We start from the raw sequence: 68540 nt of genomic DNA on the forward strand, positions 1-68540 counted from the left end.
ACCGTACTAATCATGCTTTTAATTTTTTGTGTATTATATTGCTTTAACATCTTTGGGGGCTTGCTGCCTGGAGAGACTGCCCCTCCCAGGACTAGGTGGTTGTTTTTGACCTAAATTGTTTAATAGGTAAGAATTTTACAAACATTACTTATATTAGCAGTAACAGTGGAGCTGGATAATATTGTGCCCTCTCTGTGCTGCCTGGTGAGAACCACTAATAATGTGGTGGAACTTGTGACCCTTTCCACAGTTGGAAAGGGTCTTTCCAAGGCCACAGTTCTTGGTAGCCTGCAGAAGTCAGCCTTCCCATTTCCCTGTGCTTGTGGACTGGTTTAGTGAACTAGGTGTCAGGATTTTTTCTGATAGCTTTATGGAATGGATCAATGAGGATAACCTCAAGGAAATTTGTATGTGCAATCTTCATCAACCCAATAAGAATTCAAGACTCTCAGAGCCCCAGTGGCGTCCAGCTTGTTCCTCTGCAACAGACTGAGGATGTTGGGTAAACTTTAGCTGGTTAATGCTATGATGGACAGGCTTGCCATAGGCTGCACCCTTAGGAACTGGGTATCTGCAGCCACTACACCGCACACACGAAGCCAATATATGACATAAACTTGCTTGGCCTTGTACCCCAGTCTGCATGCTTTATGGGGCTGGGTTGGGTGGAGGGCCCTGTGAAGTGCACAGAGCTGGGGGTACTGGCAGCAGCTCACCCTGGGAAGAAGGAGCATTACTACATTGGACTACTTCCTCCTCCATAGCTCCTGGGGGTACTGGTAAGTGCCCCTCTTGGCTTGCCTTTCAGGGGATGACTGCCTCCAGACAAAGGCAGGACTAGCTAACTTTTAAAGACAGTAAGTAATTTCTTTGGAAGCTTACATATGATTCATATGCAAACAAATCACTCCAGAGCCCATAGTCCAACCACCTCCTTTATCTTAACTCTCACACAATCCAGTATTTCTCCTGCCCTAAATCAACATAGGGCTAGGTAGCAGACAACTGTGATCCTGAGCCCACTGGAATTATTCAAACTACACAATATTTAGCTTTACCTTGCTCTGCCTTGCCTTTCCTGAAGAAACCCCAACACAGCTCTGACCTGTGCTTTCCTCTCATTCCTGTTTTCTGTCTCCTGACTGACCTGGTGCTTCCCTATTGATCCTGCATTACCTGGTGTGCCCCCTTCTCTTGGAACTGTTAAGTAATAAACTTCAGTGGCATTAACCTATCTGTATTATCATCTGGTTACCTTTATAATTTAGGACCCCAGCACAAATCCGTTGGCACAGGTGACTCTGTTTGGTGGGGGGGATGCCTCTGGACTGCTCTTGGCTTACTATCAATGCCAAGCAGCAAGTTCTGCCTGAGGGTACTACTGGCTACTGGTGCACTTGAACTTTAACCATTACTGCCTCGTGCGGTGTCTGCATGTTCTGTGGTCTTCCAATCTAAATTGTGGTTAGAAATTGACCCCAGATTCTTGTTGTATATAGTTACTGTGATTGGGTGTATGAGAGGTCCCCATTCAACATTTTATTAACAAAGTGTCCTACTGGATGAGAAGTCATGGAAGCATCTAGGGATAATTGGCATATACTAAAAGGGGCACGGTGAAGGCTTCCTGGAAAGTGGGAAGCGCAGAATGGTTATCCTCAAGACTACTGCGAGGGTGCTGAGACTGATACACTGGCCTGCCAACACCATTAGAGCACACCAAGGGCCACCATGGAGGGCTTAGGAGCCACACATTGAGTCCCAGGTGCTGTTCCTTCTTTGTGAGAAATCTACTTTGATGGACAAATACGTCTGGGGTGAATTGTATTCCACTGACAGGCCATTAAAAGCTGTCATTGAATGTTCCTTGGGAATTGTGACCCTTGGGAAACAGTCATCTGTTTGATTTGAAATTTGGACAGGCCCCTCATTCTTCAGTAGTTAGGTGGAGGGGGTCCATCCTCTGAATAATCCTTGCTTCCAAAACTTTAAATACTGTTTTAAAGGGAAATCCCTGTGTTGATACTTGCTTTGTTCTTTGTTCTCTGACCTAGTGGGATAAAGAAGATCCCATCCATGGAGACTAGTGGCTCAGTGTGTAACGAAAAAGAAAAGAAAGAAGGAATATTTTGTTTTTGCTTCCCTAAGACCTTTGAGGAGGTTTCTCAGCTCACAAGAGGTTGTTAGTTTCCTGGTCAGTGTATTTGGGCATTCTTGAATGCCACTGCCTAACAGCATGTTAAAAGCATCCTCCTAAAAATCAAATTATCACAAAATCAGGATTCTGCCATTATTTTACTCTTGGATTTAAACCACAGCCCCTCTAAATTTGATAGGGATATCCTAGAAAGAGAAGTGGATGCTCATAGGAGGGGCCACTTGGGACTACCAGGAGCTTATCAGGTCAGTACCTTTTTTTTTTTTTTAAGGGAAACAATCGAGGTCAGACAGGAGACTAAATCAATTAAAAAAAAAGTAAGGGCTGCAGCTTTTTTTGGGGAAGCACTCCCAGCCCCCAAGAAGAGAACTTTAAATTTTAGACACCCAGCAAATGCCAGCTATAGATACCATAGTGCTATTCTTACATTATTTACTGATTTTAAAAACAAGAAATCTGTAGATGCAGGGAGAGAAAATAAAAGACAGCTAAATAAAAAACATGTATACATAATATTTTAATATAGAATTGAAATAAATTATGTAGTTAAAGTTCTATAATTAGATCCAATTAGAATTCCAAAATTTGTATGTTAGAATTTCATATCCTAAAAACTCGGATAACTAGTTAAACATGTAATAATCATATGTACAACAACCATGTGATAACATTTATATACTAAAAAAAGTTATGGAAGAAAAAGATAAAAGGGACACTGATTGGCTTTTGTGCCTCTTCAACATAACTTCTACATTAACATTTGCTAAAATGCACTAATCGAACAAGCTTCACAGACTTCATACTGTGTCTCAAATATAGTTATACCTGGGGATCACACCATATTTAAACATGATATCCACTATAATTTTTAAAAAGTAATTAAAAATAGGGGTGCCTGGGTGGTTCAGTTGGTTTGAGCGTATGATACTTGATCTCAGGGTTGTGAGTTCAAGCCCTGCATTGGGGGCCCAGCATGGAGCCTCCTTTGGAAAAAAAAAGTAATTAAGGGTGCTTGGGTGGCTCGGTTGGTTGGGCGACTGCCTTTGGCTCAGGTCATGATCCTGGATTTCCGGAATTGAGTTCTGCATCAGGCTCCCTGCTCTGACCCTCCCCCTTCTCGTGCTCTCTCACTCTCATTATTCTCACAAATAAATAAATAAAATCTTTTAAAAAAAGTAATTTAATTAAATATAAAATAAAAAAAATAATTAACAATAAAATAGAGGATATATATGTATGCCTTACTTTAACTGTAGGCTTTCCTTAATTTCCCATAGTCCTGGGATGCCTGGGTAGCTCAGTCACTTAAGCATCTGCCTTTGGCTCAGGTGATGATCCCAGGGTCCTGGGTTTGAGTCCCACATTGGGTTCCCTGCTCAGTAGGGAGCCTGCTTCTCCCCCTCCCTCTGCTGCTTTCCCTGCTTGTGTTCTCTTGCTCTCTCTATCAAATAAATACAATCTTTTAAAAATAATGAATTCCCATAGTCCTTGTATACCTATGGCCCTAAGATATACCATCTTGAGTATATCTATGACAACAATAATAAATTTAAGTGAAGGCAAGTTGTTGGCACAATTTTTCTTGATAAAATAGGCCTCTACGAATCCCTTGTTAAAATAATTAATATGGCCCAATGTAAGTTAAAACGGTCACGAAGGATTAAAACTTATTATATAGGGACGCCTGGGTGGCTCAGTTGGTTGAGCGGTTGCCTTCCGCTCAGGTCATGATCCCAGCGTCCTGGGATCGAGTCCCGCATCGGGCTCCTTGCTCAGCAGGGAGCCTGCTTCTCCCTCTGCCTCCGTCTGCCAGTGCTCGCTCTCGCTCGTGCTCTCTCTCTCTCTGACAAATAAATAAATAAAATCTTTAAAAAAAAAACTTATTATATAAACCCCATTAGTAAAGCGATGATCATCTCCATCGGCTCAAAGTTAAATAACACAGTTTTGACTTTTTTTTTTCTTTTTTGAAAGAGTCTGATTGTGCTCCTGAGTCAGGAGGGGCAGTGGGAGAGGGAGAATCTTAAGCAGGCTCTATGCCCAGCAGGAGCAGATGTGGAGTTCAATCTCGTGACCCCAAGATCATGACCTGAGCCAAAATCAAGAGTTAGATGCTTAACCAACTGAGCCACCCACGGTGTCCCCAATTTGGCCTTTTCTTAAGGCTTAAAATAAGTACATAATAGGTAAATAAATCCAACCATCCATCCATCTATCCCTTGGCTACTTGGGAAACCCTCTGGGATTAACTGAGTAAACAGCAATGGATGTTCAAGGACTAAATGAATTGCACTGCTAACCATCCTATGTGATGGAGCACAGTGGAATGTTGCTAATAAAAATAGGACCCCAGGAAACATCACACTTGGCCAAATTTCAGGCATTCAGTCATTTTGGCTCTGGCTGCCCTGGCCAATGAATGCCCCCATCTTCATGGTAATTATGAACTGCTGGGCCATCCCCTAAAAATTATCCCTTTCAGTGTCAGCAACTCTGGCAATCTCTTGCCTCACAGATACCCAAATTACATATTTCTGATATATATACTGAGGCCACAATACATGGTGTTGTCAGGACACTCCTTATTCCCTTTGAAGTTATTGACATTACTGTTAGGGCCAATTTAATGTTAAAACCTATTTAACTATTGGGGCCTGCTTAGCCAGAGCAACTCCATATTGCCGAGGTAGCCATATTGTTGTTTACATCCATGGACTTCATTCCGGGAATAAACGCCCCAGTAGTTCCTGGTATGGTTCCGGGTATTGATTCCAGGAGTAAACGCCTTAACAATAGAAGCCACGTACCTTGGGTCTGCGGTTATGCCCTATAAAACCAGCCTGTGAGATCAGGAGGGGGTCGCTCTCTTCGGAGGTGGCCCCGGCCCGTCAGTCTGACTTCTAATGCTTGGCATAGAATAAGGCTTTGCATAACTTTCACTTTGTCTCAGTCTCATTCCTTTGATAACGGACCCCAACAATTACTAATAGTAACCAAGGCACGCATTTCATTTCTCAAAATACATAATTTTGTGCTTTTGGAGAAGGCATTCACTAAAACTTTTATGTACCTGATGGATCCCAGATGGCCGGCTTAATTGGGAGATGCAAAGATCTGGTCCTTGCATTGTGCCTTTCCTATTTTTCTTTTTATACTCAGTAGGTTGTGGAAGATCCATTTATATTTTTGTATCATGATTTTTATTTTTATTTTTGGTTCTCCAAAAATACTTGGTCTACTTTTGATTAGACATTTGCTGAATCTAAATCATTTTTAGAACTGTGGTATTTTTTTATTGGACTTTCTAATCCAAGACCAAGATGATTCTCCCTGTTTATTTAAGTCTTCTTCAAAGAGGTTCAATATTTTACAATTTTCTCCCCACAAAAGCTCTGCAAGATACTAGATTTATTCTTGAGCACTTAAAATTTTCTTATCATAATTTTATTACACATATATCTCATATATTTTAATTTAAATTTCCTGATTGTCAGTATACAAAGTGCAGGTGGTTTTCATATCTTGAAATTTATCCAGCAGCCTTGCTAAATTTTATCTAAAATTCTTATATTTATGGACTCTTTTGGGGTTCTCACATAGGAAATCCTATCATTTAAAATAATGACAGTTTTACTTTTCTGTTTCAATCTTTAGGACATTTGTATCTTTTTCTTGCTTTCCTGAATAAGTAAAATCTCTAGTAAAATAATGACTAGCAGTTGTAAAATAAGCATACCTTTTGTTAATATCAATGGGCTACACATTTGCTTTATTGGTGTTGTAAATTTGATAAGGTTAAAGTTTCTTCCTACCTTTCATAGTTTAGGGAGGCTTTCTCATGAGTGAACACTGAGTTTATTATGTGCTTTTCTCTGCTCTGAAATGGTGAATTTCTTCCATGATCTAATTCAAGTCCTTAGAACTGAATATTTGAATGACTAAGTGAATAAAAGGACTCTTTTTAAAAAATGTGAATTCATTGAATTTCCAATGTTATAGCAACCTTGTTATTCTAGGAAAACAAAACTTGGACATAAAGAATTGTCTTTTTAATTTTCTGAATGTATTCTATATACTGATATCTTAAAGATTTTATTTATTTATTTGACAGAGAGAGACAGAGAGGGAACACAACCAGGGGGAGGGGCAGAGGGAGAGGGAAATGTAGGCTTCCTGCTGAGTGGGGAGCCTGATGTGTGGCTCAATCCCAGGGTCCTGGGAACATGACCTGAGTGGAAGGCAAACTCTTAACTGAATGAGCCAACCAGGTGCTCTATATACTGGTATTTTATTTATTTTTTGTTTTTATTTATTTATTTAGTTATTTGTTAAAGATTTTATTTATTTACTTGACATACAGAGATCACAAGTAGTCAGAGAGGCAGGCAGAGACAGACAGAGGGCGAAGCAGGCTCCCCGCTGAGCAGAGAGCCTGACATGGGTCCTGGGATCATGACCTGAGCTGAAGGCAGAGGCTTAACCCACTGAGCCACCCAGGTGCCCCTTTATATTTATTTTTAAAAAAGATTTTATTTATCTATTTGACAGAGAAACAGTGAGAGAGGGAATGCAAGCAGGGGGAGTGGGAGAGGGAGAAGCAGGCTCCCTTCAGAGCAGGAAGCCCCATGGGATGCTGGGCTCCATCCCAGGACCCTGGGATCATGCCTGAGCCGAAGGCAAATGCTTAATGACTGAGCCACCCAGGCGCCCCTATACTGGTATTTTAGATATTTAATAAATAGGTTTGATTAACATTAGCCTGTAATATTCCTTTCTTACTGTATTTTCCCCGTGTGAAGATAGGAGTATTTCCTCTCCTTTTAAAAAATTTTTATTTAAATAATCTCTGCACCCCACATGGGGTTCAAACTCACTACCTCGAGATCAAGAGTTGCATGATCTTCCAACTGAGCCAGCCAGCCCCCCCCTTTTAAAACAATTAATTTAATTTTTTCAGTGTTCCAAGATTCATGGTTTATGCACCATACCCAGTGCTCCATGCAATATGTGGTCTCCTTAATACCCACCACCAGGCTCACCCAACCCCCCACCCTCCTCCCCTCCAAAACCCTCAGTTTGTTTCTCAGAGTCCACAGTCTCTCATGGTTGTCTCCCCCTCTGGTTTCCCCCAACTCACTTTTCCTTTCCTTCTCCTAATGTCCTCCATGTTATTCCTTATGCTGCACAAGTAAGTGAAATCATACAATAATTGACTTTCTCTGCTTGACTTATTTCACTCAGCATAATCTCTTTCAGACCTGTCCATGTTGATTCAAAAGTTGCCCCCCTCCTTTTGATAAACTTTAAAAGTATTTCCTATGATAAGAATGGTTTCTTTTATATAAGGAAAAATTCACTCTTCACATTATTTGCATCTGGATTAGTTGTCACTAGTTATTGCATTTTGTTTTCCTTTTTTGGAATGATTTTAAAGCAAGCATCAAAGAGTTTTATGTTTTTTAGGACTGCTGAGGTTTCCAATTTCATTTTAAGTCAGTTTAGGCAAGTTGTGTTTTTCCAGGCATTTTTCTATTTCAAATTTAGCATCAAAATTCATAATATTTTCTTATAATTTATTATTTGCGGATTTTGTAAATACTGCCACCCGTTTCTACATTCTCTCTAGTCTATCCATTAGAGTCCATAGCATTTTAGTCATGATTGATTTATATTTGATCATTCCAACATTCCTGCCATCTCTGAGTCTAGTTTTGATGTTTGTACAATCTCTTCCGAATTATTTTTCTCTTCTACCGTGTTTTATATAATTATATTATAATTAACTAGGTAAATAAAACTGCTGTAAATAAGACTTGAGCTCTGTGATGATGGTAAGGTTTGGTGGAAAGGGAAGCATTGTACAGACCTATGAGCAGATCTCATTCTTTTAGTGACCCTTTACCTCTGAATTGTGAATTTCACACGTGCTCCTGTTTTTCTTTCTTTGGTGGGATAGGATTGCTAGAGTGGCTGGAGGCGTTTTTTCCTTCTACTCGCATGTGGAGCCTGTCTGGGGTGGAGTTGTGTATATCCCTTCCTGCAGGTGAGTTAGGTTCCCATAAATCCCCAGCAGGTCAGGCTCTGGTTAAATAGTTTGTCCTGAGGGCAGACCTTGTTAAGAAGGTTAGAATGGGGGTGCCTGGGTGGCTCAGCGGGTTAAAGCCTCTGCCTTCGGCTCAGGTCATGATCCCAGGGTCTTGGGATTGAGCCCCACGTCGGGCTCTCTGCTGAGCAGGGAACCTGCTTCCTCCTCTCTCTCTCTGCCTGCTTCTCTGCCTACTTGTGATTTCTGACTGTCAAATAAATAAATAAAATCTTACAAAAAAAAAAAGGTTAGAATGCTCTGGCATTTTCCAACATGGTTCCTTTTACCTTCACCTTTCCAGAAGTCTGAGGAGATTTTTCTCCAGTTTTCATGGTGGAACCTGTTTGAGCTCCTACAGGTAAAACCTGCAAATGTGTGGGGCCTCTCAGTTACTGGGTCCCCCTGGAATTTTTATGTCAGACGTGCCCATGCCAGCCTCCATCAATTTGTCAATTGCAGTTCATCAATCTCTCTCTTGATACTTGTTGCCACAGAGGTTTGTGGGCACTGGTTTCTATCTAGAGTGTTGTGATTCTCTCTAATTGCTTGTCATTCTCTCCAATTTTGGAGGTGCTATTTGCCCTGAAATGTCTGTTTCTCTGCTGGGTTAAGAAGAATTGTTGATTTTTCAGGTTGCTCAGCTTTTCATTCCTTATTGGGACAGAGTGACCACTCCCAGGTTCTTACAGAACATCCTGGGAATTGGCATTCTCTCACTTACTTTTTAAAATGCAAAATGAGAGTTAAGTTTTTTTTTTTAAAGATTTATTTATTTGTCAGAGAGCGCACAAGCAGGGGGAATAGCAGGCAGAGGGAGAAGCGGGCCCCCGCCATGAGCAAGGAGCCTGATATGGGACCCGATCCCAGCCTCTGGGATCATGACCCAAGCCAAAGGCAGACGCTCAATTGACTGAGCCACCCAGGCGTCCCTAAAATGAGAAATGAGTGCTAAGTTTTATCAGGTAATTTTTTTCACCTTCCCTTGCAGTAATTCAGTTTTCTTTCTACTCTATTAATTGTGTTGAGACAATTTCTGAATATAAATCACTCTTGCAATCCTGGAATGAACGTGGTTATAGAGCATTATTCTTTTGTGTCCTAGATAGATTAGTTTTGCTTATATCTTATTTAGAATGTTTGCATACAAATATGTGTTCTCTTAAAATGCCATTGAGTATGGCTTATTTAATCTTACTAAGTGCCACTCAGTATTCTAGAGTTCTTGAGAGAGTGCATTGTTTTGTGTCAGTCTCAGCCTATTGATAATGATGCTCTCAGATAGAAATGCCTAGGGGCACTTACCTGGGCCTGTACCACTTGTTGGGAGCCCTGCATCATTCCCCCAGCTGAATTCAATGTTGTAGTTGGACCCGCCCTCGTGGTTCTTACTATGATTGCAAGGTGTACTTCGGCAACAACCATCAGGGAACTTTCAAAAAAGAAGAAAAACAAAACAAAACAAAACAAAACAAAAACAAGGTCCTAGATGCCTACAGGCATGCCCAGGGCTACATACCAAGGTGGGGGCAAGGGGAGAGGGAGACTGAGAGGATAAGCATGTGTGCATACCCCCGGGACTCTATCATTATTGGTGTCAAGTGTGGGGTGTCTAGGTCATGGATTGACTACCCCCGCCATCCGCATAGATTCACTCTTTATCGGTGAATTTAAAACATAACAAGAGAGTCACTCAAGTGGTCAGTTATTTTGATCACCCAGGGCTTTCTAAAAGGGGAACTTCAAAGGTGAGACAGCTTGGCTCTTTAGTTGTGCAGTTGGCAATATGTTTATTCGAGATGGATTTTTTTTTTTTTTGAGAGAGAGAAAGTGAGAGAGAGAGAGAAAGTGAGAGAGCATGGAGGTGGAGGGAGGGACAGAGGGAGAGGGAGAGAGAGAGAATCTTAAGCTGGCTCTACGCCCAATGCAGAGCCTCGGTTTCACAACCCTGAGGATCATGACCTGAGCCAAAATCAAGAGTCAGATGCCTAACCAACTGAGCCACCCAGGTGCCCCAGGATGGATGTCTTTGAATTAGATTCCTCAGCAATCAAAACATCAATGTTGTTAACTTTAAAAATAGGCACTGCCTATTATTTTACCATCCAAAGATGAGTTTATTTTGGAATAAAAGAGAACTGCCATCCAGGACAAACAATCTTCAGCAAAACTGATGGCAAGTCTGGGGAATAAAGGAGAGGCACTTTTTTAAAGGAGAAAATAGTGAAGTTTGTAAAGTTATTATGATCCCCAAATCCCTGTAGTAAACTGGGAATTTGAAGTGTGGTGGCTTTTCATTAGGGAAGCTGTTTTTTGGGGGGATGAGGAAAGCGTTTCTTCTGCTGGATAGGATCCATGTGCAATAATATCCTGTTGGGTCTGCAACTGACCATGAGTGGTATTGTTACTGGACTCAGGTCCTTGGACTCAGCAATGGTAGAAACAAGGCAGGAGCCAAAGTGTACAAACAGGCATGGCTTTATTGGGGCAATGGCTGGAGCTCAAGGGATACTGAGTCATGGCTAGAGTGTCCAACTGGCTCTCTGAACAATGGCCCGATAAAGTTTTAAAGAGGCTGAGGTGGGAGAGGAGGGATGTCTAAGCATGTAGGGGTGGGGAAATACTGGGAATTGGATGCACAGGCACAATTGACAGAAAATGCTTCTTCACACATGGCATGTTTCTTTTACATATTAAGTCTCCATCTCCAGGTGTGATTTTTAGCATTATAATGAGGGAAGAAGTCTGTGAGAGGTCAAATTTGGTGTCTGTCTTGTACTAGTCTGAATCAGTCTGGGCTTGCTTCTTGGTCTCTGCTTTGCTCTGCAAGAAAAGGGATAACAGCCAGCAGGAAGTGCCCGGGGTATGTAGGGGCTTGTTCTCAAGTTCTCTGTCTCAGTAGGTGTGAGAACTCTCCCTGCTGAAGCCTCCTGACTCCTTTTTAGTGACCTTTCCCGTTACTAATTTTCACAATCTCAAGCACTTACAATTTAAAAAATACTGTCATGGGAGCACCTGGGTGGCTCCATCGGTTAAGAATCCGATTCTTGGTTTAGGTTCAGGTCATGATCTCAGGGTGGTGAGATTGAGCCCCACTTTGGGGAGTGGAGTCTGCTTGGGATTCTCTCTCCCTCTTCCCCCTTCTTCCCCTGCTCACTCTCTCTCTCTCTCTCTCTCTCAAATAATAAATAAATCTTTAAAACAAAAACAAAACCTTACTGTCACGTATTTATACAAGTATTGTCACACAGCCCCTGAAGCCATGTTTCTCATGTAATGTCTAGTTTGGGATTATATTTTGGACATTTTAAATATTATGTTATGACACTCTGGGTCTTAAAATCCTATAGAGGGGGTGCCTGGGTGGCTCAGTGGGTTAAAGCCTCTGCCTTCAGCTCAGGTCATAGTCTCAGAGTCCTGGGATTGAGCCCCACATCGGGCTCTCTGCTCTGCAGGGAGCCTGCTTCCCCTTCACTCTCTGCCTGCCTCTCTGCCTACTTGTGTCTCTCTCTGTCAAAATAAATAAATAAAATTTTAAAAAAATCCTATAGAGAATGCAGGTATTTTTCTTTTGCCAGGTAACTGACCAACTTGGGCTCAGCTCACCAGTTTCACTGAGCATTCTGTGGGTTGTGGTTTCAATGTGAATTTTCACAACGTGTTCAGTTTTATTTGTGTCTCTACCTAGAAATCAGTCTACTTAGAGGGTCATCTATTTTATATTCCAGTTCTTGAGGTCAATGATGTATCTCACTGCTACCACAAGATCTCTTAAAGGTTGGAGATAAATATATGTGGAAAACAAAAAACTGGTATATATCTCTCTCACTGAGCACTGAGAGACTGCCTACCTACTGCTTGTGCCAAGACCAAAGGGCATCTTCTGGAATAATCTCTGTTGTTGCTGGTACCTACTTTGGATTTTCAACTGCATTGAGTCTGGACTAGTTTATCCCAAAGGGTCCAGATTTATCCCTCTGGGATAAACTGGTAAATTTGCTGCCTGTTCACCTGGTGGCTCATTCTGTTAACTGTCTGCCTTGGGCTCAGGTCATGATCCTTGGTCCTAGGATCAAGCCCTGCATTGGGCTCCCTGCTCATGAAGGAGCCTGCTTCTCTCTTTTCCGTCTGTTCATGCTCTCTCTCAAATAAATCTTTTTTTCAAAGGTTTTATTTATTTATCTGACAGACAGATCTCAAGTAGGCAGAGAGGCAGGCAGAGAGATTGGGGTAAGCAGGCTCCCGCCTGAGCAGAGAACCCGACGTGGGGCTTGATCCCAGGAACCTGGCATCACCCACTGAGCCACCCAGGTGCCCCTCTCAAATAAATATTAACAAAATAAGTTTGCTCAAGCAGAGAAAGACAATTATCATATGGTTCACACATATGTGGAACATAAGGAATAGCACAGAGGACCATAGGGGGAGGGAGGGAAAACTGAATGGGAAGAAATCCGAGAGGGAGACAAACCATGAGAGACTCTGGACTCCAAGAAAAAAACAGGGTTATAGAAGTGGGGAGCGGGTGTGAGGGGATAGGGTAGGTGGGTGATGGGCATTAAAGAGGGCACGTGTTGTGATGAGCACTGGGTGTTATATGCAACTAATGAATTGTCGAACACTATATCAAAAAACTAATGATGTACTATATGTTGGTTAACTGAACATGATAAAAAAAATTTGCTGCCTATTTAGTGATGCACTGAAATCTGGTCTTTTTCATCAGTCTACCTGCAAATATTTATTTTTTTGATTCCTCAAATAGCTGCTCCAGGCATTGTGTCCAAGCTTTATACCTTCATTCAGGGGGGCAGTGTAGATAAATTGTGCTTATTTCATGTTTTCTAAAACCAGTACTAATTTTGCCTGGTTTGATATTTTTCCTACACATGAACCAATATAGCATGCGTTCTTTTATGTCTGGTTTCTTTTACAACAATGTGTTTGTGAAATTCATCCATGTCATTGTATGTACTTGTGTAGTAGGCAGAATTTTGAGATGGTCCTTATGACACCTACCCTCTTGTATGCCTTTGTTTAATCTCCTTCAATTGTGTGTGGGTGGGATATACAACTTTCTTCTAATCAAGAGAATGGCAGAAGTGAGGAGCTAGCACTCTTGTATTAGTAGACAAAATATATAAAGACGTTTGCACACATGAAGTCCATAATCAGTTGCATGTAAGCTAATCAAAAGGGAGTTTATCTTGGAGATAGCCTGACCTAATCAAGTGGGATCCTTCAAAAAGGAACTAGAGATCAGCGATTCAAATCCTCTCTCTAACTCTCCCTCCTCTCTCTGTAGCTGGCTTTGATTTAAAAAGCCATCAAGAATTCTACAGCCACAATAAATTAATTCTGCCAACAACTGGAGGGAAGCTGGAAGCACATCCTTTACCATTTGAGCCTCCACCTTTACCACTTGAGCCTCCAGATAAGAATGTAGCTTGGCCCGTACCCTAGTGTCTGCCTTGTGAAACCCTGAACAGAGACCAGCCTAAGCCACGCCAACACTTCTGCCCTACAGATACTGTGAAGTAATAAAGAAGTATTGTTTTAAGCCAGTAAATTTGTGGCAAGAATAGAAAACTAATACACACATATAAAACATTGCTTTTCTTTGTAGTGGTGTGTTCCATGAAATAAATGTACCAAATTTATTCTTCCTTTTTTCTGTTGATGCAAGTTTGGATTTTTTTGCACTTAAATGTGTATGTTTTATTTTTTCAAATTTTATTGAGATATAATTGACATATAGCACTGTATAAGTTTAAGCTATACCGCAGTATGATTTGACTTACATATATGGTGAAACTAATTCCACAATAAGTTTAGTTAACATCCATCATCTCCTATAGATATGAAAGATTTTAAAGATCCGCGGGGATTTTTTAAAAAAAGATTTTATTTATTTATTTGACAGACAGAGTTCACAAGTGGGCAGAGAAGCAGGCAGAGAGAGGAGGAAGCAGGCTCCCTGCTGAGCAGACAGCCCGATGTGGGGCTTGATCCCCAGACCCTGGGATCATGACCTGAGCCGAAGGCAGAGGCTTTAACCCACTGAGCCACCCAGGCGCCCCAGATATGAAAGATTTTAAAAAAGAAAATCTTTTCCCTTGGGATGAGAACTTAGGATTTCCTCTTAACAAATTTCAAATATACCAGACAGTGTTAAATACACTCCCACTTTATTTTTGCTTTTATTGCCTTTGCTTTTGGAGTCCATGTCCAAAAAATTATTGCTAAGAATGATGTCAAGGAACTTAACAGCAATGTTTTCTTCTCAAAAACAATAAATAAAATAAATAAAGAAAGAAAATGGGGTATTTTTAAAAAACGTTAATAAAAACAAACATCTGGTGATAATGAACAGGAAAGAAAAGATATAAACAACCCTAGAGATTAAAAAAAAAGAGAGAGAGAACGTGGCAACATGTGGAAAAGAGTTTTTAAATGTTTGAAAATACTATTATAAATAGCTCTGGCAAATAAACGTGAAACATTAAGGAAATGAACAATTTTCTAGCTAAATATAAATGGCCAGTTTGGTTCAACAAACAGAAAATCTGTTAGGCATGTAACCACTAAAGAAATTAAATTGAGGGGCGCCTGGGTGGCTCAGTGGGTTGAGCCTCTGCCTTTGGCTCAGGTCATGGTCTCGGGGTCCTGGGATAGAGCCCCGCATCTGGCTCTCTGATCAGCGGGTAGCCTGCTTCCCCCTCTCCCTCTGCCTGCCTCTCTGCCTACTTATGATCTCTCTCTCTCTCTGTCAAATAAATAAATACAACCTTCAAAAAAATAATAAGTAAAAGTGTGTAAACCTGGTGATTCACAGACCTGTACCCTTGGGGATAAAAATACATTATATGTTTATATGAAAATGAAAAAGAGTAAAAAAAAGTATAAAAAATAATAAATAAGCTCAAGTCTTTAATCCATTTTGAGTTAATTTGTGTGTATGGTATTAGAAAGTGGTCCAGTTTTCCCAACATCATTTATTAAAGAGACTGTCCTTTCCCATTGTATGTTATTAAGTCTATTGTCATAAATTAATTTACAAAAAATTTGTGAGTTTATTTCTAGACTCTCTATTAGGTTCCACTGATATGTGTGTTTTTATGCCTTTACTTTTTTTATTTTTGTAACTTTGTGTAAATTTTATATAATTTTGGTAACACTTTGCAACCAGGAAATGTGATACTTCCAGCTTCCAGCTTTGTTCTTCTGCCTCAGGACTGCTTTGGCTATTCAGGGTCTGTTGTGGTTCCATTCAAATTTTAGGAATGTTTATTTTATTTCTGTGAGAAGTACCACTGGAATTTTGATAGGGATTACATTGAATCTCTAGATTGCTTTGGGATGTATGCACATTTTACCAATATTAATTTTTCCTGTCCATGAGCATGGGATATCTTTCCATTTATTTATGTCTTCTTCAATGTCTTTCATCAATGTCTTATAGTTTTCATCATACAGGTCTTTCACTTCCTTTGGTTAAATTTATTCTTAGGTGTTTTATTCTTTTTGATGCAATTGTACATGGGATTGTTTTCTTAATTTTTCTCTCTCTCTTTAAAGTAGGCTCCATTCCCTCTGTGAAGCCCAATATAGGGCCCAAGCTCAGGACCCTGGGATCAAGACCTGAGTTGAGATCAAGAGTTGGACCCTTAACAAACTGAGTCGCCCAGGTGCCCCTTAATTTCTGTAACAATTCACTATTAGTGTATTGAAACACAATAGATTTTTGTATATTGATTTATACCCTGTAACTTAACTGAATTCAAACATCAAATCTAATAGGGTTTTTTTTTTTTTTGGTGGTCTTGAGGGTTTTCTATATATCATACATGTCATCTGCAAATAGTGACAATTTTACTTCTTCAGTTCCAATTTTGTTTTTTTTTAAGTTTTTTATTTATTGGGGGCACTTGGGTGGCTCAGTGGGTTAAGCCTCTGCCTTCGGCTCAGGTCATGATCTCAGGGTCCTGGGATTGAGCCCCGAATCCAGCTCTCTGCTCAGCGGGGAGCCCGCTTTCTCCTCTCTACCTGCCTCTCTGCCTACTTGTGATCTCTCTGTCAAAAAAAAAAAGTTATTTATTTGAGAGAGAGCGAGACAGTGAGAGAAAGAGAGCGCACACACAAACAGGGAGAGCACACACACAATGCATGCAGAGGGAGAGGGAGAATCAGGCTCCCTGCTGAGCAAGGAGCCTGATGCAGGGCTCCATCCAGGACCCTGGGATCATGGCCTGAGCTGAAGGCAGATGTTTTCTGACTGAGTCACCCAGGTGCCACCCCCCCAGTCCCAATTTTGATACTTTATTTCTTCTTGCTCTGGCCAAGACTTCCAACACTATGTTGAATAAAAGTGAGAGTGGGCATTGCTGCTTTGTTCCTGGTCTTACAGGAGAAGCTTTCAGAGTTTCCCTAGACTGATGTTACCAATGGGCTTGTCATAAATGACCTTTTTTATGTTGAGGAAATTCCCTCTATATCCACTTTGTTGACAGTTATTATAATGAATCACTGTTGGATTTTGTTAAATGCTTTTTTTGCATCTACTGAAATGATCATATGGAGTTTTTTTGGTGATTTTTTAAAAACATTTATTTCCAGCTAGTTAACATGCAGCATTATATTAGTTTCAGGTGTAAAATATAGTGATTCATATGGTTTTTAGGCTTCATTTTGTTAATGTGGTGTATGACATTGATTTTGTGTCCTTGCATCCCTAGAATAAATTCCATTTCATTGTGGTATATAATCCTTTTAATGTATTATTTTAATGTACTGTCAGTTTGCTAATATTTTATTGGATGTTTTACATGTATATTCATCAGGGATATAGACTTGTAATTTTTTAAAGTTTATTTATTTATCTTTTAGTAATCTCTACATTCAACATGGGGCCTGAATTCCTGAGCCAGAGATCAAGAGTTTCATGCTATTCCAACTGAGCCAGTCAGGTGCCCCTGGAATTTTCCTGTGGTGCCCTTGTTTGGTTTTGGTACCAAAATAATGTTGGTCTTATGAAATAAGATTAGAAGTGTTCCCTCTTCTATTTTTTGTAGCTTAAGAATTGGCATTCAGGGGTGCCTGGGTGGCTCAGTCAGTTAAACATCTGCCTTTGGCTCAGGTCATGATCCCACGCTCCTGGGATAGTGCCCTGCATTGGGCTCTCTGTTCAGCAGGAAGTCTGCTTCTCCCTCTCCCCCTGCTCATGTTCTGTTTCTCTCTCTCTCTCTAATAAAATCTTAAAAAAAAAAAAGAATTGGAATTCATTCTCCTATAAATGTTTGTTAGCATTTGCTGGTGAAGTCAGTTGATCCTATATTCTTTTTTTTTTTTTTTCAGCATAACAGTATTCATTGTTTTTTCACCACACCCAGTGCTCCATGCAATCCGTGCCCTCCCTAATACCCACCACCTGGTTCCCCCAACCTCCCACCCCCCCCCCCGCCCCTTCAAAACCCTCAGGTTGTTTTTCAGAGTCTGTAGTCTCTCATGGTTCACCTCCCCTTCCAATTTCCCTCAACTCCCTTCTCCTCTCCATCTCCCCTTGTCCTCTATATTATTTGTTATGCTCCACAAATAAGTGAAACCATATGATACTTGACTCTCTCTGCTTGACTTATTTCACTCAGCATAATCTCTTCCAGTCCTGTCCATGTTGCTACAAAAGTTGGGTATTCGTCCTTTCTGATGGAGGCATAATACTCCACAGTATATTCTTTTTTTGTTGGAGTATTTTGATTCCTGATTCAGTCTCCTTACTCATATTGATCTGTTAGATTTTTAAATTCTTTATGACCCAGTTTTGATAGTTTCTAGGAATCCAACCATTTTTTCTAGGTTGTCTAATTTGTTAGCATGTAATTGTTTATAGTAATCTCTTAAGATCCTATATGGATCCTTTCTGTTTCTGTGGCATGTATTGTTTTGTTTCCTTTTCATTTCTGATTTGAGTCTTCTTTGTTTCTTGATGAGTCTAGCTGGAGGTTTGCCAATTTTATCTTTACAAAGAAACAGCTCTTGGTTTCATTGATCATTTCTACTGTCTTTTTACTAACTATTTCATTTATTTCTGCTCTAATCTTTGTTATTTTCTTCTACCACTTGGGCTTCATTTTTTTCTTTTTTTTCCTTTTTATTGAGTATAATTAATATACAGCATTATATTAGTTTCAGGTGTACAACATATTGACTTGCCAATTCTATACATTACTTAATGCGCATAATGGGTGTAGCCATCCTGTGTCACAAGACAGTATTATTACAACATTGACTCTATTCCTCATGCTCTACTTCTTATCTCTGTGACTTATTTATTTTATAACTGGAAGTTTGTATTTCCTAATGTCTTTTATTTGTTTCACCCCCCTTCTCCCCCCACTTCTACCTCCTGTCGGGCAACCACCTGTTCTCTGTATTGAAGTTTTTTTTAAAAAAAGATTTTATTTATTTGTCAGAGAGAGAAAGAGGGAGAACAAGCAAGGGGAGTGGCAGGCAGAGGGAGAAGCAGGCTTCCTGCTGGGCAGGGAGCTCAATGTGTGAGATGATCCCAGGATGCAGGGATCATGACCTGAGCCAAAGGCAGATGCTTAACTGAATGGGCCACCCAGGCATCCCTGTATTTAAGATTTGTTTTGCTCTTATATTCCACATATAAGTAAAATCATATGATATTTTTCTTTCCTTGACTGACTGACTTCAATCAAGATGATGCCCTCTAGATGCATCCACATTGTCACAAATGGCAAGGTTTCTCTCTCTCTCTCTCTCTCTTACTAATATTACATTGTGTGTGTGTGTGTGTGTGTGAGTGTGTGTGTGTGTAGAGTTCTCTATATTTAAAATTCTGATTCTGCTTTTTGTTCATATTTTAATGGGTGACTCAGTCAGTTGAGCGTCTGCCTTTGGCTCAGGTCATGATCTCGGCGTGCTGGGATCAAGTCACATGTCGGGCTTGGTGGGCAAGGCCAGCCATCAGACTAGATATTTGCAATTAGCCTTTCTGCCACTGTTGCAGGTTCGCCAATGTTGAAGTCTTGTTCTCTGCACAGACAGCTAAGAGGCTAGGCTGCTGGAATGTGGGTGTGCTGGTATCTGAGGTTATCTCCCCTCTTCCCAGGACAGGAGTCACTATAGAGTGGCACTAGTCTCTGCTAGGGCTCCCTGTATAGAGTAGCAGGGAAGGAGTTATTTTGGGGGGATACCTGCCAGGGTGGGTGAGTTGGATGGGGTGGTGAGCAAGGGATTGTGGGGGCAGGGCATACACTGCTAGCAAGGTAGATTGAGAATATTGGTGCTGGCTCCCACAAGTATCTGGCTACCTAGGTTGAAGGAGGGGGCATCAACCAGGACTTTTATTCCTGGATAAATCTGAAGATCCCTGCCTTCTAGCACATGCTCTAAGATTAGTCAATACGTCATCTCCTTCACTTATATCCCAGGCACTTTTCAAACTGCTGCTTCTGAGCTGTTTCTCAGGCAGAATTAATATGCTGGCTCTTTAAGGGCAGGGACCCAGTTTCTATCACCCTCTGGCTCTCTCAGCTTTAAGTCTGCTGATTTCTGAGATATGGATTTTTAAAAAAGATTTTATTTTTTAAATAATCTCTACACCTGGCACCTGAGTGGCTCAGCTGGTTAAGCAACTGCTTTCGGGTCAGGTCATGATCCTGGAGTCCCATGGGATCAAGTCCCACATCGGGCTCCCTGCTCAGAGGGGAGTCTGCTTCTCCCTCTGCCCCTCCCCCACATCTCTTGTTTTCTCTAATGCTCTCTCTCTCTCTCTCATCCTCTCCCTTTCAAATAAATAAATAAATAAAATCTTTAAATAATTTTTATACTTAATGTGGGGCTTGAACTGACAACCCCAAGATCAAGAGTTGCATACTCTAATCAGCCAGACTTCCCTAAGACTGCTGATTTTAAAGCTCCTGAAGTTAAGTACTGCTAGTTTCCAAAGCCAGATGTTATGGGAACCTGTATATCCAGTGCAGGTTCCCAGTGCTGGCAGTGCCTCATGTGCGGTCTGGTCTCTTTTCTGTGTTTGTGATGTCCCTCCCATGTGTGGTCAGTTCTACCAGGGGTTTACTTCTCAATTGTGTCTCTGCCCCTCTTACCATTTTCATGTAGCCTCCTCTCTATAATTAACTGTGGAAAGTCAGTTGTTCATAGTTTTGGGCTCATTTTCAGTTGGTTGTATATATGTAGCTGTTATCTTGGTGTGTCCATGGGATGAGGTAAGCTCTTTTACTCCTCCATTTTCCACGAGTCTCCTTCATTTATTTTTCTAATTCCTTTAGGAGTAAACTCAGGTCACTTATTCGAAACTTTTCTTATTTTTTGATGCAGCATTTGTTGCTGTGAACGTCTCTCAGAACTGCTTTTGCTGTATACCGTAAGTTTTGGTATATTTCCATATTCATTTGTCAAGGTATTTTTTATTTTTTTAATATCTAGTTTAACCCCTTTGTTGCTCAGTAGATATTTTTAAAAAATATTTTATTTATTTATTTGACAGAGAGAGACCATGAGTAGGTAGAGAGGCAGGCAAGAGAGAGTTGGGGAAGCAGTCTCCCTGTGAGCAGAGAGCCCGACGCAGGGCTCAATTCCAGGACCCTGAGATCATGACCTGAGCTGACGGCAGAGGCTCAACCCACTGAGCCACCCAGGCACCCCTCAGGAGATATTATTTAATCCCTACGAATTTGTGAGTTTCCCAGTTTTCTTCCTGTAAATGACTTCTAGTTTAATTGTGACTGGAAAAGATACTTGGTAGGATTTCAACCTACTTAAATTTATTGACTTGTTTTGGGACTTACCATGTGATTTATTCTGGAGAATGTTTCATGTGCAGTTGAGAAGAATATGTATTCTGTTGTTTTCAGATGAAATGTCTGTATATATCTGTTAAATCTATTTGGTCTAACATGTTGGTTAAGGTCAGTATGTCCTTACTGATATTTGTGTATAGATGATCCATTGATGAAAGTGGAGATATTAAAGTACCATTCTATATTGTGTTACTGTCTATTTCTCTTTAGGGCTGTTAATATTTGCTTTATATATTTAGGTTCTCCTATGTGGTGTCTAAATACTTACAAATGTTATATCTACTTGTTTGACCATTTTATCATTAGTGCTGTTCTTTGTCTCTTCTCACAGTCTATTTTAAAGTCCATTTTGTCTGATATAAGTCCATTTGCATGGAGTATCTTTTGCCATCCTTTCACTTTCAGTCTGTGTGTGTCCTTATATTTGAAGTTAGTCCACCCATCCATATGCTGACTAAAAGATGTGTCTTTTTTCATGCCAATACCATACTGTTTGTATTACTCTAGCTTTGTAGCACATAATTTGAAATCAGAAAGTATAATTGCCTCCAGCTTTGTTTTTTTCTCAAGATTGCATTAGCTCTTTTGGGTCTTTTGTGATTACATACAAACTTTAGGATTGTTTTATCTACTTCTGTGAAGAATACTATTGGTATTTTGATGAGGATTACATTAAATCTATAGTTGGCTTTGGCTAGTATGGATCACCATAACAATATTATTCCTTCCAATCCATGAACATGGTATGTCTTTCCATTTGTTTTTGTCTTCTTTGATTTCTTTGGTTTTCATCATACAGATATTTCACTTCTTTGGTTAAATTTATTCCTAGGTATTTTTTGTTTTTGATGTTATTGTGAATGGAATTATTTTTCTTTTTTCAGTATAAAAATGTAACTGAGTTCTGGATATTGCTTTTGTAGCTGAAACTTTATTAAAATCATAAGTTCCAACAGTTTTTGGTTGAGTCTGGGATTTCTTACATAAATGCATATGGGGGTGCCTGGGTGGCTCAGCTGGTTAAGCAGTTAAGCCTCTGCCTTTGGTTCAGTTCATGATTCCAGGGTCCTGGGATCAGTCCCTGCTTCATGCTTCCTGAATGCCAGGGAGCCTGCTTCTCCTTCTCCCTCTCCTACTGCTTGTGCTTTCTCTCTCTCTGTCAAATAAGTAAAATCTTAAATTAAAAATTCATATGATTTGCAGATAGCAACAGTTTTTCTTCTTTTCAAATTTAGATGACTTTCTTCGCCTTGCCTAGATGCTCTAGCTAGGACTTCCATGACTGTATTGAATAGGAGTGGTGAGAGTGGGTACACTTGTTCAGGATCTTAGAGGAAGCCTTATTCTCTGTTGAGTCTAATGTTAGCTGTGGGTTTGTCATGTATGGCCTTTATGATGACTATGTATGTTCCTTTCACACCCAATCTTTCAAGGTTTTTTATTTTTATTTTTTTTAAGATTTTTATTTATTTATTTGACAGAAATCACAAGTAGGCAGAGAGGCAGGAAGAGAGAGAGAGGCAGAAGCAGGCTCCCTGCTGAGCAGAGAGCCTGATGTGGGGCTCGATCCCAGAACTCTGGGATCATGACCGGAGCCAAAGGCAGAGGCTTAACCCACTGAGCCACCCAGGTGCCCCAAGAGTTGCATGCTTTGCTGACTGAACCAGCCTGGCACCTTTGTTTGACAAAGAAACAGAAACCATGAAAAACAACCAAACTTCTCATTTTCTCCATGCATTGTTTTTACTAATTTTGTTTAGCTATACATCAGTGTGTTCTTGTAATTCACTAAACTTCTTTAAGAGGAATATTTTGTTTGACATTTTGTAGATTTCCATTTCTTTAGGGTCCGTTATCAGAGCTTTATTAGTTTCCTTTGGTAGTGTTGTGCTTACCTGATTTTTCATGATCCTTCATTACCTACATGGGTAGCTGCACATTTTGAGTAAGTGGGCTTCTCTTTCAGGATTTATAGATTCACTTTGGCAGAAACAGTTCTTTACTAGTCAGGTCAGTTTAGTTTTCTGGACTGTTTGCTGGTAGTGTCATTGGGCAGATGGGACTGCTAACAATGTCTATTTTTGGTCAAGGCCAACTGCCTGAGCTCTGAAGTTCAGGGAGCTGTGAACAGTGGTATAGGAATGCTAGCTTGGTTCCCTGCCCAAGCAAGGCTGTAGGATGGGCTCTGGAGTTGCCTGGGATCTCTAGTCAGGCTTACTAGCTGGTAAGGACTGGGTACTATACTCAGAGGTAGGCAGGGTTATGAATTATCTTCTCTGTGTTGGTTGGGCAGCAGGACAGACACTTCAGTGCTTACATTGTTTGGGGACCCATATTAGGCAAGACTAGGCACTGAATTCTCTGGCCACTTAAAGGTACTCAAATCAAGTTCCTGTGAGTAACCTTTCACATTTATGTTGATGGTCACATTTTGTTGGATAGGGTATATCTATATTACAATTCAGTAGAAAATGCCAAATCGATTTTCCAAATATATTGCTCAAGAAAACACACATGGTAAGCCAAGGAACAAAGGGGGAGGATACAGAAATATCACCTCAATGTAAAGAGTACAAATAATTTGGAGCCAATCTTCTTATGTCACAGTATGTTTCTGGGTTTCAATGTCCACAGTATGTTTCTGGGTTTCAATGTCTGTTATGTTTGCCTATTTATCAGATGTTTCCTAGTAGCTGTGTTCACAGGTTTGAGGTTAGTACAATGTTTTATCTTGTGTGATTCTGTACTTGTCTGTAAGTCCTTTATCTAGTGCATAGTTCAGAAGGTAGTTGATTATAAGGACTGTATTTAAAATTCTTTGTACACTTTATAGGGAAGGAAAGATACTGATTAAGTAATCTCTACAACCAACACGGGGTTTGAACTCACTATCCCAAGATCAAGAGTCACATGCTCTACTGATTAGTCCAGCCACGTGCCCCTAATTAAGACCTTAAATTACAAAGCTTTCAGTGTAATGAACTGCATAAATTTTAGACATCAGGAGGAAAAATAAATGAGGAAAAAATGGAATTCAAAGAAAAAAATACGACAAATGAAAAGCATAAAATTAGATACCTGAATTAAATCCAAATATTAGTAATTATATTACAAATAAGTAGACTAAATGCGTCCATTAAATAAGGACTGTTATTGCGGATTTAAAAATTATCAATATTAGTGCAATGTGTGATTCTGAATCCCCCCTTGCCCCAAAACAGGCCAAATAAAACAAAGTTTGAATAAAGTTTGTAGATTAGTTGATAGTATTTTATCAATGCTAATTTCCTAATTTCAGTAAATGGTTATCTAAGCTGTCAACCTTAAGGAGAGGTGGGTGAAAAATATATAGGGACATAGGTCTTATTTTTACCTCTTTGAATTCCTGAATTTATCTCAAAATGGGAACTTTATTTAGAATCCAGAGTTTTTAAATGACAGCTATGTTTTTTATTTTTTTTTATTTTTTTTTAAGATTTTGTTTATTTATTTGACAGGCAGAGATCACAAGTAGGTAGAGAGGCAGGCAGAGAGAGAGGAAGGGAAACAGGCTCCCCGCGGAGCAGAGAGCCCGACGCGGGGCTCGATCCCAGGACCCTGGGATCATGACCCGAGCTGAAGGCAGAGGCTTTAACCCACTGAGCCACCCAGGTGCCCCAATGACAGCTATGTTTTTAAAAAGTCATCTAAAAAGCTTAAGAAATCAGGTTGAGGGATACAGGAGAAATGATATAAAGATACATAAAAATCTGACAAGAGATTTTAATGAAATGGGCATTTATAGAGATAAAGGATTACTTACAATATTTAAATTAATTTACCAAAAAGCAACAGTATTTCCAAAATGATATGCAGCTAATATAACATAGCTTTCAAAAAACAGAAAACCAAAATGGACAATATAAAAAGAGAATTATAAAAGCTACCATCAGAGTAGAACATTTCTGATACACCTCTCTCTGAAACAGAATAGAGGAACATTCAATAACCACAAAGGCTTGAGCAAAACAATTAATGAGCTGGACCCAAAGACACAGGGCACTGCTGGCCGCAAACATTCTTTTCAAGCTTGTATGAAACACTTCTGAAAACTGACCACATACAGGGCCAGAAAGCATATCTCAAACATGTCAAAAGATTAATATAATTCTGTAAAGACAATGAAGCTTGGTTACAATCAATAACAAAAACATTAAAAATACAACATATGGTGGAAATATACAAGCATATTTTGAAATAATGTCAAACTGCAAACTAGCCAAAGCTTCAAATGCTTACATAATAGAATATAGTCTGAAAAATGGTCTATGCATTTGAGTTGAGGTAGGAAAGGAATAATAAACACAGGGGCACTTGGGTGGCTCAGCTGGTTAAGCATCTGATGCTCGATCTCAGGTCAGGTCTTCATCTCAGGGTCAGGAATTCAAGCCTCGCACTGGGTTCCATGCTGGGTGTGGAGCCTATTTAAAAATAAATACATACATATAAAGAAAGTAGGATGGTCTGACTACAATGCTGCTTGTTGACAGGCCAAGATTGGCAATAAAACAGATGGAAAAAATATTCCATGCAAAAAGAAACCGAAAGAAAGCTGGGATAGCATAATCAGACAAAAAAGACTTTAATACAAAGACTGTAACAAGAAACAAAGGTCACTACAAAATGATAAAAGGTTCAATCATTAAGAGGATAGGAAAGATTTAAATATGCATTCACCCAACATAAAAGCACCTAAATATATACAGCAAACATTAACACATCTAAATAGAAAAAGAGATAGCAATATGATAATAATAGAGGACTTCGGTATCCTACTTTCATCAAAGGATAGATCATCTAGACACAAAACCACTAAGGACATACTGACCTTAATCGACATGTTAGACCAAACAGACTTAACAGATATATATATATTCTATCCCAAAGCAACAAAATAGGGATGGCTGGGTGGCTTAGTTGATAAAGTGTCTGCTTTTGGCTCAGATCATGATCCTAGGGTGTTGGGATAGAGGCCCGCGTCCAGCTCCTTGCTTAGCAGGGAGCCTGCTTCTTCCTCTGCCTGCCAATCCCCCTGTTTATGCATGTTCTCTGACAAATAAAATCTTTAAAAACAAAAAATGAAAGCAACAACAACAACAAAAAGAAAGCAACAAAACACTTTTTTCAACACACATGGAACATTCTCCATGATAGGTACGTCAGCTACAAAACAAGTCTTAATGAATTTAAGTAGATTAAAATCATTATCAGACATCTTTTTCAACCACAATGCTATGAAACTAGAAATCAATTTTAACAAAACTGGGGGGCGGGAAGAAGTGGAGATTAAACAATATGCTTTTACTAAAACAATGTGTCAAAGAAGAAATCTAGAGGAAAAAAAAATACCTTGAGACGAATGAAAATGGAAATATAACATACCAAAACATATGGGATACAGAAAAGGCAGTTCTAGGAGGGAAGCTGACAGCAGTAAATGTCACATCATGAAAGAAAATCTCAAATCTCCTCAAGAACCTACAGAAAGAGTAAGTTAGTTAGGTGCCAGTGAACTGGAAAACCTAGAAGAAATGGAGAAATTCCTGGGGACATACGACCTACCATGATGGAATCAGAAAATCTCAAAAGATAAACTACTAGACTAGTGAGGAGAATCAGGAATCAAAAACATCTCTACAAACAAAAGTCCAGGACCAGATGGCTTCACTTTGAATTCTACCAAACATTCAAAGAATAGAACATGAATCCTTCTCAAACTATCCCCCAAAATGAAAAAGAGGGAACACTTGCAAATTTGTTAGAAGGCCAGTATTATCCAGTACCAAAACCAGGTAAGGATGCCACAAGAAAGGAAAACTACAGAACAATATCCCTAGTGAACAGATGTTCAAAAATCCTCAACAAAATATTAGCAGATTCAACAATACTTTGAAAGGATCATACATTGGGGTGCTTGGGTGGCACAGTCAGTTAAACACCTGACTCTTGGTTTTGGCTCACGTCGTGACCTCAGGCTTGTGAGATCGAGCCCCTCATTAGGCTCCACCTTTAGTGTAGAATCTGATTAACACACTCTCTCTCCCTTTGTCCCTTTGTCCCTCCTTCTACCCATTCTCTCTCTCAAATAAATCTTAAAAAAAATCATACATCATCAAGTGAGATTTAACTCCAGGGAGGCATGATTTAACACACAGAAATCAGTTAAGTGTGATATACTACATTAACAAAATGAAGGAAAAAAATTTGATAAAATTCAACATTGATTTATAATGAAAACTCTCAACAAAATATATAGATGAAACATTCCTCAACATAATAAATGCCACATATGACAAAGTCCACAACTAACATCATACTTTTCCTCCAAGATTGGGAGAAAAACATGGATGTCCGCTCTTGCCACTTTTACTCAACATGGTATTAGAAGTTCTAGCCAGAGAGATTAGACAGGAAATAGAAAAGGCATGCAAACTGAAAAGAAGACTGTTGCTCTTTGCAGATGCCATGATATTACATATGAGTATGTCATTTTGTACAAAGATATACTTTTTTTCTTAGTCAAGAACAATGTCTCAGCCAATTAGCCACAATCCTTTCTGCTTTCCTTTTCTTCAGGAAGGCAGAAAGGGACCTTAACAAGAAGACAAAGAAGAAAACAACGATAGCATGTATACCCAGAGAGGACCATGATTCCCATATTCACCTGCAGAGAAGTCACTGTATTCCCAAATATCCCTGCACAGTCAAGAAATCTCACACAAATACAGCTTACTTCCACAGGCTACCAGAGTGGTCCTGCCTTACCCAGAGCCTGAAAAGAGGACAGTGAGTCACGCTGCCCTTGAGGAAAATAGTAAGTCTCGTTTGACAGGGAAGGGAACTTAAGCCCTGAGAAATGTGACTCAGTTTTTGCTCAAAGCAATATAATAAAAGTTTTGTAGTACCTCTTCCCAATGTATACATATCAGTAAGGTAACTTAGAGAATGGCAGTCAGTGGTTCACTTTGGGTCCTCCTAACTGAGCCAGCAGCAAAATTGCTCAGGCCCAGACCACTAATTTCAACTGTGCAACAGGGACATAAGCAGAGTCTGTTAAAAACAAAGGGTATCAACAACGACTTACCAGAGGACGAATCAATGGCTGCCTTCCTGTAAGGGTGACAGTATAATTTACCCGACCTTCCTTTCTTTGACACCAAGACCATTTCAGGGTATCTTATGAATGTAAAAATATATGGCCATCTCCATCCCTTTAGGAACAGGGTTATCTACAGTTGTACTATGTAATAACCAATAAATATTATCAGCATCAAATATCATATGTTAGCTCTGTGTGGATAATATAGGAGAAACCCACTAAAAATGGTGGGCCCTACCACTCTGGAAAACAGGATAGAGGTTCCTCAAAAAGTTGAAAATAGAACTATCCCATAACCCAGCAATTGCAATACTAGAGATTTACCCCAAAGATACAAAAGTAGTGATCTGAAGGGGCACTTGCACCCCAATGTTTATAGCAGCAATGTCCACAATGCCAAATTATGGATGTCCATCGACAAACCCAGATGTCCACTGACAGATGAATTAAAGATGTGAAGATGTATATATGAATACAACAGACTATTACCCCGCCATCAAAAAGAATGAAATCTCGCCATTTGCAACAACATGGATGGAGCTAGAGTATATTATGCTAAGCAAAATGAATCAGTCAGAAAAAGACAAATGCCATATGATTTCACTCACATATGGAATTTAAGAAAACAGATGAACCTATGAGAGGGGTAAAAAGAGAGAGAGGGAAACAAACCAGAGACTCTGAAAGAACAAATTGGGTTGATGGAGGGAGGTGGGTGGGGAGATGGGCTAAATGGGTGATGGATATCAAGGAGGGGACTTGATATGATGAGCATTGGATGTCATCTGTAAAGTGATGAATCACTGAATTCTACTCCTGAAACTAATATTGCATTACATGTTAACAAAACAGAATTTACATAAAAATTAGGGAAAAAAGAATTCAAAATAACAGTCATAAAAATATTCAAGAAACTGAGAAGAATGGATGAACATACTAAACATTTCAACAGAAACAGAAAACATCAAGTAACAAACAGGGCTGCCTGGATGACCTCTTTGGAAGAGCATGACTTCTCAGGAAACTGCTTTCCCTGAAGAGGAGGAGGAAAAAATGTCTCTTTCATTTCTAAAGCTGATGTCGCCGGAATGAGTGAAATTTAGAGATGTGGCCGTGATCTTTTCTCCAGAGCAGGGGGCTCATTTAAGCCCTGAAGAGAGAAAACTGTATAAGGATGTAATGCTGTGATTACCTTGTATTTTGGGGACACTATGTTTTGGTGCACTTATAAGGTAGATGTGATATCCTCTTTGAGGCAAGGAAAGGAGCCCTGGGTGCTGGAGAAAGATGGTAACAAGTGCTCCATGCCCAGTGTGTCAGCAATCTCTCACTATGCTGAAGATAGAAAACTTTGTACTTTTGTCCAATTTATGAACATAATGAGTGCAGCATGACTTTCAACCATGTCTCCCAACTTACTGAACATCAGTGAAGTCACAAGGTAGAGAAAGCCCACAAATATGGTCAAAACAAAGGCCTTTAGGCACTGCTCCATCATTTAGAATGCTCTAAATATTTAAATTCTACATAAATAGTTAGGAAGTAACCAGTGTTGCAAAACCTTTAACCTAGCTTCAAAATTTATTTCACACCAGAGCATACACATAAACTAAAGCCACACAGATGTGATGCATATCAGAGCCTATAGGTTTCTCCCATCCTTTAACACACACCAGAGTTTTCATGTTGGCAAGACCAAACCTGACTCACCACCAAAAAATTCATACTCAAAAGAAACTCTTTGCCTCCATACCAAATAATTCATATTAGAAGAAAATATTAAACATGTAATTATTTTTAAAAGGACTTCAGTCCATACGATTTATCCTACATCAAAAAGTTCATACTAAAGAGAGACCCTACAAATGTATTGTGAAAAAACCCTTTAAAACCGGCTCAAATCATGGGGTGCCTAGGTGGTTCAGTTGGTTAAGCACATGACTCTTGGTTTTGGCTCAGGTAATGAGCTCAGGGTCCTGAGATCAAGCGCCGTATCAGGTTCCCCACTCAGAGGGAGTCTGCTTGGGATTCTCTCCCTCTCCCTCCCATTCCTACTTGTCCCTCTCCTTGCTCATGCTCATTTGTTCTCTCTCTCTCCCTCTCTCAAATAAATAAAATCTTTAAAAAATAAAAATAAAGGGGAGGAGCAAGAGGGTGAGTAGTAGGAGACCTAAATTTCCTCTGGACCCAGGAATTCAGCTAGACTGATATCAAACCATTCTGAACACCTACAAACTCAACAGGAGATCGAAGAAAATAGCAGGAATTCTAGGAACAGAAAAGCGACCACTTTCTGGAAGGTAGGACATGTGGAGAAGTGAATCCCAGGCAATAAATGAGGAGATAGGCTGCGGGGGGGAGGGGCCAGCTCCCGGCAAGCAATAGAGTAGTGGAGCAAAAAACTGGAACTTTTAGACGTCTGCTCCACAGAGGGACGTCACTCCAGAGGCTAAGCAGGGGGTGGAGCCCTCACTGGAACAGTGTGGTCTCGGACCTGTGGTGTCACAGAAAGACTTGGAGTGCCTAAATGTGGCAGAGCTCCCAGGTATTAGAGCAGGGAAGCCGGCTGCAGAGATGGAGCCAAGGAGAGGGGCTCTCAGCTTGGGGTTACCTTAAACTGTGACCCAAGGCACAGTTGGGCCACTACTCTTCAAGCAGGGACCCCACAAGTGGCAGATCCGGGGAGAACCCTTGTTTCTCCACCAAAAGGAGCAGTGCAGGAGCATGCTATAGCAATCTGTTGGGTTTGGAGACTCCAGATAGGGGTGTGCGCCAGAGACAGAGGTGCTTGGTCACAGGCTGGGTGAGCACAGAGTGTGGCCAGAGACCAGGAAGACAAGAGTGACTGTTTTTCTCTGAGGGCTCACTGAAGGGGGGGTGCCAAGAGCTTGGCTCCTCTGGGGCTAGAGATTGGGAGGCCACAATCTTCATTCTCATCCTCCAAAGCTGTACAGAAAGTGTTAGGGAACAAAAGGTACCGCGAGCAAACCTGAGCAGATTACTAAGCCTGGCCCCTGGCAAGAGTGGTGCAATTCCACCCCGGGCAAAGACATTTGAGAATCACGGCAAGAGGCCCCTCCCCAAGAAGATCAGCAAGAAAATCCAGCCAAGACCAAGTTTACTGATCAATGAGAACTTCAAAGCATCAGTGCTAGAAGAATATAGCACACAGAATTCATGTTTTTTTTTTAAAATTTCTTTTCAGCATAACAGAATTCACTGTTTATGCACCACACCCAGTGCCCCATGCAATACGTGCCCTCCCTAATACCCACCACCTGGTTCCCCCAACCACCCCCCCCCCACCCCTTCAAAACCCTCAGGTTGTTTTCCAGAGTCCATAGTCTCTCATGGTTCATCTCCCCATCCAATTTCCCTCAACTCCCTTCTCCTCTCCACGTCCCCATGTCCTCCATGTTATTTGTTATGCTCCACCAATAAGTGAAACCATATGATACTTGACTCTCTCTGCTTGACTTATTTCACTCAGCATAATCTCTTCCAGTCCCGTCCATGTTGCTACAAAAGTTGGGTATTCATCCTTTCTGATGGAGGCATAATACTCCATAGTGTATATGGACCACATCTTCCTTATCCATTCGTCCTTTGAAGGGCATCTTGGTTCTTTCCACAGTTTGGCGACCGTGGCCATTGCTGCTATGAACAGTGGGGTACAGATGGCCCTTCTTTTCACTACATCTGTATCTTTGGGGTAAATACCCAGTAGTGCAATTGCAGGGTCATAGGGAAGCTCTATTTTTAATTTCTTAAGGAATCTCCACACTGTTCTCCGAAGTGGCTGCACCAATTTGCATTCCCACCAACAGTGTAAGAGGGTTCCCCTTTCTCCACATCCTCTCCAACACACGTTGTTTCCTGTCTTGCTAATTTTGGCCATTCTATCTAGTGTAAGGTGGTATCTCAATGTGGTTTTAATTTGAATCTCCCTGATAACACCCCAACATTTAATAGTAAAACTTACAAGTCTCAATGACAAAGGGAAAATCCTGAAAGCAGCTCGGGACAAGAGGTCTATCAAGGGTAGAAACATTAGATTGGCAGAAAACCTATCCACAGAGACCTGGCTGGCCAGAAAGGACAGGCATGATATATTCAGGTACAAAAGAGGAAAAATATGCAGCCAAGAATGTAGGAGTGATAAAAAGCTTCTAGGATAAACAGAAACCAGAAGAATTTGTGATCACCAAACCAGCTTACATGAAATACTGAAAGGGGTCCTCTAACAAAGACCAGATAGGAAGAGAGACGATAAACAGTATCAGTCACCTGACAGTAGGCAAGACAATGGCAATAAATTCCTATCTTTCAACAGTTACCCTGGATGTAAATGGGCTAAAGGCCCCAATCAAAAGACACAAAATGTCAGACTGGATAAAAAAGCAAGACCCATTGATATGCTGTCTGCAAGAGACTCATTTTAGACCCAAAGAGTCTAAATGCCCCCATATTTAAAGTGAGGGGGCAGAAAACCATTTATCATGCTAATGGACATCAAAAGAAAGCTGGGGTGGCAATACTTATATCAGACAAGTCAGATATTAAGCTTAAGACTATAAGAAGAGATGAGGAAGGACACTATATCATACTTTAAAGGTCTGTCCAACAAGAGGATCTAACAATTTTAAGTATCAATGTCCCTAACATGGGAGCAGCCAACTACATAAAGCAACTAATAACAAAATCAAAGAAAAACATCGACAAGAATACAACAATAGTAGGGGACTTTAACACCCCCCTCACCGAAATGGACAGATCATCTAAACAAAAGATCAAGAAGGAAATAAAGGCTAAAATGACACACTGGACCAAATGGACATCACAGATATATTCAGAACATACCTTCCCAAAGCAACAGAATTCACATTCTTCTCTAGTGCACATGGAACATTCTCCAGAATAGATCACATCCTGGGTCACAAATCAGCTCCTAGCCTGTACCAAAAGACTGGGATCATTCCCTGCATATTTTCAGACCACGGTGCTTTGAAACTCAAACTCAATCACAAGAGGAAAGCTGGAAAAAACTTAAACACGGGGCACCTGGGTGGTTCAGTGGGTTAAAGCCTCTGCCTTTGGCTCGGGTCATGATCCCAGGGTCCTGGGATTGAGCCCCCATCAGGCTCTCTGCTCAAAAGGGAGCCTACTTCCCTTCCTCTCTCTCTGCCTGCCTCTCTGCCTACTTGTGATCTCTGTCAAATAAATAAAATCTTAAAAAAAAACAACTTAAATACATGGAAGCTAAAGAACATCCTACTAAAGAGGGGCACCTGGGTGGCTCAGTGGGTTAAAGCCTCTGCCTTTGGCTCGGGTCATGATCCCTAGGGCCCTGGGATTGAGCCCCAAATCCGGCTCTCTGCTCAGCGGGGAGCCTGCTTCCTCCTCTCTCTCTCTGCCTGCCTCTCTGCCTACTTGTGATCGCTGTCAAATAAAAAAAAAATCCTTGAGGAGAACACAGGCAGCAACTCTTCAACCTCAGCCACAGCAACTTCTTCCTAGACACATCATCAAAGGCAAGAGGAGCAAGGGCAAAAATGAACTATTGGGACTTCATCTACTATTGTTAACATTCAAAACGCAAGATAAAATGCTTTTGCACAGCAAGGGAAACAGTCAACAAAACCAAAAAACAACTAACAGAATGGGACAGAATATTTGCAAATGACATATCAGATAAAGGGCTGGTATCCAAAAATCTACCAAATGCAACTTATCAAACTCAATACCCAAAGAACAAATAATCCAATTAAGAAATGGGCAGAAGACATAAACAGACATTTCTGCAAAGAAGACATCCAAATGGCCAACAGACACATGAAAACATGCTCAATATCACTCAGAATCAGAGAAATACAAATAAAAACCGCAATGAGATACCACCTCACACTAGTCAAAATGGCTAAAATTAACAAGCCAGGAAACAAAGACGCTAGTAAGGATAGGGAGAAAGGGAAACCCTCCTACATTGTTGGTGGGAATGCAAGCTGGTGCAGCCACTCTGGAAAACAGTATGGAGGCACCTCAAAAAGTTGAAAATAGAGTTACCCTATGACCCAGCAATTGCACTACTGGGTATTTACCCCAAACATAAAAATGGACTGATCTGAAGGGGCACCTGCATCCCAATGTTTATAGCAGCAATGTCCACAACAGCCAAACTATGGAAAGAGCCCAGGTGTCCATCAACAGATGGATGAAGAAGATGTATATATATACAGCAGAATATTATGCAGCCTTTAAGAAAAACAAAATCTTGGGGCGGCTGGGTAGCTTAGTGGGTTAAAGCCTCTGCCTTTGGCTCAGGTCATGATCCCAGGGTCCTGGGATCGAGCCCCGCATCGGGCTCTCTGCTTGGCAGGGAGCCTGCCTCCCCCTCTCTCTCTGCCTGCCTCTCTGCCTATTTGTGAACTCTGTCTGTGAAATAAATAAAATCTTAAAAAAAAAATATTTGGGCACCTGGGTGGCTCAGTGGGTTAAGCCTCTGCCTTCAGCTCAGGTTACGATCTCAGGGTCCTGGGATCAAGTCCCGAATCGGGCTCTCTGCTCAGCGGGGAGCCCGCTTCCCCTCTCTCTGTCTGCCTCTCTGCCTACTTGCGATCTCTGTCAAATAAATATTTAAAACAAAAACAAAACAAAACCAAAAACCCCCCAAATCTTGCCATTTGCAATGACATGGATGGAACCAGAGGGCATTATGCTGAGGGAAATAAGTCAATCAGAGAAAGACAATTATCATATGATCTCCTTGATATGTGGAATTTGAGAAATAAGGCAGAGGATCATAGAGGAAGAGAGCAAAAAATGAAATAAGAAGGGAGACAAACCATAAAAGACTCTTAATCTCAGGAAACAAACTGAGGGTTGCTGGAGTGAAGGGGGATGGGAGGGATGGGGTGGCTGGGTGAGGGACACTGGGGAGGGTATGTGTTGTGGTGAGCACTTGTACTGTGTTAAGACTGATGAATCATATCTTAAAAAGGCGGGGGGGCTGGGTGGCTCAGTTGGTTAAGCCACTGCTTTCGGCTCAGGTCATGATCCCAGAGTCCCAGGATCGAGTCCCACACAGGGTTCCCAGCTCTGTGGGGAGTCTGCTTCTCCCTCTGACCTTCTCTCCTCTCATGTTCTCTCACTCTCTCTCAAATAAATAAAATCTTAAAAAAAAAAAAGACTGATGAATCACATACCTGTACCCCTGAAACAAATAATACATTATATGTTAATAATAAAAAATAAAATAAAGATCAAGTTTAATGCATGTATTTTATTTTCAACTTATGCTCGGAGTTCACCATAAAATGGATTCAGTTATTCACACAGAGAGAGCATGCATGCAAAATGCTAAAAATGGGTGAAACTACTATAATGAACATTCACTGTACTGGATGTTCAAATTTTGTTCAAAGTTTCAGATTTTACAGAAGAAAAATTGAGGGGATAAACCACACTTAGTCCAAACATCCCGTTAAGGGTAAAGTCAGTTATTCTGGAACTAGTGCCACAAGGATCCCACCTTTTTCTCCTGGAGGCCCTTCTTGTGATGGTTTGAGAGGGATGCACCGGCCCAGGACGTTCAGAGCAAGAGACAGCGGAGTATTCCTGCTTTCATTTAGAAGAATGACTTGTGGCCCATACATGTCTGTTCTTATATACAGAAATATACACACCCTTGAACCTAAGTCTCTTTTCTTTCTACCTATAGGTAACGTTCAAAAAGAAAAACAGGGGCGCCTGGGTGGCTCAGTCCTTAAACGTCTGCTTTCTGCTCAGGTCATGATCCCAGAGTCTTGGGATCAAGTCTGGCGTAGGGCTCCCCGCTCAGCGGGGCGCATGCTTCTCCCTCTGCCTGCTGCTCCCCCTGCTTGTGTTCTCTTTCTGGCTGTCTCTCTCTGTCAAACAAATACATAAAATCTTAAAAAAAAAAAAAAAGAAGAAGAAGAAAAGAAAAAGAAAAACAGGCAATGCCAAGGTCCAATGCTAGCAAGAAACTTTCTCTTGCCTATGAGTAGAGGAAAGGCCCGTTGAACCAAGGCTCCCCCGGTGCTCACAAGGGCCAGGAGTGCCAGCGTCATGAGAACCGCAGGGCACCCGGTCGGGACAACCTACCTGGCTCGTTGGAAATTCACTTCCTCCTGGAAAGGAGTCGCCACCATTACTTGAGGCGTCTGAACCGGGAGGCACCGTGGCCGAAAACACTCCGCAGGCGCCCCCTTACCGCACCTCCCGGCCCGGCCCAAGGCGGGCACTAGCGACCACGAAGGGTACGAGCTCAAGGACCCGGCCCCTCTCAAGAGGCCGCTTGGAGACTGGGTCTCACCTGTGTTTTAACGCCCTCCTCGCATTCGGGCCTCCTTTTCTTGCGGCCTCGCCGAACACAGGTTCAACCCCACGACAACTAACCTGAGTCACCCAGGGAGACGCTGAACAACGCGGAAAAGACCGCCGCGCGCCGGTGACGCCACTTCCGCTTCCTGCCTCTCGCCGTAAGGGGCGGGGCTCCAACTAGGACCGCCCCACTCGTTGGACAGCTTCTTGCTGGGAACCCGTAGTTTCCTCTCGTTGGGTGCTGAGGGTCCTGGAGTTGGGCCAGCGTGGGGACAGAGGGCAGGGACAGACCCGAGAGACTAGGTGGGGCTCGAGCCAGGCCTGTGCTGTGTTTGGAAGTCAGGAGGGCAAGGCTGGGCATGGGGCGGGGTCTACCTTCAGAGGATGCTTTCTTAACAAGTAATTTTGAGGGTTCCCGCCTTACCCTAAAAATTCTCTTCAAACTCTAGATTCCAACAGATTTCCTAATTTTCTTCTAAATGCATTGTTTTTAGTGACATTTTAAGAAATTAGTTTCATGGGATAGTGGTGTGGGATAGTAGATCCATTTTTCCTTTCCTTTTTTTGTTTTTTAGGATTTTATTTATTTGACAGAGAGAGAGAGAGAGAGAGATCACAAGTAGACAGAGAGGCAGGCAGAGAGAGAGGGAGGAGCATGCTCCCTGCCCAGCAGACAACCCGATGTGGGGCTCGATCCCAGAACCCTGAGGTTATGACCTGAAGGCAGAGGATTGACCCACTGAGCCACCCAGGCACCCTCATTTTCCCTTTTTCTTCACAAATAAACCATACTGTAGCAGTACCTATTGATAAACTACCCGTGACATACTGATTTGAAATTCCACTTTTGTTATGTAGTAAATTCTTCTATATACACTTGCATTGGCTTCAATTTTTTTATTTTTCAAAAATTTCCATACAGTCCAGGGCTCCCCATTCTAAGTTGTGGAACAGCACCTATAACAGGCATTTTTAGTTACTCAGCAATGGTTCTAGAGTTCCTACCACTGTCAGGGGTGATGTGGATTTCAGTGGATGGTCATGGTGGAGTTCATAAAGGTCCTTGTAGATCCTGGTTTATTAGCACATTACCGAGAATGGTTTATGTGTGTTATCAAATGTGTCTTACTCATCCCTTGAATTCATAACTTTTTGCTATGTTCATGTTTCATCTGTTTCTGTATAAAATATTTCATTTTCATGTAGCCAAAGGAATCTTTTGAAAAAAGTCTGTTTTTTGCCTTGCCTTGAAAAATTCTCTTCAAACTCTAGATTACATAAATGTTTCCTATTTTCTTTCTTAATGTATGTCTTTTTAAAAACAGATTTTATTTATTTATTTGACAGACAGAGATCACAAGTAGGCAGAGAGGCAGGCAGAGGGCGGGGGGAGAAGCAGGCTCCCCGAAGAGCAGAGAGCCCGATGCGGGACTCAGTCCCAGGACCCTGGGATCATGACCTAAGCCAAAGGCAGCAGCTTAACCCACTGAGCCACCCAGGCACTCTTAATGTATGTTTTAATGACATTATAATGTTTGTCCTCCAAGAATGCAATTTATCATGTGATGTGGGAGAGTGGATCCATTTTTGCTTTTTCTCCAGAAACATAGTCTTCTGTAGAATGATCTATTTTTTTTAATTTTTTATTTACTTGATACACACACACACACACACACAGAGATCACAAGTAGGCAGAGAGGCAGGCAGAGAGAGAGGGGGAAGCAGGCTCCCCATCACGCAGAGAGCCCAATGTGGGGCTCAATCCCAGGACCCTGAGATCATGATCTGGGCCAAAGGCAGAGGCTTAACCCACTGAGCCACCCAGGCGCCCCTAGAATGATCTATTGATAAGCTATCCTTGACAAACTGATTTGAAATTCCACTTTCATTAAACAGTGAATTGCTCTATATGCACCTGTATCAGTTTCCAGACTTAGGGTCATATCATACTCTCTTTTTACAGTAATTTTATACTATGTTTTAGCATTGAGTGGTTAAAATATTATGGCAGCTAGTGGTTATTACATCTTTCTGCTCAAGGTTCTTCAAAGACAAAATTATTTATGAGTGTACTTATGTAGCTATTATAATTATTTATAATGTAGCTATTATAATTGATTTTCCCTTTTGTATGTGTTTTGCAACAGCTATTACTGAGATATAATTCACATACCATATGATTTACTCTTTTAAAACTATACTGATCCATGTTTTTTATTATATCACAGAGTGGTGCAAGCATTACATTTTAGAACCTTTGCATCACTCTGCAAGCACCCGTGGCTGTCCAACCCTTATTTTCTTCCTCCCTCAACATCTAAGCACCCACAAATCTATTTTCTTTCTCTGTCAGTTTGTATTGTATAGTCATTTCATGGAAATGAAATCATACAACTTTTCTCAATGATTTTTTTTCACTTAGTATGCTTTTCAAGGTTCAGACGCTTTGTAGTATACATCATTTATAAAAAGATTTTATTTGTGAGAGAGTGAGAGGGAGAGCACACTTGAGTGGGGGAGTGGCAGAGGGCAAGGGGGAGAGAGAATCTCAGGCAGACTCCCTGAGCACAGAGCCTGGCTCAGAGCTCGATCCCAGGACCCTGAGATCATGACCTGAGCCAAAATCAGGAGTTAGCAGCTTAACCAACTGAGCCATCCATGCACCCTCATCATGTTTTTTCTTGGTGAATAATATTCCATTGTATGAGTATATTACATTTTATTTATCAGTTGATGAATACTTAGGATGTTTCCACTTTGTGGGTACCAGGAGTGTAGTTGTTGCTGTTTTTTTTTTAAGATTTTATTTATTTGACAGAGAGGCAGGCAGAGAAAGGAGGAAGCAGGCTCCCCGCTGAGCAGAGAGCCCGATGCGGGGCTTGATCCCAGGACCCTAAGATCATGACCTGAGCTGAAAAGCAGAGGCTTTAACCCACTTTAACCCACTGAGCCACCCAGGCGCACTGCATTTTTTTTTAAATGTATGCTCTATGCCCAAGGTGGAGCTTGAACTCATGAGCCTGAGATTCATGTTTGTTTGTTTTTTTAAAAAAATATTTTTATTCATCAGAGCACAACCACGGGCAGCAGCAGGCAGAGTGAGAAGCAGGCTCCCCACTAAGCAGGGACCTGATGTATTACTTGATCCCAGTACCTGAGGATCATAACCTGAGCCAAAGACAGATGCTTAACTAACTGAGCCACCCAGGTGCCCGACTCGATACAATTTACACAGGGATTTTACTCAGGGCATCTTACAGATGCGGGCATCAGCTGGATGACAACCCAGGTGCTACACAGCTATTCTTTGCAAAGTCCAGAACTTACTCCACAAATTTTATAGATCGAGAGGATGCCCCCCCTTTTTTTCCAGGGGGAACTGTAGGGAAATCAAAGGTTTCACATGCACACAATTGGCAGCTAACATTTAATTGGATTTTGTGGTGCACTCTGAGTGTCACAAGGGGGAGAAACTATGTTATCTTGAGCAAATTTATAGAGGACCAAAGCAAGCCTACCTCTATCCTGGCCTTGGCTATATTAGTCTACAAGGGGCCCAAAACAGGTAGTCCCAAGAGAGGTCATCATTGGAACATGAGCAAAGAGGAGGCTTAAAGCTGCAGTCAATATTGTCAGTGATCCTACAGCCCTTAGGCTCTCTCACTGTGGCTCCCACTTCCTAAGGACAGTCCTTTCCAACTACCAACTCTTCTACATCACAAATAAACTTTTATGGACACTGTACATTGTTACAGGTCATGAACCAAATGCTAATGGATTGGACTGTAGTAATCCCTGTGTTGGGTCACCCATTTCTCCCTTCAAAATTAAGGGCTTAATTCTCCAGGTTCAGGGAGAAGAGCCATCTGACAGCCCTCAGGCTTTAAACCTCTTGGAGAATTGCCCGCAGCTAAAGGAAGCTGACTCACTTCCCCACTCAGATCTCCTGCTGCAGGAGCATAACTGCCTGACAGCCATCTGTATCCACCACTGTCTTTGGTCTGAGAATCCTGCTGGGCTGCTCCCAGCCACTGACTGGTCACAGGTGGATACCAGAGCATGTCCACTGCCATGCTCACACAATGACATTCATGGCGACGGTCAATTAACCCTGCCAAAATGGTGTCTCCTCCTTCTGGCTTTATGGACCTCAAATTCCAGGCAGCTAGAAAACTTCAATAGGACCTTGGCCATGTTTCTGGAAGTGCTAACCTTGTAGGTGTCAAGAGCTCTAAAGCTGCTGAGGCCAGAGCTGAAAAGCAAATACTGCTCAATCGGCTCACTGGGCATGACATCAGACAGGGCTGCTTCTAACAAGCCTTGATTTCTGGACCCACATATCCCATATATTTGAGTTAGGGAACATTATGATTGTCACTGACGTAGAGTGTATATGCATCCTGAGACTTGTGTAGCCAGAATATCTACTGTATGCAAATGTCCATTCTAAATGTGATCATACTCTTTGAAATTTAGCCTGTCGCATATTTCCCATTCAACAATTTTTTAAAAAACTAACCATACTCCTCATTTTTCAACTGCATCGTTTTACCTCTATCCTCGCGTTCCCTGGCAAACTTTAGAGGTGGTTTATATTGGCACCTCCGTTTCCTCAATACTCACTCATCAACCCACTCTACCTGGATTGTTTATGCCCCTATCCCTCACATTAGAGGTAAAAAAAATTGGAGCCCTCCCTAAGATCAACAAAGGCCTTCATGTCACCAGCAAAAGTCAAGGGATATTTTCAGTCCTCATTTCGTTAGTCCTTTCAACAGAACCAAAACTATTAACCACTCTGCTTTTCTTCAGAAAGGACCTCTTTGCCGCCATGACACTGTGAACTAAGTGATCTTTGAAATCTCCAAAGATTCTTCAAGGAATGGGAATTCCACAAAGTTGATTCCTGGTTTTGGTTCTTGTAGAAATTAAATGTTTCTTAGGGGATATTTTCTCATTTTAAGTCAAACCAAAGAAAAAAGAAAATTTTTTTGAGAATGTACCTTCATCTTTGCCCACTGTTGCCTACCCAGACATGACTGAAAATTTGCCATTCTTTCATCTTTGTATCCCAGGGGACCTGAATTGTTTGCAGTGAGGAAAGTCAGAAGAACAATTTATTCAATGAGGACCTTTGAGAATCCAGGCACTATGATAATAACATGTCCTGCTCCCCCTTTACTGTAATTCTCTGAGGGCAGCTTAGGGGAAAACCCAAATGGGTTCTCCTGGGACAGACTGCTGAGAAGAGAAAGCTTCAGTGATAATCATCAGAGAGGGTAGGATCACTGCTTCCCAGTCAGGGCTGGAGGGGTAGGGGGGAAAGAGGTGAGAAAGTGGGCACTGGGTTTATCTCTAGAGTAATGAGTTAGGCACAGTCCCATATTTAGTCAGTCTACAAAGCTGAAGTCCCTGTAGTTTGAAGGTGCTTTGCTTGCTACTTAAACCAGTCTTCCCAAGCCCTTGTTCTGTTTCCTTCTCTTTCAGAATCTAGAGACACTCTTCAGTAAGTTATTTTCCAGTGAGTCTCATCTTTATTATTTCCCATGAATTCTAGTTCCTGTTCCATTTCCTGTCCCATCACTTATTATTAACTACTCACTCGATGTGTGTTATGCATGACATATTGTCCTCTTTATTCCTCAAGTGACTAGATTTTTAAAAATTATATTCCCTGTTTCTGCTGGCAGATTTGTCTTAAGTGTCTGATCACACTTAATAGTTCTGTATTGTCGTTGTTTTCCTTTAGTGTCCACAATATATCTACAAATAATGCAATCATTTCTGACATTTGGTATTCAGGCTAATATCCATTTCCTATTTTACTAATCTCTGTAAATATTCACGAGAATATGGAGTGATTGAATTGGAGCAGATTGTCTTGACCTGCTCACAAATTAAAGAGAAATAATTTAGTGTATTAATGTAGAATACCCTGTTGGCTGCAGTTTTTTTTTTTTTTAAGTGATTGCTGTGCTGAGCATGGGGCTCAAACTCACAACCCAGAGAACCAGAGTTGCATGCTCTACTGACTGAGCCAGCCAGGTGCCCTTTGGTTGCAGTTTTAAACAACTATCTTTATTGTGTTAAGAAACTGACCAAAGTTCCTTCATGTAGTAAGACTCTTTCCAGGCAACTAACCACAGTAATGACTATTACATTTCCTCAAATATTTTTTTCCATTGTGATTATGGTTATGATTCCTCTTCATTTCTCTTATCTTTGTGATGCAGAATTTTAGCAAACATCCTAGCATTAATGAACTTCCCATTCCTAAAATACTTGTTTTACTTGTTTAGGATATACTACTCTTCTTAAATAGGTATGACTGCATTGTATTTAACTTTACTATTCCAAGTTGTTGTTGTTGTTGTCTACATTTAGTCATATGATGAGCTTGAAGATTCCTTTCTTGTGTTATAGTGGAAGCTTTTGGTCTCAATCTTTATTATACAGCTAACATGTCATGTGTGGAACACCTAGTATGTGCAGGCATCATGTAAATCTTTAGAAAGACAACGGAGAGCAAAAACAGTCACAACCTCTGGCCCACAAATAAACATAAAATCACCAATGTGAGAGGTACATTAAGGAATAGTACAGGAAGCTCCCTATGTGCTCCTCACATACTCTGTCCCTACTGAACGTCACTGTCTGCTCTCCATCTCACTGGCCTCTCAAATCCCTTCCATTACTGAGTTCACCCAACCACGAAGAAAGTGCAAATTCTGTTCTCAGGACCTGAGGTACGTGCTCTTTCCTTATTTCCCTTGATTAACCATTACCCATCCTTTCTCTTGCAGCTCAAGTGTACCTATTTCAGAAAAGACTTTTCTATGTACCTCCTCAGACTAAATTGGTTCTCAGTAATTTTTCCCTCTTTAATTAATTGCAATCTCTAGGCATTAGGAATAACAAGGACCTCCTTTTTGTCATGAATAAACATTTATTTTCATGTTAAATTTGCCTTTTAGTTTCTTTTGCCTTTTAATTTTTTAAGGATGATTTCCTTTATAGAAGCTTTTGAATATTTTTTTATTTTTATTTTTTAAAAGATTTTATTTATTTATTTGACAGATGGAGATCACAGAGAGGCAGGCAGAGAGAGCAGAGGAAGCAGGCTCCCTGCTGAGCAGAGAGCCCAATGCGGTGCTCGATCCCAGGACTCTGGGATCATGACCTGAGCCGAAGGCAGAGGCTTTAACCCACTGAGCCACCCAGGCGCCCTCGAATATTTTAAATCAGATCTACCAGACATGTTTTTGCAATGGAAGTGCTGATTTTTAATACAACAGACACCTGCTCCAGAGTGGACACACAGGAGCATACACTCCCAAACTTTGTATTTTACTTTAATGGTTGTGTGCGTCTGTTTCACCCTATTATCTATGTAGCCCACCTGCTCTTCTCTGTTCTTAGAGAAATCCACCTGGCAAGTGGTATCTGAAAGAGGGAGGTAGGTATAGGGTATTCATGAATGAGAAGTGCTTGAAGGTGGTCAAAATAGTTACCAGACCCATTGTGTTTATAATGACCAGAATTCCATCTTTGATGGATGTCTCAGTTTAATATTGATAAGTGATAGCTATACAAGACAGATTTATTGTGATGGTAAGGGCAGAAGCTCACCCTTTGCAAGGGTCCACAGAATGTCACAAGAACTACAGTAGAAACATAACATGCATCATCTCATTTAATTCACTAACCAGGCTTACAGTGTAGGGAATACTTACCACTCCCATTGTAGAGGTACACTATCTGCAGCTACAAGAGAGTAACTTTCTCTAGGTCACACAGAGACAGTATGTTGGTAGACCAAATTTCTGTTCTAGAAAGACTGACCCAAGATCCCATATTTGAAATCACAGCTCTATACTGAATTTGGGGATATTTGTCTACCAAAGGGATTGACAAAAATAGCCATCATCTATTGTCATCCTACTGTTTACAAGAGCATTCTGAATCCTCACAAAGAAGTTAATAGCAGTAACTGCATATTTAGAATGAAAAATAATAAGACATATAACAATAACAGATAGTTAACTGTCACATTGATAGGCAGCATCACCTCATCAAAGTAAGGCTATTTGAGTTGAGAATCCACATTGTATAACTAGTATAGAGATATTTGAATAATGGAGATTATCAAAGAAAGACACTTGATGTCTTCACTTATTTTGAATGATCATATCATAGAAGAAATTGGCTTATGTCCATGGCCTCAAATAGAATTAGACCCATGAATAGGAAATTTTAAAAAAATTTAAAAATTTAAATATGTTTAAATTAAAAAAAATAGAGATGTCTAAATGTTTGAAAGGATACCCAAGTACATTTAGATTGAAAATGAGCTACCATTTGGGTGAGTGAATGAATCATTGCCTTTGGAAGGACTAACGGAGGGTGAAGGATGTCCACCTAATGGTGGTATTAGAAATATGATGACCGGCTGCTGTGCTAGTTGGCTATTCACTGAATATTGCTTTCAACCCCTGCTCTAGCAGGCACATTGGCTACATGGAAGCAGGAAACCATACCAGAGTATCAGAATTCTTCCTCCAGGGCCTCTCAGATGACCCAGAACTGCAGCCCCTCCTCTTTGGCTTGTTTCTGTCCATGTACCTGGTCACCGTGCTGGGAAACCTGCTCATCATTCTGGCTATCCTCTCTGACTCCCATCTCCACACCCCCATGTACTTCTTCCTCTCCAACCTGTCCTCTGTTGACATCTGTTTCATCTCCACCACTGTCCCAAAGATGCTGGTAAACATCCAGGCACAAAGCAAAGACATCTCCTACACTGGATGCCTCATTCAGGTGTATTTTTTTATGATTTTTGCTGGAATGGATGGTTTCCTCCTGACTGTGATGGCCTACGACCGGTTTGTGGCTATCTGCCACCCCCTGCACTACACAGTCATCATGAATCCACGACTCTGCGGCCTGCTGGTTCTGGTGTGTTGGGTCATCATTTTCTGGGTTTCCCTGATTCATGTCCTACTGATGAAGCGGCTGACCTTCTGCCCAGGCACGGAAATTCCACACTTCTTCTGTGAAGTGGTTCAGATTCTCAAGGTGGCTTGCTCTGACACTCTCATCAATAATATCTTTTTATATGTGTCCACTGCCATACTGGGTATGTTTCCTCTTATTGGGATCCTCTTTTCATACTCTCTGATTGTCTCCTCTTTAATGAGAGTATCTTCTGCAGCAGGAAAATATAAAGCATTTTCAACCTGTGGGTCTCACCTCTCTGTGGTCTCCTTGTACTATGGGACAAGCCTGGGGCTCTATTTCAGTTCCTCTGCGACTCATTCTTCACAGAGCTCAGTTGGCTCAGTGATGTACACTGTGGTCACTCCCATGCTGAATCCCTTCATCTACAGCCTGAGGAATAAGGATGTGAAGGGGGCCCTAGGAAGACTCCACAATCGAGGAACCCTTTGTCCGTGATGAACCACTGGCCTAAGAACCAAGGGGACATTGTGGGCTCCCAAGGCAAATATTGTGCATGTAAATCTTCTGGGTTTCTTTCCTCTCCTAAAAGACAGGCCTCACTTCTTCTATTCCTAAAGTACTCAAAAGTTTGCTTTTGTTAGGTTTTGTTTTTGTGTGAGTTTCTCCTTAACAACCTCCTCAATAATTTTTTCTCCTTTTTCTTCCCTATTTGGAGTCTATAATATTCTTTGGTCAGCTTTTCTACAGCCATTCCTGAGATTTTCAAAATTACATGTGAAGTACTTATATCGAGTGCTAGCATGGTTTCCTCCCCAAATTGTCCTCTGGAGTGCTGATATCCTTCATCTTAATTTGGTTGTATGTTTGTTTTAACCTGGAAGAAATGGAATGGAAATCATACAGTAGTCATAACCGAAGTGCTTGCCATATCGAGACTGTACTTATTGCTCTACATCTGTAAATTATGTATCTTGGCATTTCCTTAAGATATTTTCTCTCTTTTTAAAAAAGATTGGGATTGGGATGTGGAAACCTGACTCTGAGCTCACACTCCTAAGTTTGCTACCATAGTGTTCCTTAAAACACTGGTCTTATTTTCAACTTCAACAGTGGGAATGTTGATTTGAAACCTCGTTTGTTCAGTTTTTTTTTTTTTTTTTAAGATTTTACTCATTTGGATAGAGAGTGCGAGAGCACACAAGCAGGGGAGCGGCAGGCAGAGGGAGAGGGAGAGGGAGAAGCAAGCTCTCCACTGAGCAAGGAGCCCAATGCGGGACTCAGTTCTTGGACCCTGGGATCATGACCTGAGACAACAGCAGACACTTAACTAAGACAACCAGGTGTCCCTCATTTGTTCAGGTTTGTAGGTAATATAGTGCATTGCATATCACTGAGATATTGCCTCCTGTTTATCTTCTTCCTCTTCCTTCTTTTCCTCTACATATTCTTTGTTCTATTGGACCTTTATTTCTCATGTCAGGCTCTCTGCTCAGTGGGGAGCCTGCTTCTCCCTCTCCCTCTGCCTGCTGCTCCCCCCTGCTTGGGCACTCTCTCTGTCAAATAAAAAAAAAAGTCTTTAAAAAATAGTAAAAAAAGAAAAAAGAATTTTGATAGAAATAAGTCTGCAGGGAGGAGTGTATTTGTCAGCATTTCTCCTCCATTTGCAGGGATCCTTTCACTTTCTCCATTGCATACCAACCTGCCAATCAATGTTTAGCAACAGGTGCACAGGGTAAGAAGTAACAGGGCAAGAAGTAACAGGGAATTATGCCCCACCAAGGATAGCGCGCGCGCTCTCTCTTTTTTAAGATTTTATTTATTTATTTGACAGAGAGAGAGGTGGGGAGCACAAGTGGCAGGCAGAGGGAGAGGGAGAAGCAGGCTCTCTGTCGAGCAGGGAGCTTGATTCGGGGCTTGATCTCAGGACCTGAGGTCATGACCCAAGCTGAAGGCAGCTGCTTAACCGACTGAGCTCTTGGAACCCAAGGACAGCTCTTGATGGAGAGGTGTGAAGTATACCATCTTCATCATCAATTAGCTGGGATAATTCTCATATTTCCGTTTTGCACCACTTTCCAATATTTCCCCACAGGATAAAAACTGTTCAGTTGCTGTGGGAGCTGACTTAGGGCACATTTTATTGGATGTACTTTTTTCCCTGTTTCACTTCCCCTCTCCCTAACCCATGTCCTTCTTCCTTGCTTCTTCCAGTAATGTGCGTGCCAATGAATCACTGGCTCCGTGTATTCTTCTGAGGAACCCAAATGAAGTGATATAGTAAAGATTGTGATGGGTATTAAAACAATTATCAGGGATGGAATGAATAACTTTTGGGACAAAACCAACTTGAACAAAAAACAAGTATTCCATATATAATTAGATTTTCAAATTACTGAAAAAAAGACACAATATTTCAGCAAAATGGGGTGGCTTAAATTCATTTTCAGTCCATTAAGTTTCAAGCAATGTTTAATTATTGCCTATGTGTACAAATTGAAGAGGATACCAAAGAGGTAAATCTGATTGCAATACAGAATTGTGAGCATAATAATGTTGGTGTGTAATAGAACCTGTCGAAAAGAAAGGTAAAAGTTTTCGACTCAAGTAATTCCAGAGAAAACATTTATTTAATGAAATTATTGAGATATAATTTGTATACCATAAAATCCATTCAAAATGTAAATTCAGTAATTTTAGTAAACTTATAGAATTATGTGCCCATTACCACAAGGCAATTTTAGAACATTTCTATCACTCCAAAAGTTCCCTTGTCTCCAGTCTCACCTCAGTCTTAGGTAACACCTTATCTGTTTCCTGTCTTTATAAATTGGCTTTCTCTAGATATTTTATGTAAATGTAATCATACAATATATGGCCCTTTGATTCTGGCTTGTTTCACTTAGTGTAATTATTTTTGAGGGTTATCTATGTGGAAAACTTATATCGGTATTTTGTTTTTTATAATTGCAGAATAATACTCAAACGTATAAATATACTTCTATTTGTTTATTCATTTATCAGCTGGTAGACACTTGGCTATTCCAGCTTGGGGTTATTGTGAATAATTCTGTTATGAATATTTGCATGTGTGTCTCTGTGTTGACATGTGTTTTCATTTCTTTGGGGTAGATAACTCATGGTGTAATTACTGAGTCACATGGTAAATTGATGTTCCATTTTTAAAAACCTGCTAAACTTGTTTTTTCAAAGTGGCTCCACTATTTTACATTTTTACATACATTCCCTCGAGCAATGAATGATGGTTCCACAGTTTCCACATCACCAACACTTGGGATTCATCAAAAACCTTTTCTTCAAGATTTTATTTATTTGAGAGAGAGAGAGAGAGAGAGAGATCACTAGTAGGTAGGGAGGCAGGCAGAGAGAGAGGGGGAAACAGGCTCCCTGCTGAGCAGAGAGTGGGGCTTGATCCCAGGACCCTAAGATCATGACCTGAGCCGAAGGCAGAGGCTTAACCCACTGAGCCACTCAGGCGCCCCAAAAACTTTTTTAAAAGATTTTTATTTATTCATTTAGTTGACGGGGAGAGACAGACAGCGAGAGAGGGAACACAAGCAACGAGAGTGGGAGAGGGAGAAGCAGGCTTTGCACTGAGCAGGGAGCCCGATGCGGGGCTTGATCCCAGGACCCTGGGATCATGACCCGAGCCGAAGGCAGACGCCTAATGACTGAGCCATCCAGGTGCCGTTCATCAAAAACTTCTAATGGGACAATACACTTGAGCATTGAGTAACAAAGAATCAGTAGAAATTTAACTGAAGAATGGTTTGGGTAGGAGAAGAGTTGGAACTAGAGGAGAAAGGAACCATGTACACATAGACATGGAAAATTCAAGACTAAGGCATTTCAGGAGGATATAGGAACTGATGACTCAGTTATTAGAAATAAACCTAGATATGTAGATGGAGGACAGACTATTAAGAATCCAATTTGAAGGATGCCTGCGTGGTTCAGTTGGTTAGGGATCTGACTCTTAATTTCGGCTCAGGTCATGATCTCAGGGTTGTGAGATCAAGCCCTGAACTGGAATGGAGCCTGCTTGAGAGTCTCTCCCTCTGCCTTCCCCTCTCCTCCCCGCCTCTGCTCTAAAAGGAGGGAAACTCTAATTTGACGTATTAAGGATTTTGAAAGCAATGAACACTAGGGCCATGCTGTAATCACAGCTGTATTACGAAGACTTTAGGATTGCTCTGAGTGGGAGAAACTGGAGGCAGAGGGAATATTTAGGAGACTGTTGCAGTAGTTGAGGGGAAAAGGTGATGGGGACCTGACCTAACCAGTGGCAGTAAGATGGGAAGATTTTGGAAGAGAGATATATTAATTTCCTATTGAAGCTATAACACACTGCCATAAGTCTAGTGGCTTAAAATGACACAAATTTATTATTTTACGTTTGTAGAAGTCAGAAGTCTAAAATGCATCAGCAGGGCTACTTTCTTTCTGGAGGTGCTTGAGGAAATCTGTTTACTTGCCCTTTCCAAATTCTAGAGACCTCCACCATTAGTGGGAGTTTTGGTATTCAGGTATAAGACTACAAAGTCCCGGGGCGCCTGAGTGGCTCAGTGGGTTAGGCCTCTGCCTTCGGCTCAGGTCATGATCCCAGGGTCCTGGGATCGAGCCCCACATTGGGCTCTCTGCTCGGCAGGGAGCCTGCTTCCCCCTCTCTCTCTGCCTGCTTCTCTGCCTACTCTGTCAAATAAATAAAATCTTAAAAAAAAAAAAAAAGACTACAAAGTCCCAGCAGAGCTCAAGAACAAGGAGGGACATTTTGAGAGGGCAGACCTATGCCCAGGTGGTCGGCTAAACATAGTCCCAGCCACATACCTGGAAACAGTCATATCCTCATGTGGACTTGGCTATGGCCCATTTGGCCTTGGCACCATCCCTCAGCCCCCAGAAGGAGACACAACCACCCATACCTTTCAGGTTAACAGGCTGCTGACCTCACTCTGAGATGCAGACTATGAGCAGCCAGCCTGTGATCCAACTCCAGTCTCTCCTGATCTGGGGTCTTCTGCACATAAGAATCCAGAAGGACATGTGTCCATCTGTGACTCTGGAGGCAAACCTGCTGACCTGGTCTGACTGCAGATCTTGAAGCAGCCCACAACCCAGCTCCAAACACTCTGAGTCACAATGTAGGAAGAATCATGCCCACCCAGAGACCCAAGTGGAGACTCATCCATCAGTGCCCATTGAGGCAGGCCTACGGAACTCAGTCATGGAAGTGGACCCTAATGCAGTTCTATGACATGGCTCCAGCCCCTCTCAGCTGTGTTATGGGGCCACTCATGCACGTCTAGTGAGAGAGCCATACTTTCCCACACAACTAGGAAAACAGCTCTGCCACCTGTGGATCCTGACGAGAACCCTTGTCCTAGGGCCAGCCCTACTGACCAAGGTCCTGGAGGCGGTCCTGTCTACCCAGGGACCAGACAAGGGTTACTGCCCTACTAACAGGATTTTCACACAGACTGTTACAGTTCCAGGAGCAGCTGTATTACATGGCTCCAACCCAACTCAACTATGATCCTAGAAGCAAACCACCAGGCCTGAAACTCAGCAGGAGAAGGTCTTTATCGAGTGAAAGCAGCTTCTGAAGACTGAAAGAAGTGTTTGCTCCTTCAAATGCACAGACCCTAATACCAATACCACTTGTCTGCATACTCTACTAGCTGACCTGTGAAGGATGTCAAGCTGAATACCTACTGCAGTTATATGCAACGAATATTACCTCCCACTATATATTTACCATGAAATATTAAGCCATATAAGCGTACCACAATCAAGAGTGAGATGTTTATATATAAATACATTACTAGTACACAAGAGTTCTAGAAACTGATACAGGTATTTATAAGAGTTGTTTTTTAAATAAGGGTGCAATTCCAATTCAGTGTGCCAGTTAATTTATCAGTAAGTGGTACTAAAACAATTAGCCATGTTTTCTGGAGGAAAAAATGTAACTGGATCCACTATCACACACTACAGGTCAAAATACATTCCATGCAAATTAGAGATTTAAGGGGCGCCTGGGTGGCTCAGTGGGTTAAGGCCTCTGCCTTCGGCTCAGGTCATGATCCCAGGGTCCTGGGATTGGGCCTCCGCATCGGGCTCTCTGCTCAGCAGGGAGCCTGCTTCCTCCTCTCTCTCTGCCTGCCTCTCTGCCTATTTGTGATCTCTGTCTGTCAAATAAATAAATAAAATCTTAAAAAAAATTAGAGATTTAAGTGTCTTTAAATATATTTAAGAAGAAAATGATAAAATCTGAATATAATCTGTAGTTGAAGAGACTTATAAAATTAAAGCAGGAAATGCAGATAGTCTTTTTGGGGGTGCTTGGGTGTCTCAGTCAGTTAAGGGTCCAACTCCTGGTTTTGGCTCAGGTGGTGATCTCAGGGTTGTGGAATCATGCCCAATGTTGGGCTCCTTGCTGGGCAGGAAGTCTGCTTGAAATTCTCTCCCTCCGTTCCCCATGCTCTCTCATAAATAAAATCTTAAAAAAAAAACCACCCCTAGACTTCTTCACCTACATAACACTTAAACCTTTGTACGGATGGCCTGAAGGGCAGGGCGTGAGGCATGCAGGAGGGAAAGGGCCAAGGCTTGGGGAGTGCTCAGGAGCATGATGGTCACAGTACTGCAACCCTGGGGTCCTGGCATTTTTTAGTATCTGTGAAAGCTTCCTTGTAATTCATTTCCTCTCACTACAGTATTAAGAATTATACCAAATTGAGGGACACCTAGGTGGCTTAGTCATTAAACATCTGCCTTCGGCTCAGGTCATGATTGCAGGGTCCTGGGATCGAGCCCCACATCAGGTTCCCTGCTCGGTGGGAAGCCTGCTTCTTCCTCTCCTCCTGCTTGAGTTCCCTCTCTCGCTGTCTCTCTCTGTCAATAAATAAATAAAATCTTAAAAAAAGAATTATACGGAATTGAAAAGTTACGAATGAATATCCTAAAACAAGAGAAAGTACTCAGATTCCTCTGGAATAAGCAGAATTAGATGGATTCAATGGAATATTTTCTGTTCAGTGATAGTATTTGTTCTATGAGAAAACCAGACTAAAATATTTTGACAACAGAAAGGATGACTCTGATACAGAGACATCAAATGATTTGCCAAAATTTACAGATGGAATCAAGACCAGAAATAGAAATCATAACTACCTTGTTCCCAGTACTGTACTGAGAATTCTAGACCAAACTGCCTCTTGTGGGAAAAAAAAAAAAAAGAATCTGCTGATACTGAAATTTATGATGAAGAGTGTGACTCATCTGAAATGGCCAACCAACAAACTCAAGAGGAGAGTCCTATAGAGTTTCACACAGCTGAAGATGTTCCAACGGTTGCAGAAGTGCATGCAATTTCTGGAGATTACGATTTGGAGACAGAAAACAATTCCTCTGAGAGTCTCCAAGACCAAACTGATGAGGAGCCACCAGTTAAAGTTTGCAAAATTTGTGACAGGAGCCAAGCTTTGAATGGGCCAGCCCAGCAGAACTGGCCTTTTCTGAGAGCTAATAGCAGTGACTTCTATAAATGTGAACTTTGTGAGTTCAACAGCAAATATTTTTCTGCTATAAAGCAGCATATGATGCTGAAGCACAAAGGTAATAATTCAGATGCGTCGAATATGCAAGGAAAGTTTCTCTACCAACATGCTTCTGATTGAACACATCAAACTTGCATTGCAGACACCCATTTTAGTGACTTTTATTGCTGTGAGCAGTGCAATGTACAGTTATCTTCAAGCAGTGAACTTTACCTACATTTCCAGGAGCACAGCTGTGATGAATAGTACTAGTGTCAGTTTCGGACACATGAAACCAATGATCCAGAAGACTTGCAAAGCCATGTGGTAAATAAACATGCATATAAATTAACTAAGTGCTAAGTATAACAATGGAAAACATGGACAGTACAGCCTCTTTAGCAAAATAATCTTTTCTTAAAACATTTATTTATTTATTTATTTTGAGAAGGCATTTTGGGGAGAGGGGCAGAGAGAGAAGGAGGGAGAGACTCTCAAGGAGACTCCCCACCAAATGCAGAGCCAGACTCAGGCTCGATCTCATGACCCTGAGGTCATGACCTGAGCCCAAATCAAGAGTTCGATGTTTGACTGAGCTATCCAGGCGCCTACAAAATTCCCTTTAACAAGTATAAAAACTTCTTTGTATGTCAAGTATGCGGTTTTCAGAGTAGACTTAATATAAATGCTAACAGGCATGTTGTATTGAACATACTGAAATTCTTCCTCATGCTTGTGATAACTGTGCAAACAGCTTTTCAAGTATGCTAGAATATTGCAAACATATAAATTCACATTTATCTGAAGGGATTTATTTATGTCAATACTGTTCACATTCAACAGGACAAATTGAAGATCTTAAAGTTCATGAGATTTCAAGCAGTCAGCTGACTCACTTTTAACCCTAGTGACTGCTAGATGGAGCTTGGAAACGAATGAATTAATAAGTCACCTTCCCGTCCATGAGACAAATTAATTATTTTCTTTAACTTCCATAACGTTGATGTAAACTAATAAATTTGGCAATTCTGGTGATGTTAAAGAACAATTAAATATTTGTACAATGAAAGATGAAACATTAACAGAGCAACAGAGGTTATCAATTCAGTCGATGCATAAAACACATTTGATGATGTGCAAGAACAAGACGTTTCTCTTTTTATTGATGAACAACTGACAAACAATGATTAGTTTCAGGAGTACACAGTGATTTGACACATATACACGTCATGAAATGGTCACCACAGTGTCTAGTTAATAGCTGTCATCATACAAAGAACGGTGAAATGCTACATTGACTATATTCCATATGCGGGTCCATGGCATCTCCTGTCTTACTTATTTTACAACCGGAAGACTGTATTTCTTAATCTCCTTCACATACTTCGTCCATCACGCCCCCACTTCCCTCCCCTAAGTCTTGAATAGATGGGATACCCAATCGTGTTTACAAAGATCTCTATTTACTGCAAAAACGCCACCCGACAACACCCAAAATGATGGACCGCTGGATTCTCAGGCTTATCCGTAAGGAACGACGACCTTACGTAAAGGTTCTAGGAACTGCGGGGAGGGAGGCACGAAACCATTCACTGAGCAGGCCGTTGGGTTTGCAGGGGCGTCCTCCCACCGCGCAAACTGCAGCTGGGCCTCGCCCCACGCCATCCCGGCCCACCCCGCGCACGGGTCCCGCCGTCAGCCCGTAGCCGCGCCCACGTACCTGGTTCCAGCCCCCGCCGTGTCCTCCCGGCCGCATCCCGGCCTCAAACCTACCCGCACCCCAGCGCGCCATCTAGCCCGCGCAGGAGGAAGCCACAGCTCCGCGGTCTGAAAGTGGAAGCCCCGCCCCCTCGAACCCACGGCAGGAAGCGGAAGTGGCGTCACACGCCCGCCGGGGTCTCTTCCGGCTGCCTCCTCCGGACCGCGTTCAGCACTTGGGGATGGTAGTGGTCACCTGTGGGCTGGCCGTGGTAAGGGTGGCGTGAAGGAGGGGGAAGGAGGAGGGAATCCAGGGACGGGTTTAGTCAGGATGGCGGATGGGCCTGCTGAAGGGCCGGGCCGCGCCGTGCGCATTCGCCTAGAGCGGCCGAGAGGCCGTTGAGGCCGGCGGTTCCCACCCGGAGCCGCAGTGGACCTGCTGTGAGGCCGCTTCCGTGGGGTCTTTTGTATCCACTGCGCAGGCAAGCTTTGTGACTTTTCTCAAGGAGGTAAAGAATTTCAGCTGTTGGGAGTGACCCAGACTCCGCCTCCTCGGGGACCGGCTGGTGAGCTTTGGGAAAGTTGGTTCACAAGGGCTTGCGTTTCCTTTTCGTGCGGAAGAGAATGTGGCTTTGTCACGCTCGTCCTTTATTTTGGACACACCGTGTCTTAGTCGGAAGGTAACATGCTTTCCCGGATGTCAGTAGAGGGCATATTTCAGAAGCTAGTGATACACGCGTGCCCACATCTCTACTACAGAGAAACCGTTTTCATCTACCTTAACATCCTTCCCTCCTGAACCCGTCCATCCCCCCCCAGGTTTCAAACTAGGGGACCCCTGGAGAAAAGAACGGAGGCTTTATTACCCCACTTTTAAATAACTGAATTTCACAATTACAGGACGTGTATTTTCCCGACATTTTTGTTTCCAAAGATCTTAACCTAAAGGAAACGTAAATACTACTGCTATGAATGTAATCGAAGTAGGTTCACCCATTTTCGCATTTTGCATGGTTGCGCCCTCTGGATAAAGACATGTATTGAGAGTAAAAAGGAAATAAATTGCAGGCGTGATACTTGACCTTGAAATACTCGGTAATGTTGGCGACTGGGTGGCTCAGTTGGTTAAGCGTCTGCCTTCCGTTCAGTCATGATCCCGGGGTCCTGCGATCGATCCCCACAGAGCAGGGAGTCTCCTTCTCCCTCTGCCTCTGCCTGCTACTTCCCCTGCTTGTGCTCTCTCTCTGTGTCAAATAAATAAATAAAACCTTTAAAAAAAAGTTACTGACAATGTATCTCCCAAGGATAAGGACATTTTGCTACTAAAACTATAATACATTGATTTCACCCAAGAAAATTAAAAATGTTAACTGATATCTGCTCTGTGAAAACTAAAATCCTATACATTGTCTCAAAATATGTTTTTGAGTATTTTTGGATCTAGGACTCAGTCAAGGTTTATATGTGACAATATATATGTTTATGTCTCTTAGTCTCTTTTAAGCTAAAGCAGAGCTATTGTTTCTTCGTAATACCGATTTGGAAGAGTCACATGTTTTTTGAGAAACTCATACTTTTGATATTTGCGATTTTATTTCCATGATGTGTTTAAATGTTTTGTTCATCTTGTAATTTCGTAATATGGTAATTGGGTCCGGTATAGACGTTGGTAGACTTTGTGTCAGAAAAGGCCAAGGTAGTAATGTAACGAGGGGCTCAGGGGTGCAAGAGCACCTGTCTCTGGGGTTTTAAAACAGACCAGGTTCGGCCACTGGTCGCTGACGAAATCAAAGACAGAGAGGGGCGACTGGGTGGCTCAGTGGGTTAAAGCTTCTGCCGTTGGCTCAGGTCATGATCCCAGGGTCTTGGGATAGAGCCCCGTATTGGGCTCTCTGCTCAGCAGGGAGCCTGCTTCCCCCCCGCCCCTCTCTGCCTGCTTGTGATCTCTGTCTGTCAAGTAAATAAATAAAATCTTAAAAAAAAAAAAAGAGAGAAATGAGTGGTGGTGAAACAAGGCAGAAATATATGTCAGTGAGGCCAATACCAGGAAGAGAGGGAACTAGTGTCTCAAAGATGGTCGTCAAAATTCTGAAAATATGTGGGACATACGGGACAGAGGTCAGCGCGTACCTGCAGGTGAGCAAAGATCAGGTCCGTCATTGCCTTGGAGTCAGTCACGTGGGGTCTTGCTAGCTCAGGGGAGTCCTTAAAGCTTGGCCAGGAAGTTTCAGTTTCCATCAGAGATGCTTTGCCCGTTTGGACTTTTGCCTGAGTTAAGAGACGAGCTGGAAAGAAGACCTTAATCAGTTAGAAAGTTGGGGGCCAAAATGGAGGTAGTTGCAGTCTTCTTTGAGTGACTACATTGTAATTTGTTGGCCATAAGGCCTGGAATTTCTCAGCTCTGCCTTTGTAGTGCACAAGCAACCATAAACCCTAGTAAATGGATATGGCTTTCTTCCAATAAAACTTGATTTCCAGAAACAGCCCTGTGACTTATAGTTTGCCAGCTATTCAGGTCCAGAAGCTTCAAAAGATCTTTCACAGACTATCTTGTGGGTGATATGTACTTCATATTATGTTGCATAAAGGAGTTACAACGTGGGGCGCCTGGGTGGCTCAGTGAGTTAAGCCTCTGCTTTTGGCTCAGGTCATGATCTCAGGGTCCTGGGATTGAGCCCTGCATTGTGCTCTGTGCTCAGCAGGGAGCCTGCTTCCCCCACTCTCTCTGCCTGCCTCTCTGCCTACTTGTGATCTCTCTCTCTGTGCCAAATAAATAAATAAATAAAGTCTTAAAAAAAAAGGAGTTATAATGTACATCAAGTATTTTATCTCCCTCATGGTCCATAGTAATTACTGCTCAAATTTAGTTACAATCTCACGAAAATCAGTTACCTAAAGACGAAATTGTAAAGTTATCCTGTAATAAGTTGTGTATTAATGAAAACAGGAAGGATATAGATGCAACTAATCTTTTGAAGCATTAATCTTTGTATCTCCTCCTGCGATGTTGGTATCGTTTCTGGATTATATTGTCCAGTGGTGGGGAATTTCAGGATACTCCTTTCAGTTTTTCCTACCATAATGGTCCTTACCCTATGGGTCAGAGATAAGGAAATTCTGCTAGTTGCCAAAAATTCCAATTATATATTTAGGTTTTGGGGAAAGAAAGAAACACAGGGTGGGTGCTTGCTGCAGCTGGGTCCAGTCTGAGTTCACTGAAGTTAAGATTTTTTTTTTTTTTTTAAATCACCTACCATAAGTCTCTGCTTTGGTGGTGTGCCAGAATGATATTTTGGATCCTCAGGAATTATTGTCCTCTTAGAGACTGTCTGAATATTTCCTTTTCCCCCTTGCATAGTTACTTGTAAATGACTGTACATCCTTTTATGAAGAGTCTGTAGGAAGGTTTATAGTATGAATAGTGGTGATGATGCAAGATCCTTCCTTTGCTGAAGGAGTCCCAAGTTCGTGATATAGCCTATGTCTTGAAGTTGGGTAGGCGGCTGTGATTTTCCACTGTGGTCAGTTAAATCTGAGTTTAGGTTACTGTACTTGAGGTTTCTAGTTACAGACATCAAATAAAATTCTAGTACATAAGTTGGAAACTGGACCCTGGGCCAAATCTGGCCTCCACCTGTTTCTGTAAATACAGCTTTAGACAAACTTAACCATATTCATTGGTTTACATTTTTTAAAAAATATTTTACTCATTGACAGAGAGAGAGCACAAGCAGAGGGAGAAGCAGGCAGAGGGAAAGGGGAAGCAGGCTCCCCGCCGAGCAAGGGAGCCTGATGCAGGGCTCAGTCCCAGAACCCTGGGACCATGACCTGAGCCAAAGGCAGATGCTTAACAACTGAGCCACCCACGTGCCCCTGGTTTACATATTTTCTATAGCTTCCTTGAAACCACAGAGACAGACTTGAGTTTATAAAGCACAGGCAGTATTTGCCCTGCTGTGCCTGCAATGTACTGTATGGACTGTTAGAGCAGGTTTGTTGACCTCTGCTAGAATAGGCTGCGTATCTGTTTCGTTGCAAGGGACCAGTTAGGCTGGGATCAGTTAGCCACTGCTATTGATTTCTGCGGGCCCGAGCACTCGGATTCCTGTTTCATTCCCACTGTTCTTGACAGTTCACATGCCTACTTTGTCTTTGGCAGTTAAGTGCGCCTACTTGATTTCTGCTACTCTGGCTTCTCATCATCCCCACTGAAATCAGGGAACTCAGTGATCGTATAGCCCCTACAGTCATACCTCACCTATCATGGAGAATAACCGCAGAGGCTTCTAGGATGGAGGCCATCTACTTACCTGTTTCTCTGTACCCTTGTGGAGACTCTTCTGTTCCCTCAACGTGGAGTGGGGAATGGGGCTGTGTATCACACAGGACAAATCCAGTGCCACATTGCTATCTCCCTGGGATTTGCCCCTTCATGTTTTGTGGTGGAATTTCTGACATTTGAACTCATTACTATAGGTCACCATTGAGTCTATGGTACCATCCAAGCAAGTAAGCTGTTAGAGCTTTCCCTGCGTCCATGAGGTAGTATATATTAAACCCAGACTGTCATTATTATAAGTGCCCCCATGTCAATGAATTTGGCTCAGTTTATTGTTATATTCCACACTTACGGGTCTGGCGTGCTTACAGTTTATTCCCCGACAGGGTACTCAGGTTTCTTCTACATATTATACTAGTTGGAACTGTTGTTGTGCAGGCTGTTTTATCTTGCACTGAAGATATTGTATCCCTGTTACCCTGGACTATGAATTCATTATGTGACTAGAGACAGTAGCAGGTAGTTTGGGTGGATCTTGAAGAGAAGGAGCATTTCCTTCTAAGACTTTTGCCCCAAGTGAGAGTTCTTCGGTTTTTGTTTTTTTTTTTTTTTTTGAAGGTCAAGCAAAGCTTTATTTCCTCTTCGGTATTTTTAAGCAGAGGAAGGCTCATCTCAGAAACCAAAGGGCAGGAGACTTCCTGATGAGGGAGAGTTGGTGTCTTGTGGATTCGAGATTGTGACTTTCATCTTGGTCTGACTCAGTGTCCCCATTCGTTTTCAAATCTCATTCTTCCCTTATCAGTGCCCTAATTTTCACATGAACAACTAGTTGATATAGACACTCTAATTGTGGTCGTAATTTTACCTGTGCAGTTAAATTTCATGTTTGATTTTCAGCAGTGTCAGTCCTGTGACCACAAAAAATGTCCTTTTTAAGAGCTGTCTTGAGGCTTTGTGGTTATCAGACCTTGATTTGAGCTTGTTTTAGTAAATATGAGCATGCCATTTTCTGTGCAACTCTAGTCATAAGAATCTGTCTCTCACCACAGTCTTTGTAGTCATTACTGAGGTAACAGCTAAGCCTAGCATTCACTTGGATTCCCAAGGCAAGTGCTTCTGTGTACATATTCTGAGTGAGCCATAGTGCTCATAATGCAGCTGAGTGTCTTTCAAGGAGCTCAGCATCTGGCTCCAGACAAAGACTTGATGAAATCAACCCCCACATCTCATCTTTACAGGTGTATCGCCTGCAGTCACTGTCTGTTTCAATTCTGTGTAAGTCTGGGTCTAATCAGAAGACAAAAATCCCTCCTTGATTTCTTCTTCATGGGAAGAGTAACATAAAGATGTAAAGAGCACTCTCTTAGATCCTAGAGTTGAACAGTAAGAAGGAAGGTCAGATTTTGGGGGTGCCATCTCCCCATGACTGGGTAACATCTTATTTGCAAGGTATCATTGCAGTCCTTTGATTGTAAAGAAGTTGGCTGGGTGTCCTGCGGCAGAGGTAGTCAGCAGGCGTTGGGCAAGCATTTGAAAAATATGTGGATTGCAACCAAGCCATGTCTGATGGGCAGACACATCAGGTATCCATGGGAAATAAGTATTCAGTTTGCAGACATTCCTGGCTGGTAGGTGAGTGCTCAGAAGACTGAGATCACCACATATTTACATTCCAAAGAACTCTCCAAAAGAAAGTGGATCCTCATGTCAGACAGCATTGTCATATAAAGCACTACTAGAGACAGAGTTGTTTATAATAAAAGATTCAGTATTTCCAAAATTACACAATTTCAAAATTTGCATCTACTGCACAATATTGTTCCACAAAATATAAACCAATGCTTGACAGAAATAAAAGAAGAAATGGACATAACCGCACTTTCAGTGGGAGTTTTTTTTTTTTTTAAGATTTTATTTATTTATTTGACAGAGAGAGATCACAAGTAGGCAGAGAGGCAGGCAGAGGGCGGGGGAAGCTCTTTGCTGAGCAGAGAGCCCGATGCGGGGCTCGATCCCAGGACCCTGAGATCATGACCTGAGCCGAAGGCAGAGGCTTAACCCACTGAGCCACCCAGGTGCCCCTCAGTGGGAGTTTTAAGAACATTTCTCCCTTACTGTTTCTCTAAACAAGAGAAAATTGTCAGGATATAGATTTTTAAATGATGTGCATGCTGCTTAACAACATACCTAGTGACTGACAGAAATCAGATAATGATTGTCTGGGATGAGGGTGAGGGAATGAACTAGAAGGGTGAAGTCTTTTTGGGGAGATGAATATATTCTCTGTCTTCCTTGTACTGCTCATTACATGGGTAAATGTGTCAAAGCTCATCCTCAGAATACTTAAGATCTGCGCATTTCATTACATAGCACTTGTCATCTGTAGAATGAAGTATCTTGGGTTGTGAGGGTTAATTTGGTTTATGGTAACGAAACTAGAACTTCCAGCATTTGTCATCATTTGGGTACAACTCTGTAGATAGCATTTGGGCTGCTGTTCTCTGTTCAATTTATTAAAGAGAGTCAATAATGTTCAACACAGGAGTTGTCCTTTAAACTGTATCAGGTTAAAAGATAGAAGGAAGCCTTATTAAGAAAGGAATAAAAATAAAATAAGAACTTGGTGAAAAACAGAAGTGATAATAATAAGGAAGTTCTGTGAAAGACTCCTAAAATAGGTCAATGTGAAGGACAGTCTGATTTGGCGTTGCTCCTTTGCAGGGCAAGGGGCAGTGGGCAAACGTTGATTGCTTTGAGCCTCAATCAAGACCCTCCTGAGGCTGTTGAATACTTGAAGAGTCTTCTGAGTTTTCTAAAATCCTTCCAGCATTATTTTTCTTAAAATTTTGGGTCCTATTTAGAACAGCCCTTCCTTTTTCTGTCATTATATTACCCAAGAAGCAAACCAAAATATTTGTGTATACATTTGTATTTGTATATAGGATACGCTATTTTTTCACCTATTTGAGTTTTTGCTTCATAAGCACCAATAAACAAATGTGTCCATTAATAATTGAATATCTTGTCCCTTCGGAATAATGGGCCATTAAGCCCCGGGACATTTTCTGTATATTTCACTGTTTTCTGCATAATGCCTAGGACAGGACCACAATTTCTTAATTATTTGTGGAAAGAAGGAAGGAATAAACCTATTAGATAAATTAAAAGGAGGTGCAGGGCTCCAAGCCACTCTCAGCTCCATGAAGTGAAGCTCAAGTGTGTTACCAAATTAAACACTTCATTTTTCTCCTCTTCATAATATCCAGCAATATTCTAGGCCAGTGCTGGTGAAGGGAAATAAAATGTGTAGGCCAAGTATATGATTAAAGCTTTTCTGTAACTGCAATAAACAAAAAAGAAGGAAATCTTACGTAATAATATACTTTATCCCATCCATTGAATATATTTCAGCATGGAACCCCATATAAGAATTGAAGTATTTTAAATTCTTCTCATCATACTAAGTATTCAGAATTCACTGGACACAAAATTTTCATCAGCTGTATTTTACGTGATTGAATCATGTAATAAATACAGTTGAGAAAGTAGATGTATTTAAATTTTCTAATAAACCTGCAAAAAGTTTAAAATTTAAAATTTAATTTAAAAAAGTCTGCCAACTTCCAGCCCCACATCCTGTTTTACTAACTGCATATCAAGTACTCAATGGCACATGTGGCTGCTGGCTACCGGAATGGACAAGGCAGGTCTAGAATGATGTCTGCTCATACTGGGGAATGAGAACCTCAGGATCTCAAACATTTGAGAGAAGCCTGTCTGCATTCAATTGTGGATCTCTTTTTTTTCATAATTGGATAGTATTGGACCAATGATTAGTGTTCTGTGAATCTAGCTTTATCAGCTATTAAATAGGGCAAATGATATCTACTGTAAAGGGTTGTTACAACAGTTAGGTGAGCTGATACACATACAGCTCCTAGTAAGACAGATATCTGTCACATATGTGTTGTCAGGAAATGGTAATAGCTACTACTGACTTCAGTGACAAAGGTTATAAAACATTTTTAGTGAATTTCCCATATATCCTCTACCGAGAGAGAGCTAATGTATGATGTTTGTTATGGATTAGTAATGCTTACTGATTGATGGTTGATATGAATAAAAGGTACTCTGAGTAACATTGTGCCAAGAGTAATGAAGACTGCCATATTTACTCAGATTCTTAAGTTGCACCGAAGTGATCTTGGCATCAAATTTCTCATCAGGCAAATTTCATCACTCTCCCGGGATGGCAGCCATTGATCTGACCCATGGTAAGTCATTGTTGATTCTCATTTTCAGATGATTCTTAAAGGTCACCCCTACACAGTATAGGGCCTGGATCTGGGCTTAGGCAGTCAGGCTGCTCGTTCGCTTAGAAAGAGCTGAAATAGGCCAGAGAATGCTGTTACCTAAGTCAGCTTCCTGGTGTGTGTGCTTTGGGACTTGGTGCTGCATAATCCCATTGATGAGTTTTATTATCTTGTGCAAATAAAGAATTGGATTTCCCAGGGATTGGGTTTCCATACCTGTAAAATAAGGCGATGACCCCTTTCCTCGTGGGTGGTATGTCTAGCATGTCCCTTTTATGGCTCTGGGTGAGGCAGGGCTACTATGACATTTTATGGCAGTAGTGTATATTTCCGTGAGATTTCTTGAGTGTACAGGAATATATGGAAATCTCAAACTAGGATGGAATGATTTTTCAGGTAGGTGATTCTGGTCATGCTGCATTCTTTTTTTTTTTTTCTCCCAGATCTTTCTAGAGATCCTTTTTATCTGCCTGAGGAAAAAACAGAGGCAGAAAGGATGGTGGCTGTCTGGCTGAAAAATTATCAACAGGTAATAAAACAGCATATCAGGGCGCCTGGACAGCTCAGTTGGTTACGTGTCTGCCTTCGGCTCAGGTCATGATCCCAGGATCCTAGGATCAAGCCCCACATCAGGCTCAGTGGGGAGCCTGCTTCTCCCTCTCCCTCTGCTGCTCCCCCTGCTTATGCACACATTCTTTTTCTCTCTCTCTCTCAAACAAATAAAATCTTAAAACAAACAAACAAAAAAACCCCAGCATATCAATCGACAGAATGCCATACTTAACATCCACCAGGTGGATACATTCCTTCTAGGCACATCTGTGTTCTGAGCTTCCTAAAGCAAATAAACCTCACACTAGGACTGAATCCCCAGTTGCATTTTCCCTGGAGGTGGAAACTCATAGTGAAAAGGGATTACTCTGAAAATAATCTCAGTATTTCACTAATCACCTGTGGACCTCATGGCTAACAGGTACGTATTTCCACCTAGCTATTTGTTCTGACATGGTAAGGAGGGTGTAAGTATCTTTTTCAATGAATTTAGTCATTCTGTGCTGTTTATCAAGGATCTTTAGTGTGCTTAGAAGTCTACTGCAATGGAGGGAAATAAGAACTCCTACTTTGGTTTTTCTGAGATAAGCTTAAAAGGTGCCATTAAAGCCATTTGAGTGGAGATGAGCAGTGAGTGAGTTTAGATGGGAAGAAGAGGACCTAGGACCACAGAACCATAGGAGGATAGAGAGAACTCTCATAAACCTGCATAGGTATTGAATCTCCCGTCCTCATTCTCCCATGAACGTTGGTGGAGATGTTTCTTGTCTCAAGCCAACATGGGTGTGATGGTTTAGATTGCAGTGACCTTCGAGGATGTGGCAGTGGACTTCACCCAGGAGGAGTGGCTATTACTGGACCTTACTCAGAGAAACCTATACAGAAATGTGATGCTGGAGAACTACCAGAACCTGGTCGCAGTAGGTAAGTCTGCCAGCATTCCAGATGTGTGTCATATACTTACTGTATTTCCAGCCTTGGTGATACCCTCTGAACATAATCGGAAAAAAGAGATACATAGTCCCTGCGCTAACAGGTTATCGTCTGCAGTGCGTGTTCTGTAAATGTGGCCCTCTTTTGACATTCTGAATTACAAAGCTGGGGTTGTCACCCCATCTTCTGTGTTTCAGTAAGCCATCCTGCTGATTGTGATGCATTCCAGTGTTTGAGGACCACTCCTCTAGTGGTTTCCCATCAGAACGAAGATCTTTCATCATCTTAATTTCCTATTTAAGTATCTTTATGCTCTGTAAATATGTACATACATTCAAGTTTGGCTTTCAGGTGTCAAGAGATATCTTTTGTCACAGAAGGGGAGTATTTGCCTCTTTTGGTCCTTTGGGGATAATTTCACGGCTTTCATTAGAAATATAGTTCTGGGTTCATTGGAGGCTTTGTCTTCTCTTGCTTGAGCCTCTCCTGTTAATGTACCTTTTCCTGTGGACAGAATATCAACTGTCGAAACCAAAGCTGATTGCTTGGTTGGAACAACAAGAGCTGAGGACAGTGGAGAAGGGAGTTTTCCAAGGTGAGTGCTGTTAACAGGCTTAAGTGGTCATTCTGAAGGATGACATCTTTGCAACTTTAATGTGTAAAATTTTAAGATACATTGGTCTCAGAGGGCTGGAAGCATTTACCTCTGGTGTTTTGGGATATCTTCAGGTTCCTTTAGTCTTTTACTTAAAATTCCTATGATCTCACAAATGATCTGTTCTAATTCTTCTGTAAGTTTATCATTTTGGTGTATCCTCCTTGTTCAGGTATTTTTCACATGTCTACTTGGTAATATATTACCTTGATAATATTTCGTTATTGTTTGACATCATGTTTGATTTTCAGAAAATTATTTTTTAGTAAGCCACTGAAGTCTGTCCCTACACACTTATTGTCATATTTTCCCCATAAACAAACAGGTGAACCTTTTTTCTTGTTATTTTGCCATTTTTAATATGAAAATAAAGAAAACTGAGTCTTAACTTAAAATTGTTTAGTGGCGCCTGGGTGGCTTAGTCATTAAGCGTCTGCCTTTGGCTCATGTCATAATTGCAGGGTCCTGGGATCAAGCCCCACATACGGCTCCCTGCTCGGTGGGGAGCCTGCTTCTCCCTCTCCCACTCCCCCTGCTTGTATTCTCTCTCTTGCTGTCTCTCTCTCTCTCTGTCAAATAAATAAAATCTTCTTTTTTTTTTTTTAAAAGATTTTATTTATTTATTTGGCAGGGAGAGAGCACAAGCAGGGGGAGCTGCAGGCAGAGGGAGAAGGAAAAGCAGGCTCCCTGCTGAGCAGATAGCCTGACACGGGGCTTGATCCCAGGACCCTGGGATGATGACCTGAGCCAAAGGCAGACACTTAACTGACTGAGCCACCCTGGCGCCCAAATAAATAAAATCTTAAAAAAAAAAAAAAAGAAAGAAAGAAAATCGTTTACCCTATGATTTTTTCCTGCAAATATTTAAATTTGTGTTTTCTTTTACTTCAGAATGGGAAACACGGCCTCAAATGAAAGGGTCAACATCTCACCAGGATTTTTTTGGAGGAAAAACAGCCATTGAAATACAGAAAGTAAGATTGATATGTGATATTTCTTATATTCCACATTCAAAAAAGATTGGTGGTCCTGTTATAAAATTCAGTGCAAGTGTGAGATATTTGAGACAAATGGCATTCACCAAAGACAGTAATTCAGAGATACTCTGAATATGGTGACTTGAGATTTATAATCCAAATCTATCTTGAAAATTGTTGCTCTCTAGATGCCACAGGTACGCATTCCCAGATATATAACTTGTCATTGAGTCTTTAAACATTTTCGTGAAATTTTAATAGATGATCTTAAGGGTAGATGGCATCAGTTTTTGGCAGACAGGTTCCCTGGTTTAACTTGAAAGAAATCAACAGGAACTGTATTTATGTAATGAAAATGCTAAGAGTCACATCATGATCATGTTTCTTGCATTTTAAGTTTGAAATTTATCATTAGTCTGAAAAAAGTCATTATCTTTAATCTCTTCCATCAACAGGAAAGGAACCACCATGGAGCAGAACTCTCTGACTGTGACCAAAATGGAAAAGTCTTGAGTAAACATTTAAACCTTAAGACACACATGAGAACTCAAAATAGAGGGAACAGTTTTGAGTGTAATCCGCATCACAGTGGCCTCCTTAATCAGCAAAAGAAAAACTCTACCAGCGAGAAACTTTCTGAGTTTAACCAGTGTGGTAAAGTCTACAGGCGGGCTCCACACGCAGCGTATGGGAGAACCAGCGTGGCAGATAAGACTTCTGAATGCAGTGACTGTGGGAAAACGTTCATTAGTCGTTCACACTTTCAGGCACATAGGAGAACTCATAATGGGAGAGATTTCAATGAGTGGAAGCAATTTATAAAAGCTTCGGTTTTCTCAGCAGGCCAAAAGGAGCACGTGCAGATGCAGGCTGCTCACGAACCCCATGAAGGTAAACAACGTGGGAAGTCTCGTGCAGATTCCAAGTGCCTCGATAATCGTATCATTCGACTTCATGGTGGAAGAAAACCCTTTGAATGTAGTGAATGTAGGAAAGCCTTCACTACATCCTCACGCCTTTATGTGCATTTGAGAATTCACACTGGAGAGAAACCCTATCGATGTAAAGAATGTGGGAAACACTTCCAGTGGCCCTCACTCCTTCGTAAACATGTTCGTACTCACAGTGGTGAGAAGCCCTATAAATGTAAGGAATGTGGAAAAGCTGTCAGTCGTTCTTCAGTTCTTAATGAACATTTGAGAATTCACACTGGAGAGAAGCCCTATAAATGTAAGGAATGTGGGAAACACTTTGCTTGGCTGTCAGTCCTTCGGAAACATGTTCAAACTCACAGTGGTGAGAAGCCCTATAAATGTAAGGAATGTGGGAAAGCCCTCAGTAGTTCCTCAATTCTTAATGAACATCTGAGAATTCACACTGGAGAGAAGCCCTATAAATGTAAGGAGTGTGGGAAAGCCTTTACTAATTCCTCACGACTTAGCGTACATTTGAGAATTCACACCGGAGAGAAACCCTATCAATGTAAGGAATGTGGGAAAGCTTTTGTTTGGCCATCAGTCCTTAAAAAACATCTACGGACTCACAGTGGAGAGAAGCCCTTTGAATGTGGTGAATGTGAGAAAGCCTTCAGTAATCCCTCATATCTTAAGGAACGTTTGAGACCTCATACTGGAGAGAAACCCTTTCAATGTGGTGAATGCGGGGAAGCCTTTAGGACTTTCTTGTATTTTAATAGCCATTTGAGAAATCACTCTAGAGAGTAATCCTGTGAACCTAAGTACTGTGGGCTTTCACTAGTGCTCTCCTGATTTGACATTTAAGTATTCACACTGGATAGAAACCCTGTTAATGTAAGGAATACGGGAAAAGCTTCACTTGGTCTTCCAACCTTCATAAACTTATACAGATTCAAAGTAGAGAGTGACCCTGTGACTGTTACGGACTGTGGGAAAGCCTTCACTACTACTTACACATTTGAAGTCACACTGGAGATAAACCCTATGAATGTAAACACCGAGGAAAAGCCTTCACTGTTGTCTCAAGCCAAACTCAATGTGTAAAAATTGATACCAGAGAGCAACCCCTTAAACGTAAGGAA

General features: G+C 41.4%; 1 protein-coding gene and 2 pseudogenes across 3 annotated transcripts; 2 read left to right on the forward strand and 1 right to left on the reverse strand.

Moving 5' to 3' along the window:
- Nucleotides 1–153: 153 nt before the first annotated feature.
- Nucleotides 154–9578, reverse strand: LOC308353477 (large ribosomal subunit protein eL15-like; annotated as a pseudogene). Its single transcript has 2 exons — nucleotides 9546–9578; nucleotides 154–815 (listed from the first exon to the last, which is right to left on the reverse strand). The product of its transcript is annotated as a large ribosomal subunit protein eL15-like (transcript).
- A 35484-nt stretch (nucleotides 9579–45062) lies between these two features.
- LOC308349694 (olfactory receptor 7D4-like) lies at nucleotides 45063–46013 on the forward strand (the record flags this gene model as incomplete). The annotated part of the gene is made up of 1 exon (XM_080814492.1): nucleotides 45063–46013. Exon 1 carries the CDS (start codon nucleotides 45078–45080, stop codon nucleotides 46011–46013), a length of 936 nt encoding a protein of 311 aa, XP_080670618.1. The 5' UTR covers nucleotides 45063–45077.
- Nucleotides 46014–52519: 6506 nt separating this feature from the next.
- LOC308353553 (zinc finger protein 639-like) lies at nucleotides 52520–55021 on the forward strand (annotated as a pseudogene). Its single transcript has 3 exons — nucleotides 52520–53461; nucleotides 53671–53981; nucleotides 54719–55021. The product of its transcript is annotated as a zinc finger protein 639-like (transcript).
- The last annotated feature ends 13519 nt before the right edge of the window (nucleotides 55022–68540 follow it).

The sequence above is a fragment of the Martes martes genome, assembly GCF_963455335.1.
Source record: "Martes martes genome assembly, chromosome: 1".
Lineage (NCBI taxonomy): Eukaryota > Metazoa > Chordata > Mammalia > Carnivora > Mustelidae > Martes > Martes martes.